This window comes from Pseudophryne corroboree, chromosome 3 (genome assembly GCF_028390025.1).
Source record: "Pseudophryne corroboree isolate aPseCor3 chromosome 3, aPseCor3.hap2, whole genome shotgun sequence".
Classification (NCBI taxonomy): domain Eukaryota; kingdom Metazoa; phylum Chordata; class Amphibia; order Anura; family Myobatrachidae; genus Pseudophryne; species Pseudophryne corroboree.
Genome location: NC_086446.1, coordinates 455,082,964 through 455,155,052, shown reverse-complemented (window position 1 = coordinate 455,155,052; position 72,089 = coordinate 455,082,964). Strand labels below are relative to the sequence as shown.

General features: G+C 48.0%; 1 protein-coding gene across 2 annotated transcripts; it reads left to right on the top strand.

The window, feature by feature from the left end:
- The first annotated feature begins 23,139 nt into the window (after positions 1–23,139).
- TSEN54 (tRNA splicing endonuclease subunit 54) lies at positions 23,140–69,816 on the top strand. Of its 2 annotated transcripts, XM_063960616.1 has the most exons (11): positions 23,142–23,374; positions 34,135–34,299; positions 59,871–59,934; positions 62,959–63,042; positions 63,351–63,449; positions 65,164–65,216; positions 66,442–66,528; positions 67,231–67,913; positions 68,149–68,209; positions 68,541–68,657; positions 69,536–69,816. In XM_063960616.1, exons 1-11 carry the CDS (start codon positions 23,310–23,312, stop codon positions 69,684–69,686), a joined length of 1,629 nt encoding a protein of 542 aa, XP_063816686.1. In that variant the 5' UTR covers positions 23,142–23,309; the 3' UTR covers positions 69,687–69,816. The 2 variants fall into 2 exon arrangements, with proteins under 2 accessions (XP_063816687.1, XP_063816686.1); XM_063960617.1 differs by lacking the exon at positions 62,959–63,042 and having other exon boundaries at positions 23,140–23,374.
- The last annotated feature ends 2,273 nt before the right edge of the window (positions 69,817–72,089 follow it).

The following is a 72,089-nucleotide window of genomic DNA, read 5'->3' as shown; positions in this document are numbered from 1 at the left end:
CCCCAGTCTTCCAGATCCCACTGTCCCTAGCAGGCCTATCACCTGGACACTAACTGCCTTCAGGAGCCCTGACTCATAGGAGAGACTCTGCTTTAAACCCAGCAGCCAGGTGCTGGCTGATGAAGCAGCTTCTTGGGCTAAGAAGCCTATAAGACCTGGTCTGGGCCAAATGGATGGGAACCCGGTCCATCCACACTTCCCATCCACCCCCAGGACCCCGTGTGTAGCTTACAGGTGGCAAAGTACCTCTCCTGCCACAATACATTAGTGACAGTATTTATAAAAATAATGAATAGTATCAATTCAAACAAAATATACCGTTAATGGCAGATGCAAAACAGAGATATCACAGTGATCTTACATTCAATACATCAGAAGTGGGAAACCGCTGTTTGTACAACCTAATGTGAAACTGATCACAGTGATTGCAAAAGAGATGTGCAATCATTAAGTATCATTCTATAACAATATGAAGACAAAGGGCCTAATTCCGACCCTGTCGCAAGTGTGAAAAATTGCTATGTAGCGACTTTTGCGCATGTGCGTACGCTGCGCTCTTCAGAACGCAGTTTAAAACCTGGAGGGGGTGGGAAAGGTGCGTCAATGCCACGTTTTGTGGGTGTCGCCGCTCCATTTAAGGAACGCTGTCTGGACAACGCAGGCGTGTCCGGACCGTTGCTGTGACGGGTCGCGGCGGATGCGTGATGTCACGCGCAGCCACTGCGACCCAAAACATGGCGAGTAGCAGTCTGCCTTTGCAGCTAGGCTAATTAGGCAGAGGGCTACTCGAACCATGCGAAAGCATCGCCGCCGTGCAATGCTTTCGCAGGTCTGCAGGGAGTGGGCAGGTTCCGGCTTGTGGGGCGGTCTTGCCCTGAGCTGGGTGTCCCCGCATGTCAGAGAAAATGATCGTAGATGTGTGTTTTTCCCGCACATCTACGATCAGGTCTGAATACCCCCACAGCTGCAATGAACAATCTTAAACCCTGGGGGGTAATCCAGAGTTGATCACAGCAGCAAATTTGTTAGCGGTTGGGCAAAACCATGTGCACTGCAGGGGGCGCAGATGTAACATGTGCAGAGAGAGTTAGATTTGGGTGGGGTGTGTTCAAACTGAAATCTAAATTGCAGTGTAAAAATAAAGCAGCCAGTATTTACCCTGCACAGAAACAAAATAACCCACCCATATCTAACTCTCTCTGCAAATGTTAATCTGCCACACCTGCGGGCGCCCAGTATCCCCTACGGACTACGAGAAAATAAGAATTTACTCACCGGTAATTCTATTTCTCGTAGTCCGTAGTGGATGCTGGGACTCCGTAAGGACCATGGGGAATAGCGGCTCCGCAGGAGACTGGGCACAACTAAAGAAAGCTTTAGGACTACCTGGTGTGCACTGGCTCCTCCCACTATGACCCTCCTCCAGACCTCAGTTAGGATACTGTGCCCGGAAGAGCTGACACAATAAGGAAGGATTTTGAATCCCGGGTAAGACTCATACCAGCCACACCAATCACACCGTATAACTCGTGATACAATACCCAGTTAACAGTATGAATATAACTGAGCCTCTCAACAGATGGCTCAACAATAACCCTTTAGTTAAACAATAACTATATACAAGTATTGCAGACAAACCGCACTTGGGATGGGCGCCCAGCATCCACTACGGACTACGAGAAATAGAATTACCGGTGAGTAAATTCTTATTTTCTCTGACGTCCTAAGTGGATGCTGGGACTCCGTAAGGACCATGGGGATTATACCAAAGCTCCCAAACGGGCGGGAGAGTGCGGATGACTCTGCAGCACCGAATGGGCAAACTCTAGGTCCTCCTCAGCCAGGGTGTCAAACTTGTAGAATTTAGCAAATGTGTTTGACCCCGACCAAGTAGCTGCTCGGCAAAGTTGTAAAGCCGAGACCCCTCGGGCAGCCGCCCAAGAAGAGCCTACCTTCCTCGTGGAATGGGCTTTCACTGATTTAGGATGCGGCAGTCCAGCCGCAGAATGTGCAAGCTGAATCGTACTACAGATCCAGCGAGCAATAGTCTGCTTTGAAGCAGGTGCACCCAACTTGTTGGGAGCATACAGGATAAATAGCGAGTCAGTCTTTCTGACTCCAGCTGTCCTGGAAACATAAATTTTCAGGGCCCTGACTACGTCCAACAACTTGGAAGCCTCCAAGTCTTTTGTAGCCGCAGGCACCACGATAGGTTGGTTCAGATGAAAAGCTGATACCACCTTAGGGAGAAACTGGGGACGAGTCCTCAATTCTGCCCTATCCATATGGAAAATCAGATAAGGGCTTTTACATGACAAAGCCGCCAATTCTGATACACGCCTGGCCGAGGCCAAGGCCAACAACATGACCACTTTCCACGTGAGATATTTCAATTCCACGGTTTTAAGTGGCTCAAACCAATGTGACTTTAGGAAATCCAACACCACGTTGAGATCCCAAGGTGCCACTGGAGGCACAAAAGGGGGCTGAATATGCAGCACTCCCTTAACAAAAGTCTGAACTTCAGGTAGTGAAGCCAGTTCTCTCTGGAAGAAAATCGATAGAGCCGAAATCTGGACCTTAATGGAACCCAATTTAAGGCCCATAGTCACCCCTGACTGTAGGAAGTGCAGAAAACGGCCCAGCTGAAATTCCTCTTTTGGGGCCTTCCTGGCATCACACCACGCAACATATTTTCGCCAAATGCGGTGATAATAAGAATTTACTTACCGATAATTCTATTTCTCATAGTCCGTAGTGGATGCTGGGGACTCCGTAAGGACCATGGGGAATAGCGGCTCCGCAGGAGACTGGGCACATCTAAAGAAAGCTTTAGGACTATCTGGTGTGCACTGGCTCCTCCCCCTATGACCCTCCTCCAAGCCTCAGTTAGGATACTGTGCCCGGACGAGCGTACACAATAAGGAAGGATTTTGAATCCCGGGTAAGACTCATACCAGCCACACCAATCACACCGTATAACCTGTGATCTGAACCCAGTTAACAGCATGATAACAGAGGAGCCTCTGAAAGATGGCTCACAACAATAATAACCCGATTTTTGTAACAATAACTATGTACAAGTATTGCAGACAATCCGCACTTGGGATGGGCGCCCAGCATCCACTACGGACTATGGCCCTCATTCCGAGTTGATCGGTCGCAAGGCGAATTTAGCAGAGTTACACACGCTAAGCCTACGCCTACTGGGAGTGTATCTTAGCATCTTAAAATTGCGACCGATGTATTCGCAATATTGCGATCACAAACTACTTAGCAGTTTTAGAGTAGCTCCACACTTACTCTGCCAGTGCGATCAGTTCAGTGCTTGTCGTTCCTGGTTTGACGTCACAAACACACCCAGCGTTCGCCCAACCACTCCCCCGTTTCTCCGGCCACTCCTGCGTTTTTTCCGGAAACGGTAGCGTTTTCAGCCACACGCCCATAAAACGCCGTGTTTCCGCCCAGTAACACCCATTTCCTGTCAATCACATTACGATCGCCGGAGCGAGGAAAAAGCCGTGAGTAAAAATACTATCTTCATAGCAAAGATACTTGGCGCAGTCGCAGTGCGAATATTGCGCATGCGCACTATGCGGAATTTCACTGCGATGCGATGAAAAATACCGAGCGAACGACTCGGAATGAGGGCCTATGAGAAATAGAATTATCGGTAAGTAAATTCTTATTTTCTCTAACGTCCTAAGTGGATGCTGGGGACTCCGTAAGGACCATGGGGATTATACCAAAGCTCCCAAACGGGCGGGAGAGTGCGGATGACTCTGCAGCACCAAATGAGAGAACTCCAGGTCCTCCTCAGCCAGGATATCAATTTTGTAGAATTTTACAAACGTATTTGCTCCTGACCAAGTAGCTGCTCGGCAAAGTTGTAAAGCCGAGACCCCTCGGGCAGCCGCCCAAGATGAGCCCACCTTCCTTGTGGAGTGGGCATTTACAGATTTTTGGCTGTGGCAGGCCTGCCACAGAATGTGCAAGCTGAATTGTACTACAAATCCAACGAGCAATAGTCTGCTTAGAAGCAGGAGCACCCAGCTTGTTGGGTGCACACAGGATAAACAGCGAGTCAGATTTCCTGACTCCAGCCGTCCTGGAAACATATATTTTCAGGGCACTGACAACGTCTAGCAACTTGGAGGCCTCCAAGTCCCTAGTAGCCGCAGGCACCACCAATAGGTTGGTTCAGGTGAGACGCTGAAACCACCTTGGGGAGAAACTGAGGACGAGTCCTCAATTCCGCCCTGTCCGAATGGAAAATCAGATAAGGGCTTTTTCAGGATAAAGCCGCCAATTCTGACACGCGCCTGGCCCAGGCCAGGGCCAACAGCATGACCACTTTCCATGTGAAATATTTTAACTCCACAGATTTAAGTGGTTCAAACCAATGTGACTTTTGGAACCCAAAACTACATTGAGATCCCAAAGTGCCACTGGAGGCACAAAAGGAGGCTGTATATGCAGTACCCCTTTTACAAATGTCTGAACTTCAGGGACTGAAGCTAGTTCTTTTTGGAAGAAAATTGACAGGGCCGAAATTTGAACCTTAATGGACCCCAATTTCAGGCCCATAGACACTCCTGTTTGCAGGAAATGTAGGAATCGACCCAGTTGAATTTCCTCCGTCGGGCCTTACTGGCCTCGCACCACGCAACATATTTTCGCCAATTGCGGTGATAATGTTTTTGCGGTTACATCCTTCCTGGCTTTGATCAGGATAGGGATGACTTCATCCGGAATGCCTTTTTTTCCTTCAGGATCCGGCGTTCAACCGCCATGCCGTCAAACGCAGCCGCGGTAAGTCTTGGAACAGACAGGGTCCTTGCTGGAGCAGGTCCCTTCTTAGAGGTAGAGGCCACGGATCCTCCGTGAGCATCTCTTGAAGTTCCGGTTACCAAGTCCTTCTTGGCCAATCCGGAACCACGAATATAGTGCTTACTCCTCTCCATCTTATCAATCTCAGTACCTTGGGTATGAGAGGCAGAGGAGGGAACACATACCCTGACTGGTACACCCACGGTGTTACCAGAGCGTCTACAGCTTATTGCCTGAGGGTCCCTGGACCTGGCGCAATACCTGTCGAGTTTTTAATCATGTGGAAGACTTCTGGGTGAAGTCCCCACTCTCCCGGGTGGAGGTCGTGCTGAGGAAGTCTGCTTCCCAGTTGTCCACTCCCGGAATGAATACTGCTGACAGTGCTATCACATGATTTTCCGCCCAGCGAAGAATCCTTGCAGCTTCTGCCATTGCCCTCCTGCTTCTTGTGCCACCCTGTCTGTTTACGTGGGTGACTGCCGTGATGTTGTCCGACTGGATCAACACCGGCTGACCTTGAAGCAGAGGTCTTGCTAAGCTTAGAGCATTGTAAATGTCCCTTAGCTTCAGGATATTTATGTGAAGTGATGTCTCCAGGCTTGACCATAAGCCCTGGATATTCCTTCCCTGTGTGACTGCTCCCCAGCCTCGCAGGCTGGCATCCGTGGTCACCAGGACCCAGTCCTGAATGCCTAATCTGCGGCCCTCTAGAAGATGAGCACTCTGCAACCACCACAGGAGGGACACCCTTGTCCTTGGTGACAGGGTTATCCGCTGATGCATCTGAAGATGCGATCCGGACCATTTGTCCAGCAGGTCCCACTGGAAAGTTCTTGCGTGGAATCTGCCGAATGGGATTGCTTCGTAGGAAGCCACCATTTTACCCAGAACCCTTGTGCATTGATGCACTGAGACTTGGCTCGGTTTTAGGAGGTTCCTGACTAGCTCGGATAACTCCCTGGCTTTCTCCTCCGGGAGAAACACCTTTTTCTGGACTGTGTCCAGGATCATCCCTAGGAACAGAAGACACGTCGTCGGAACCAGGTGCGATTTTGGAATATTGAGAATCCAATCGTGCTGCCGCAACACTACCTGAGATAGTGCTACACCGACCTCCAACTGTTCCCTGGATCTTACCCTTATCAGGGAATTGTCCAAGGAAGGGATAACTAAAATTCACTTCCTTCGAAGGAATATCATCATTTCGGCCATTACCTTGGTAAAGACCCGGGGTGCCGTGTACCATCCATACGGCAGCGTCTGAACTGATAGTGACCGTTCTGTACCATAAACCTGAGGTACCCTTGGTGAGAAGGGTAAATTTTGACATGAAGGTAAGCATCCTTGATGTCCCGAGACATCATGTAGTCCCCTTCTTCCAGGTTCGCAATCACTGCTCTGAGTAACTCAATCTTGAATTTGAACCTCTGTACGTAAGTGTTCAAAGATTTTAGATTTAGAATCGGTCTCACCGAGCCGTCCGGCTTCGGTACCACAACAGTGTGGAATAATACCCCGTTCCCTGTTGCAGGAGGGGTATCTTGATTTTCACCTGCTGGGAATACAGCTTGTGAATGGCTTCCAAAACTGTCTCCCTGTCAGAAGGAGACATCGGTAAAGCCGACTTTAGGAAACGGCGAGGGGGAGACGTCTCGAATTCTAATTTGTACCCCTGAGATATCACCTGAAGGATCCAGGGGTCTACTTGCGAGTGAGCCCACTGCGCGCTGAAATTCATTGAGACGGGCCCCCCACCGTGCCTGATTCTGCTTGTAAAGCCCCAGCGTATACTGAGGGCTTGGCAGAGGCGGGAGAGGGTTTCTGTTCCTGGGAACTGGCTGATTTCTGCAGCCTTTTTCCTCTCCCTCTGTCACGGGGCAGAAACGAGGAACCTTTTGCCCGCTTGTCCACGAAAAGACTGCGCCTGATAATACGGCGTCTTCTCATGTTGAGAGGCGACCTGGGGTACAAACGTGGAATTCCCAGCTGTTGCCGTAGCCACCAGGTCTTAAAGACCGACCCCAAATAACTCCTCCCTTAATAAAGCAATACTTCCAAATGCCGTTTGGAATACGCATCACCTGACCACTGACGTGTCCATAACCCTCTACTGGTAGAAATGGACAACGCGCTTAGACTTGATGCCAGTCGGCAAATATTCTGCTGTGCATCACGCATATATAAAAATGCATCTTTTAAATGCTCTATAGGCAAAAATATACTGTCCCTATCTAGGGTATCAATATTTTCAGTCAGGGAATCCGACCACGCCAACCCAGCACTGCACATCCAGGCTGAGGCGATTGCTGGTCGCAGTATAACACCAGTATGTGTGTAAATACCTTTTAGGATACCCTCCTGCTTTCTATCAGCAGGATCCTTAAGGGCGGCCATCTCAGGCGAAGGTGGAGCCCTTACAAGCGTGTGAGCGCTTTATCCCCCCTAGGGGGTGTTTCCCAACGCACCCTAACCTCTGGCGGGAAAGGATATAATGCCAATAACATTTTAGAAATTATCCGTTGTTATCGGGGGAAACCCACGCATCATCACACACCTCATTTAATTTCTCAGATTCAGGAAAACTACAGGTAGTTTTTCCTCACCGAACATAATACCCCTTTTTTGGTGGTACTCGTATTATCAGAAATGTGTAAAACATTTTTCATTGCCTCAATCATGTAACGTGTGGCCCTACTGGAAGTCACATTCGTCTCTTCACCGTCGACACTGGAGTCAGTATCCGTGTCGGCGTCTATATCTGCCATCTGAGGTAACGGGCGCTTTAGAGCCCCTGACGGCCTATGAGACGTCTGGACAGGCACAAGCTGAGTAGCCGGCTGTCTCATGTCAACCACTGTCTTTTATACAGAGCTGACACTGTCACGTAATTTCTTCCAACAGTTCATCCACTCAGGTGTCGACCCCCTAGGGGGTGACATCACTATTACAGGCAATCTGCTCCGTCTCCACATCATTTTTCTCCTCATACATGTCGACACAAAAGTACCGACATACAGCACACACACAGGGAATGCTCTGATAGAGGACAGGACCCCACTAGCCCTTTGGGGAGACAGAGGGAGAGTTTGCCAGCACACACCAGAGCGCTATATATATATACAGGGATAACCTTATATAAGTGTTTTTCCCCTTATAGCTGCTGTATAGTTAATACTGCGCCTAATTAGTGCCCCCCTCTCTTTTTTTTAACCCTTTCTGTAGTGTAGTGACTGCAGGGGAGAGACAGGGAGCTTCCCTCCAACGGAGCTGTGAGGGAAAATGGCGCCAGTGTGCTGAGGAGATAGGCTCCGCCCCTTTTTCGCGGACTTTTCTCCTGCTTTTTTATGGATTCTGGCAGGGGTTAAATGCATCCATATAGCCCAGGAGCTATATGTGATGCATTTTTTTGCCATCCAAGGTGTTTTTATTGCGTCTCAGGGCGCCCCCCCCAGCGCCCTGCACCCTCAGTGACCGAAGTGTGAAGTGTGCTGAGAGCAATGGCGCACAGCTGCAGTGCTGTGCGCTACCTTGTTGAAGACAGGACGTCTTCTGCCGCCGATTTTCCGGACCTCTTCTGCCTTCTGGCTCTGTAAGGGGGCCGGCGGCGCGGCTCTGGGACCCATCCAAGCTGGGCCTGTGATCGTCCCTCTGGAGCTAATGTCCAGTAGCCTAAGAAGCCCAATCCACTCTGCACGCAGGTGAGTTCGCTTCTTCTCCCCTTCGTCCCTCGATGCAGTGAGCCTGTTGCCAGCAGGTCTCACTGAAAATAAAAAAACCTAATCTAAAACTTTCACTAAGAAGCTCAGGAGAGCCCCTAGTGTGCACCCCTCTCGTTCGGGCACAGAGATCTAACTGAGGCTTGGAGGAGGGTCATAGGGGGAGGAGCCAGTGCACACCAGATAGTCCTAAAGCTTTCTTTAGATGTGCCCAGTCTCCTGCGGAGCCGCTATTCCCCATGGTCCTTACGGAGTCCCCAGCATCCACTTAGGACGTTAGAGAAAATGGTTTGCGGTCACTTCTTTCCTAGCTTTAATCAGCGTAGGAATGACTTCCTCCGGAATGCCCTTTTCCTTCAGGATCCGGTGTTCAACCGCCATGCCGTCAAACGCAGCCGCGGTAAGTCTTGGAACAGACAGGGCCCCTGCTGCAGCAGGTCCTGTCTGAGTGGCAGAGGCCATGGGTCCTCTGAGATAATTTCTTGAAGTTCCGGGTACCAAGCTCTTCTCAGTCAATCCGGAACAATGAGTATAGCTCTTACTCCTCTTCTCCTTATTATCCTCAGTACCTTTGGTATGAGAGGAAGAGGAGGGAACACATAAACCGACCGGTACACCCACGGTGTCACTAGAGCGTCCACAGCTATCGCCTGAGGGTCTCTCGACCTGGCGCAATATCTTTCTAGCTTTTTGTTTAGGCGGGACGCCATCATGTCCACCTGTGGCTTTTCCCAACGGTTTACAATCAGTTGGAAGACTTCCGGATGAAGTCCCCACTCTCCCGGGTGGAGGTCGTGTCTGCTGAGGAAGTCTGCTTCCCAGTTGTCCACTCCCGGAATGAACACTGCTGACAGTGCTAACACGTGATTTTCCGCCCATCGGAGAATCCTTGTGGCTTCTGCCATCGCCGTCCTGCTTCTTGTGCCGCCCTGTCGGTTTACATGGGCGACTGCCGTGATGTTGTCTGACTGGATCAGTACCGGCTGGTTTTGAAGCAGGGGTTTTGCCTGACTTAGGGCATTGAAAATGGCCCTCAGTTCCAGAATATTTATGTGTAGGGAAGTCTCCTGACTTGACCATAGTCCTTGGAAGTTTCTTCCCTGTGTGACTGCCCCCCAGCCTCGAAGGCTGGCATCCGTGGTCACCAGGACCCAGTCCTGTATGCCGAATCTGCGGCCCTCCTGAAGATGAGCACTTTGCAGCCACCACAGCAGACACCCTGATCCTTGGAGACAGGGTTATCAGCCGATGCATCTGAAGATGCGATCCGGATCAGTTGTCCAACAGGTCCCACTGAAAGGTTCTTGCATGGAACCTGCCGAATGGAATTGCTTCGTAGGAAGCTACCATCTTTCCCAGGATCCGCGTGCAGTGATGCACCGACACCAGTTTTGGTTTTAGGAGGCCTCTGACTAGAGATGACAGCTCCTTGGCCTTCTCCTCCGGGAGAAACACTTTTTACTGTTCTGTGTCCAGAACCATCCCCAGGAACAGTAGACGTGTCGTAGGGACCAGCTGTGACTTTGGAATATTTAGAATCCAGCCGTGCTGTTGTAGCACCTCCCGAGATAGTGCTACCCCGACCAACAACTGCTCCCTGGACCTCGCCTTTATCAGGAGATCGTCCATGTACGGGATAATTAAAACTCCCTTCTTTCGAAGGAGTATCATCATTTCGGCCATTAGCTTGGTAAATACCCTCGGAGCCGTGGATAGACCAAACGGCAACGTCTGGAATTGGTAATGACAATCCTGTACCACAAATCTGAGGTACTCCTGGTGAGGATGGTAAATGGGGACATGCAGGTAAGCATCCTTGATGTCCAGTGATACCATGTAATCCCCCTCGTCCAGGCTTGCAATAACCGCCCTGAGCGATTCCATCTTGAACTTGAATTTTTTTATATATGTGTTCAAGGATTTCAAATTTAAAATGGGTCTCACCGAACCGTCCGGTTTCGGTACCACAAACATTGTGGAATAGTAACCCCGTCCTTGTTGAAGTAGGGGCACTTTGACTATCACCTGCTGGGAATACAGCTTGTGAATTGCCTCTAACACTGCCTCCCTGCCTGAGGGAGTTGTTGGCAAGGCAGATTTGAGGAAACGGCGGGGGGGAGACGTCTCGAATTCCAGCTTGTACCCCTGAGATACTACTTAAAGGATCCAGGGATCCACCCGTGAGCGAGCCCACTGATTGCTGAAGTTTTTGAGACGGGCCCCCACCGTACCTGGCTCCGCCTGTGGAGCCCCAGCGTCATGTGGTGGACTTGGAGGAAGCGGGGGAGGACTTTTGCTCCTGGGAACTGGCTGTATGCTGCAGCTTTTTCCCTCTACCTCTGCCTCTAGGCAGAAAGGACGCGCCTTTAACCCGCTTGCCCTTATGGGGCCGAAAGGCAGTACCTGATAATACGGTGCTTTCTTTGGCTGTGAGGGAACATGGGGTAAAAATGTAGACTTCCCAGCTGTTGCTGTGAAACGAGGTCAGAGAGACCATCCCCGAACAACTCCTCACCCTTATAAGGCAAAACTTCCATGTGCCTTTTAGAATCTGCATCACCTGTCCACTGCCGAGTCCATAACCCTCTCCTGGCAGAAATGGACATTGCACTTATTTTAGATGCCAGCCGGCAAATATCCCTCTGTGCATCTCTCATGTATAAGACTGCGTCTTTAATATGCTCTACGGTTAGCAATATAGTGTCCCTGTCTAGGGTATCAATATTTTCCGACAGGGAATCTGACCACGCAGCTGCAGCACTGCACATCCATGCTGAAGCAATAGCTGGTCTCAGTATAATACCTGTGTGTGTATATACAGACTTCAGGATAGCCTCCTGCTTTCTATCAGCAGGTTCCTTTAGGGCGGCCGTATCCGGAGACGGTAGTGCCACCTTCTTTGACAAGCGTGTGAGCGCTTTATCCACTCTAGGGGATGTTTCCCAACGTGACCTATCCTCTGGCGGGAAAGGGTACGTCATTAGTAACCTTTTAGAAATTACCAGTTTCTTATCGGGGGAAGCCCACGCTTCTTCACACACTTCATTTAATTCCTCAGATGGAGGAAAAACTACTGGTAGTTTTTTCTCTCCAAACATAATACCCTTTTTTGTGGTACCTGGGGTAACATCAGAAATATGCAACACATTTTTCATTGCCTCAATCATGTAACGTGTGGCCCTATCGGAAGTTACATTAGTCTCATCGTCGTCGACACTGGAGTCAGTATCCGTGTCGACATCTGTGTCTGCCATCTGAGGTAGCGGGCGTTTTAGAGCCCCTGATGGCTTTTGAGACGCCTGGGCAGGCACAGGCTGAGAAGCCGGCTGTCCCATATTTGGTATGTCGTCAAACCTTTTATGTAAGGAGTCGACACTGTCGTGTAATTCCTTCCACATAGCCATCCACTCAGGTGTCAACCCCGCAGGGGGTGACATCACATTTATCGGCATCTGCTCCGCCTCCACGTAAGCCTCCTCATCAAACATGTCGACACAGCCGTACCGACACACCGCACACACACAGGGAATGCTCTGACAGAGGACAGGACCCCACAAAGCCCTTTGGGGAGACAGAGAGAGAGTATGCCAGCACACACCAGAGCGCTATATAACACAGGGATTAACACTATAACTGAGTGTTTTCCCTTATAGCTGCTTATATATATATATTGCTGCGCCTAAATTTAGTGCCCCCCCTCTCTTTTTTACCCTTTTGAAGCTTGAAACTGCAGGGGAGAGCTAGGGAGCGATCCTTCCAGCGGAGCTGTGAGGGAAAAATGGCGCCAGTGTGCTGAGGGAGATAGCCCCGCCCCTTTTTCGGCTGACTTTTCTCCCGCTTTTTTTATGGATTCTGGCAGGGGTATTTATCACATATATAGCCTCTGGGACTATATATTGTGATTTTTTTGCCAGCCAAGGTATGAATATTGCTGCTCAGGGCGCCTCCCCCCAGCGCCCTGCACCCATCAGTGACCGGAGTGTGAGGTGTGCATGAGGAGCAATGGCGCACAGCTGCAGTGCTGTGCGCTACCTTGTTGAAGACGGAAGTCTTCTGCCGCCGATTTTCAGGACCATCTTCATGCTTCTGGCTCTGTAAGGGGGACGGCGGCGCGGCTCCGGGACCGAACGATCGAGGTCGGGTCCTGTGTTCGATCCCTCTGGAGCTAATGGTGTCCAGTAGCCTAAGAAGCCCAAACTATCTCCAATCAGGTAGGTTCGCTTCTTCTCCCCTTAGTCCCTCGTAGCAGTGAGTCTGTTGCCAGCAGATCTCACTGAAAATAAAAAACCTAAAATATACTTTCTTTTCTAGGAGCTCAGGAGAGCCCCTAGTGTGCATCCAGCTCAGCCGGGCACAAGATTCTAACTGGAGGAGGGTCATAGTGGGAGGAGCCAGTGCACACCAGGTAGTCCTAAAGCTTTTTTTAGTTGTGCCCAGTCTCCTGCGGAGCCGCTATTCCCCATGGTCCTTACGGAGTCCCAGCATCCACTTAGGACGTCAGAGAAAAGGATTTACCGGTAGATAATTAAAAGCCTATTTTCTCTTACGTCCTAGGGGATACTGGGAATCCATTTAGTACCATGGGGGAGTACCAAAGCTCCCAAACCGGGTGGGAGAGGGCTGAGGTTCCTGCAGAACCAATTGACCAAACTAAAGGTCCTCAGAGGCCAAAGTAACGAACTTGTAAAACTTGTACAAATGTGTTTGAACATGACCAAGTAGCTGCTCGGCAAAGCTGTAAAGACGCGACACCCCGGGCAGCCGCCCAAGAAGAACCCACCGACCTAGTAGAGTGGGACTGTACAGATCTTGAAATCGGCAAGCCTGCTGTGGAATAAGCATGCTGGATAGTGAGCCTGATCCAGCGTGCAATTGACTGCTTCGAAGCAGGACACCCAATCTTGTTGGGATCATAAAGAACAAACAGAGAGTCCGATTTTCTGTGACGAGCTGTACGTTTAACATACACCTTCAAAACCCTCACAAAATCCAAAGACTCTGAAGTAGCAGAGGTGTCGGTAACAACCGGAACCACAATAGTTTGGTTGATGTGAAACGCAGACACCACTTTAGGAAGAAATTGATGACGAGTCCTGAGTTCAGCTCTGTCCTTCTGGAAAATTAAATAGGGGCTCTTGTAAGACAATGCCCCCAGTTCCGACACACGTCTTGCTGAAGCCAAGGCCAACAGTGTGACGGTCTTTCGCGTAAGAGATTTTAGGTCTACCACCTGTAACGGTTCAAACCAGTCTGATTCGAGGAACTGTAACACCAAATTGAGATCCTAAGGTGCCGTGGAAGGCACAAAGGGAGGTTAGATGTGTAGGAGGTTGGATGTTGGAACAGCTTTCAAGAACGTCTGGACCTCAGGGAGAGAAGCCAATTGTTAATGAAAGAAAATGGAGAAGGCTGAAATCTGGACCTTTATGGAGCCTAGACGTAGGCCCACATCCACACCCGACTGCAGTAAAAGCAGGAAATGTCCCGGGTGAAATTCCACCACAGAATATTTTCTGCTCTCACACCAAGAGATGTATTTCTTCCAAATACAGTGGTAATGTTTAGACTCCCTTCCTGGCTTGAATCATAGTCGAGAGGACCCTGTTGGTGATCCCTCTTCTGGCTAGAATCAGCCATTCAACTTCCATGCCGTTAAAAGTAGCCACGGTAAGTTTTGATAGATGAACGGGCCCTGTTGTAGAAGATCCTTATGAAGAGGTAGAGGCCACGGATCTTTGAGCAGCATCTCGAGAAGATCCGCATACCAGGCCCTTCGTGGCCAGTCCGGAGCAATGAGGATTGCATGAATCTTTTCCCTTTATATTCTTTTTAGAATTCTTGGGATCAGAGGAAGTGGAGGAAACATGTACACCATCTGATAGACCCATGGTGTCGTCAGAGCATCCACCGCCACTGCCTGTGGGTCTCTCGACCTGGAACAATATCGCTTGAGCTTCTTGTTGAGACAAGAGGCCATCATGCCGATTTGTGGATATCCCTACTGACGTGTCAAGCACCTGAACATCTCCGGGTGAAGACTCCACTCCCCCGGGTGCAGGTCGTGTCTGCTGAGGAAGTCCACTCCCGGAATGAAGACTGCTAACAATGCCACGGCGTGTTTTCCGCCCAGAGAATTCTTGACACCTCTGACATTGCTGCTCTGCTTTTCGTTCCGCCCTGTCGGTTTATGTATGTCACTGCCGTCACATTGTCCGACTGGACCTGAATGGTCCGATCCTGAAGAGGTGAGGCCTGCGGAAGGGCGTTGTATATAGTCCTGAGTTCCAGGATGTTGATTAGAAGGACGACTTCCTGACTTGACCATCTTTCCTGAAACTGCACCCCCTGGGTGACTGCTCCCCAACCTTTGAGGCTTGCGTCTGTGGTTAGCAGAATCCAAATCTGAATCCCGAACCGCCGACCCTCGATTAGGTGAGAAGTGTGAAGCCACCATAGAAGAGAGATCCTGGCTTTTGGTGACAGACGGATCCTCTGGTGCATGTGAAGATGCGATCCGGACCATTTGTCCAACGGTTCGAGCTGGGTCTTGCATGAAACCTTCCCTACTGAAGCGCCTCGTAAGAGGCCACTTTTTTCCCCAGGAGGCGAATGCACAGATGCACCGATATCCGTGTTGGCTTCAGGACATCCCGAACCATTGACTGGATTACCAATGCCTTTTCCAAAGGAAGGAACACCTTCTGAGACTCTGTGTCTAGAATCATTCCCATGAAAGGAAGCCTCCGTGTTGGTTCTAGGTGAGATTTCGTAAGGTTCAGAATCCACCCGTGGATCCACCCAGGAGTAGTTTGGTTGAATGGGCAATGCTGTCCAATAACCGCTCCCTGGACGGCTTCTTTATCAGAAGATCGTTCAGGTACGGAATTATGTTCACTCCCTGTTTGTAGAGTAGAAACATCATCTCTGCCATCACCTTGGTGAACACTCTCGGTGCCGCGGAGAGACCAAATGGCAGGGCCTGGAACTGGCAGTGACAGTCCTGCAGTGCAAACCATAGAAAAGCCTGATGAGGTAGCCAGATTGGAATGTGAAGGTACGCATCCTTGATGTCCAGAGACACTAGGAATTCCCCCTCCTCCAGACCTGAGATCACCTCTCTCAGAGACTCCATCTTGAATTTGAACACTCTTAAGTACGGGTTGAACGACTTGAGGTTCAGAATCGGTCTTACTGAACTGTCCGGTTTCGGTACTACAAACCAGTTGGAATAGTACCCCTTGTTTTGCAGTTGAGGTGGAGCTGGAACAATGACCTGGGTCTGTATCAGTTTTTGAATGGCGTTCTGTAAAGTTTTACTTGCCTCTTGAGAAACTGGTAAGCCTGATTTGAAGAATCTGTGAGGTGGAAGCTCCTGGAACTCCAGTCTGTAACCCTGGGATATAAGAGCTATGACCCAGGGATCCTGGCACGATCCCGTCCAGACGTGACTGAAGAATTTTAACTGGGCTCCCACCTGACGATCTTCCAGGCGTCGCTGTCCACTGTCATGTAGAAGGCTTGGAGGAAGCAGATCTGGAGCTCTCTTCCTGTGAACCGGCAGATACTGGTTTGCGAGGTTTACCTCTAGCGCCCCTGGCGCCGGTAGAAGAACCTCTGGCCTTGCCTCTAAAGTTGCCAGTCCGAAAGGACTGCAAATTGGGTCCTGAGTAGGCCTTCCTAGCTGGGGGACCTGCAGAAGGAAGATATGTAGACTTACCCGCCATAGCTTTGGAGATCCATTTGTCAAGTTCATCTCTGAATAAGGCCTCCCCTGTGAAAGGTTGTCCCTCCACAGCTTTCCTGGAGTCCGCATCCGCAGTCCACTGGCAAAGCCAAAGACCCCTGCGTGCAGACACTGCCACAGCCGTAGTACATGTATTAAGTAAGCCTATTTCTTTTATGGCTTCCACCATAAAGTTTGCAGAGTCCTGTATATGTTGTAGGAACAAAACAACCTCCTCTTGAGGTAAAGTGTTTAACCTAGGCATGTCCAAACTGCGGCCCTCCAGCTGTTGTGAAACTACATATCCCAGCATGCCCTGACACAGTTTTGCTGTCAGAGAATGCTAAAGCTGTGTCAGGGCATGCTGGGATGTGTAGTTTCTCAACAACTGGAGGGCCGCAGTTTGGACATGCATTGTTTAACCCCTCAATCAGATTACCCGACCATTTAGCAATAGCTTTTGTAATCCACCCACACGCTATAGTAGGTCTTTAGGCCACCCCAGCAACTGTATACAAAGATTTGAGTGTAGTCTCAATTTTGCGGTCAGCCGCATCTTTTAGGGAGGCTGCACACGGGACAGGCAATACAATTTTTCATGAGATCCTGGATACCAATGCATCCACTATTGGTGGATTTTCCCATTTATTCCTATCATCAGGAGGGAAAGGGAAGGATGATAACAACCGTTTAGGGATTTGAAACTTTTTCTCAGGATTAACCCACGGTTCTTCAAACAGGATATTTAGTTCCTTTGACGCAGGAAAGGTGGCTGAGGATTTCTTCTTTAAATTAAAATAAGGTTCCTCACTTTCCTCTGTCACTGTATCAGGAAGATGTAGAGCCTCTCTGATAGCTTCTATGAGAGCCTCTATTCCCTGTGACAGAGTACCATCCCCCACCTGAGTTCACCTCACCCTCCTCCATGTCAGACCCCTCATAATCCGAGTCAGACTGAAGGATGTGGGCCAGTGTACATTTTTGTGGACAGATGGCGAGGGACTGAGACGCTGACTTGGGTACGGAGTCCTTTTTCATCAACTCATCCACAGACTGCCTTAAGTACTGCGTCTCGCTCTCATTTCGAGATAACTTATGGAGTCCAGCCATGCTGGTTCTGCCCCGCTAGCCTGGGAAGGGACACTACATTGAGTACACACTAGTGAACCCCCTGGAGAAGAGGAACACTGTGCCTTACATGAAACACACTCTTTGTCTGACATACTGTATAGTGACAGCCAACACACACAGAAAAAGGTTAAATGCACAATTAACCCACAAAGAGCCCTTTCAGGGAGACACAGAGAGAGTCTGGAGCCAGCACACAGTGCCCCTATCGCTAATGCCAAGTTTAGCTGAATCGTAGACTAAGTACCTAGATTAGGGACTTAGGGGGTCATTCCGAGTTGATCGATAGCTAAAAAGGTTCGCTGCGCAGCGATGATGCAAATAAAGGCACTTCTGCGCATGCGGCGCAGTGCGCACGCGCGACGCACTTTCACAACGGGCAAAGTATTTTTACACAAGGATACAAACAAACAAAAACTGAGTGCAGTCCCTAGTGCGCAATGGATGCAGCCTTAACAAATCCTCTACTTAAAGGGTGCCTCCCTCACCCTCAATAGAACATATGTAAAACAGAAAATAGTGCACAATTCGTATAGGCGCTTCCGACTAATTACAACAGGTAACATTCTTCATAAATGGTTATAAATCCGATAAGGTAGTTACGTTCCTGTATCGTATAGATCAGCAGGCATGTTACTGGATCTTTCACTTGCTTCTCCTTCAAGTAGCTCCTCAGCACATCAAATTTCCAGTTGTACCAATCATGAAAGACTACACTAGATTCTGGCACTTTTTTATCTTTCATGATTGGTACAACTGGGAATTTGATGACAATGACAGCCGCAGAGTGATTGACAGGAAGAGGGCGTTTCTGGGTGTCAACTGACCGTTTTCAGGGAGTGCTCGAAAAAACGCAGGCGTGCCAGGAAAAACGCAGGGCGTGTTTGTGACATCAAATCCGGAACTGAACAGTCTGAAGTAATCGCAAGCTAGGAGTAGGTCTGGAGCTACTCTGAAACTGCACAATTTTGTTTTGTAGCCGCTCTGCGATCCTTTCGTTCACAGTTCTGCTAAGCTAAAATACACTCCCAGAGAGCGGCGGCTTAGCGTTTGCACGACTGCTAAAAGCTGCTAACGAGCGATCAACTCGGACTGACCCCCTTAGTACACTAATAACAGCTCCCCCCCTGCTATGTCCCCCAGGTACCGCTAAGTTAATCTGGAGCCTCTCCGGAGGAGCTGCACGTCTCTGTCAGTCAGTGTCTGTGGGGGTCATTCCGAGTTGTTCGCTCGTTATTTTTTTGTCGCAACGGAGCGATTAGTCGCTAATGCGCATGCGCAATGTCCGCAGTGCGACTGCGCCAAGTAAATTTGCTATGCAGTTAGGTATTTTACTCACGGCATTACGAGGTTTTTTCTTCGTTCTGGTGATCGTAATGTGATTGACAGGAAGTGGGTGTTTCTGGGCGGAAACTGGCCGTTTTATGGGTGTGTGCGAAAAAACGCTACCATTTCTGGGAAAAACGCGGGAGTGGCTGGAGAAACGGAGGAGTGTCTGGCCGAACGCTGGGTGTGTTTGTGACGTCAAACCAGGAACGAAACTGACTGAACTGATCGCAGATGCCGAGTAAGTGTGGAGCTACTCAGAAACTGCTAAGAAGTGTCTATTCGCAATGTTGCTAATCTTTCGTTCGCAATTTTGATAAGCTAAGATTCACTCCCAGTAGGCGGCGGCTTAGCGTGTGCAAAGCTGCTAAAAGCAGCTTGCGAGCGAACAACTCGGAATGAGGGCCAGTGTCAGCTGCAAAGGAAAAATGGCGCTGGTGAGCTCCTGGATCCGCTCATAGTGAAGTCCCGCCTCTTCAGTGTCGCACGGTCTTCCCGCTCTTTTTTATACTGGCTGTATGTGTCTAAGTGCATAAAATGGAGACAGACTCCTTTTATGGCTTTGTTGCCAGTCTGGGTACTGTGTCTGCTGTTCAGCGTCTTTGTCTGTACACAGGCGGGAGACGCAGTCCGCCCCGGTTAGAAGCTGTGCGGCTCCGTACCCTCATGCTGCTATAAGAGCCGGTGACCCGCTAACCGGGACTCCGTCCTAATACTCACAACTCTTCTTACTTCTGGCTCTGTTAGGGGTGGCAGCGTGCTGCGGGAATGTACGCTCGCCGTGGTGGTACTAAATGGATTCCCAGTATCCCCTAGGACGCAAGAGAAATATTGTTTAATTTCCTATACTTCACCAATTCCATTGAGAAAAGTGTTGCTGCAAAGAAATGTGTCAGCACAGTAAGCACCATTTACCTGTATCGGCTGTATACGTTTACACCTTTGTGCCATTTTAAAACCAATAGATAAGTACCAGGAAGTGTTCTTCAATTTTCAGTCAGTTTCCATTGGTTTTACATGTGCACTTAACAGCACCATTTATCAGGAAATAGAAAACCGAAGGTGCTAACAAAAATGATGGACAAAGGGCCTAATTCAGACCTGATCGTAGATGTGCTAAATTTAGCACATCTACGATCAGTCACACAGACATGCGGGGGGACGCCCAGCACAGGGCTAGTCCGCCCCGCATGTGAGGCCAGACCTCCCCGCACAAGTACAAAAGCATCGCACAGCGGCGATGCTTTTGTACTGGAAGAGTAGCTCCCTACCAGCGCAGCTCCTGCACGCTGGCAGAAGCTACTTGTCGCTGTGAGGGTTGCAGTGGCTGCGTGTGATGTCACGCAGCCACCGCCGCCCGCCCCCCGAACGGTCCCTAAACGGCGGCCAAACGCTGCCGGCCCGCCCCCACCCGCCTCTGCCTGTCAATCAGGCAGAGGCAATCGCAGGTGTCGGCGCATGCGCAGTGCAGACCTGATCGGCTGCTGTGCGAAAAAACACACAGCACTGATCAGGTCTGAATTAGGCCCAAAGGCCACTAAAACATGGGACAGTATTTGTATACAGTCATGGCCGAGCGAGATGATGCAACGTAGAGAGGCATCAGACATGAGGCGCTCTCCCTGCTCCATAGCCTGCTGCTGTAGGTTGCTGCCAGCCACCGCTGCGCCTGTCACACTATATGACATGTAGCAGCGCCGGCAGTGGCCCCCTGAACAGGGAGCTGCTGGGCCCACTTTTGCCCATGCAGAATGCTCACTTCCTGCAATAGGCAGCCAGGGAGATAGAGATAGCCGTGGCTGTGATCGGGAAGGGGGGTGGAGGTAGCCGCAGCGGTAATCGGGGAGGTGGGGGGGGGGGGGGGGAGATAGCTGCAGCTGTGATCGAGGAGGTGGAGAGCGGCGTTATGTAGAAGGTACACTGCTACTTTGGGTGTTATGTGGATGTTATGTGTAGAAGGGACATTACTGTGGGCATTGTGTATAAAGGGCACTAACGAGATAACAAGCTCCTCCCTCAGCCTGGACTGTTCAGACAAGGGAAAGGGTTGTTAATGATGCGCGGGAGCGCGCATTGTTAATGATGTTGAGTGTACACACTTGACAAGATAGTAAAAGATATCGCTGAGAATGGGCCTTCTGAGCGATATCTTTTACTGTCTCGTCTAGTGTGTATGGGGCTTTACAGATAGCAGCGCCGATAATGACAGGGGCGCATAGCGCTCATCACTTGCCACACATCGCCGCAGTCATACACGGGGGAGAAGCAGTATCAGTGCATATAAAGTACACGGATACCATTTATCCCCCATAACGGAGGATCATACATCTGTCCCACAGGAAATATTTTCAATATGGTATATCGACCATCAGGGAACAAGATAGGATTTGTATACAGGCCATACCCAAATCATTTTTATTAGGTCCAATTGAAATCACTTACAGTACTTCAAGTTCTTCCACCTTATGACCAACCCGAGAATATTGCCATAATTGCAGAGATCCAAATTACTACATATCTCAGCACAATAACTGCCAAGTGAGTCTGGACATCGAAGATAGCAATTATTGGTATTCAGAGTTCTATATTCAGAGGAGGGAGGGAAAGAGAGACCAGACCACTGTGGAGTCAAACATGCTAGTTCAATATACTGTATTGCGTATATAAAATAGATGTGTAATTTTAAAGTGGACAGTGTATTCCTACCTTGCTGCCATTTACTCAATGATAAAATGACACTGCAGATAACACCAACCAACCTCAATACATACTTACTTACTCCTCCGGATTCTGCAGGAGACACCCAGTTTCTTGGGTAGTCCCCTGCAGCCCCAGAAGAGTAGGCACCCCTCCCACATTCTGCCCACTTCCTACTGACGTGGGCAAAATGTGAAGATAAATACGAAAAAAAAATTGTGGACCCGTAGGAGGGGGCGGGTCCAAATGACGCATATATATGCTAATTATGTGATTTTAGCCCCACCCATATGCAAATCCGAGCCAATCGAGCACTCTCCGCATGATGGGGTGGGGCCTAACAGCGGTTCCACCCCCCATTACCGCCCACCTGCTTTTCCTCTCCGGGCACCTCCTGGAGAGGAGCTTTATAGTGTAGGCAAGTATGTCTCAATACAAGAGTGATAAACACACAAATGCACTCACTGAGCACAAAGTCCCACCCACTGCGGCCTAATAAGGCAGAGTGAACGCAGAGTGGTGGGAAGGGTCTCCAGCATGCATGCGCAGAACAATGAGAGTCAATTGTTACTGGTGCTGACAATGCATTTAATCGATGCTGGTATTCCGATTAGGAACGGCCATCTGTGTTGTCACCATCGATGGTGTTATAGTAAGTGGCCATAGACTGCAGACTTCTATGCAATGGATGACCATTGATGGTTTCACTATTTTCTTTGACTGACTGGGCCGTGGGCCAATCAGAACCTGGGTGTGGGGATTTGTGCGTGTTGGAGCGATGCTTGGTGGGGGGAGTAGGTTATGCTGTGCCATCGATGGAGGGGAACCATCTGATTCTCCCCATCAATGGCAAAAGTATTCTACATCGTCTATAAACCATCAATGATTATGAATCATCGATGATCGATAGTCATTCCTAATTAAGATTCTCCATACCAGTTGTCAAGCCCCATTCTAGGCAAGGCCATTGGTATGTTTGCCATCAATGGTGAAACTGTGAGTGGCCGTCAATGGTCACCAAATATGCTATGGAAGACTAGCGATGGTTTCACTCATCGATGGTTATCCCTGTTATATGAATGACCCGTGGGACAATCATAGCCCAGGGGCAGGGCTTCGATGGTGCCAGGGACGGAGGTATGCTCCGAGTCCCTGCACCTTGCAAACAAAAACAAAATAATATTTGTTTACGCGTTGCCATTGATGGAGGGAAACCATCTGACACTCTCCCATCGATGGCAAAAGCATTCAACATCGGTCATAAACCATAGATTATTAGGAATCATTGGTGGTCGATGGCCATCCCTACCCCATTCTGATCCCCGAAAACTTGTATGGATCAAGTACACAATAAAATCCCTCTTTTTATGTATGTTAGATGGAGTTATTACCATATCTACATACCAGGAAGTAGGAGTTAGTTGTTTGCAAAAAAGGAGGATTTTAAAATGCAAATACTGTACGTATACATACACAATTATATAACTCGGTAACCGTGCTGCCAGACGCTGAGGGAGCAGCGTGCGCCATGTGGCGGCACACAGGAGGGGACAGGAGTGCCGTAGCAGCGGTGTACCAGGGAAATATATGAGCCTGTGGGGAGGGAAGTGCTCGGCTACACTGATCTATAACCCCGCAGGTGCGTTGTCAGAATCTACGCTCTAGACCGGTGCCGGCGATGGGGGCATAGAGTGTATTGCGGTGCCGGGGAGCGGATAGAGGAGGCGGGGGACAAGTGCTCGGAAAGCTGCTGTCACACACAGGAGCGGTAACTTGCCCTAGCCTGCGCCGCCGGGTGTCTCCGTGTAATAAACAGTGCCCTATCCCCTGGCCGCAGCTGTCCTCAGTCCTTTTCCGCCCGCCGATGCCGGGAGAGATACACGTAATGAATGTGGGTGTATATAGCCGGCTCCGGATGTCCGGGACACAGCGTGCTCCGCTTCCTGATGCTGAGGTACGGGGGGGATTGTGGTCTGGGTTCCCGGGAAGGCCCATCACTCATCTGTGCCCGCATACTAATAACCCTGCAGAGCCATCACTCGGAGCTGCCACCTTAGGAGCGAGTCTGTGCTGCTGCTACCTTGTACAGAGACTGTAATGCAGCCAGTGATGTGTGATTCGGTCCTGGTGCCCGCTGCATGCTGGTCGCCGGGAGGCCGGCCGCCGGCAGATCGTAGTGAACCCCTTGCCGGGTGGTCTTCAGTATGCCGGCGGTCGGGCTCCCGGCGACCAGCATACTGGCGCCGGGAGACCGACAGCCGGCATACTGACACTTATTCTCCCTCGTGGGGGTCCACGACCCCCCTGGAGGGAGAATAAAATTGTGTGGCGCGCGTAGCGAGCCCGTAAGGGGCTCATTTGCGCTCGCCACACTGTCGGTAAGCCGACAGCCGGCGTCGGGAGGCCGGCCGCCGGCAGATCGTAGTGAACCCCCCTTGCCTGCTGCTAGCACCGTCCCTACTGATTTACACAGCTGCACTAATTATAGGAGCAAAACACACCAGGCTTAGGGGTCTATTCATGTAAGAATGCTATGTTTAACTTCTCACTAAACATCGCATTCTTATTTCAGGGTTTTTTTCAGATTTTTAACGCAATTCATTAATACTTACCAGTTCCCTGATGCGATGCGGTATCCGGCTGTTCCGCGATCCCGGCTTCCCCAGTCTTCTCTCTTCTTACCGCGGCTGGGATCTTCTGCACATGCGCAGTGTCCCCCCCTGCCTCCAGGTGTCATCTGCGCATGTGCCGGGGAAACGAGACCTCCAGCGGCGGGCAAGGGCAGCAAGGAGGAGGTGACCCGGCATATGCAAATGCATATGACCTGGGCTCCTCTGATTGGCTCTTGTCACGGAAGGGGGCGGGGAGAAGGCAGGAGATGGACGTCTTCACTGCTCTTCTCCTGTACAAGCCTCCCCATCGCCTGTCTGAGATGGCGATGGGGTTTTGTGAAGGGTAACGGAAAGCTGGGCTTTCCGTTCCTACATGAATTGCAGTCACCATACAAACGTATGGTGATGCGATTCAGTCACAGAGCGGGGGTGCCGCTGGGGAAGTCAGGGACTTCTCCACGGTAACCCGCTCTGTGAATTGCGGTAAGCAGAAAAAAGCCCTGTTTACCGCAAAACAGGGCTTTTCTCTGCTGCATGAATAGACCCCTTAGTACTTAATATTAGTGCCGCTTTAATTTGCTGTCAAACCCGCCAAGAAGCCAACTACTGCTTTGTAAATCTACCCCTAAGGCCACATTGTGCAATATATTGGCCAATATATTGTTCCAACGCTAATCAATATATTTAAAAACAACAATGAAACAAAACCACAGCGCTGTCAATATGGATGGTTATTCTTCTTGTCTGTAGCGGCTACCCAAAAGTGGTCAAACACCCTGGGTTATCTTCACTCCACAAAGTAGAGAAGTTGAACCCAAAAAGAGGAAGACACGAAGTTAGTGGAGGACGACCATTACCACCAATACATGGTGGAATAGATGTTCTCTTTATAGGCACTGACCTTAAAATAGTGCCCTATATGCACCAAAAGGTTTCTTTATAGGTTAGTCGCACACACTTCCTCTTCTTATAAAACTTCAAAAAGGCAAAGATAACCTGTCAAGCACTGACCTTCAAATAGTGCCCTATATGCATTGAAAGGTATCTTTGTCCACCGTTTTCAACGTGTTTCTTTAGCTTCAAATGTGTAGCCAATATATAATCACCCACAATGAACTGACCTTTTAGAAATTCCCTATGTTCACATAAAGGTTTCTTTTTTGTGCTGGAATCCAAAATTCATGTGGAGATAGCTTGATTAGCTTTTATATACACGATCCTCAAGTATTGATCCCAAAAAAATTGTAAAGGTAAAAAACAATTTATTGGTACAAAAGGACCATAAAACAAATCTGGACATATATACAAAAAGCCTTTCGACCAGAAACACCGACACCGGCTGAACAGGTAAAGAACGATAGATGAATAACGCCTATATCCGGATAAGCAAATTTGCCATAGGCATCATACTATACCGGGTATAGTATGATGCCTATGGCAAATTTGCTTATCCGGATATAGGCGTTATTCATCTATCGTTCTTTACCTGTTCAGCCGGTGTCGGTGTTTCTGGTCGAAAGGCTTTTTGTATATATGTCCAGATTTGTTTTATGGTCCTTTTGTACCAATAAATTGTTTTTTACCTTTACAATTTTTTTGGGATCAATACTTGAGGATCGTGTATATAAAAGCTAATCAAGCTATCTCCACATGAATTTTGGATTCCAGCACAAAAAAGAAACCTTTATGTGAACATAGGGAATTTCTAAAAGGTCAGTTCATTGTGGGTGATTATATATTGGCTACACATTTGAAGCTAAAGAAACACGTTGAAAACGGTGGACAAAGATACCTTTCAATGCATATAGGGCACTATTTGAAGGTCAGTGCTTGACAGGTTATCTTTGCCTTTTTGAAGTTTTATAAGAAGAGGAAGTGTGTGCGACTAACCTATAAAGAAACCTTTTGGTGCATATAGGGCACTATTTTAAGGTCAGTGCCTATAAAGAGAACATCTATTCCACCATGTATTGGTGGTAATGGTCGTCCTCCACTAACTTCGTGTCTTCCTCTTTTTGGGTTCAACTTCTCTACTTTGTGGAGTGAAGATAACCCAGGGTGTTTGACCACTTTTGGGTAGCCGCTACAGACAAGAAGAATAACCATCCATATTGACAGCGCTGTGGTTTTGTTTCATTGTTGTTTTTATTTATTTGTATATGGGCTAGGTGAGCTCAGAAACATAATCTAGCTGCAGTCTCTGGTTGGCGCAGGTGGAAAACTACTTTTTGCTATATAATCAATATATTTGTCATCGACCACCTCATCCCCCGTCCCCCCCCAATGTGATGTGTTGCATGTCAGATGGCCTGACGATCATGCAATATGAAAAACACATTGAGGCTCATTTATCAATACGTGATAAAACTTGTGAATAATAAAACTCATTGCATATGATAAATGTTGCTCCAGCCAGTCACCTCCTTAAATGTATGTGTTTTGAAAAATGACAGTTGGGAGCTGATTGGTTGGAGCACCATTTATCATACGCAATAAGTTTTATCATTCACAACGACTTTTATCACTCGATAAATGGGCTGCATCCAGGGCTGTTTTGATAGAGGAGGGGGCCCCTGTGCACCTCCACGGAGGCCCCATCCCCTGTATGTCACTGTAGACGTGCGCAGATCTCCGGAAACATGGCAGAGACCAAAATCAGTACTACTCATGCGCGGTGGCCATTCTGGCAGCGATTTTTGCTTGACTGCAGCGCACGACTGTGGACCCCAGAAAGGTAAGTATTACAAATGGGTGCATCGCACACATTGCACCCATAATAGAAACGCCTATGATCCCATCGTTCTGATGTGTGGTCGACCTAATAACTGTCGATCTAAATCTTGTCGACCTAATGACTTATACCTGTGTTAATGCATTAAAAATAAAATACAGTTCTCTTTGTTTGAAAAAGGACAGATAGAAGCTGATTAGTTGGAGCCCCATTTAACATCAGTAATGACTGATGACAAGAATACCAACTGCAGGGTTGGAAGCGCTGGTGAGACAATTTAGTAGCCAATTGGAATGAATCAGCTACACCGTCATTCCCAGACAGCACTGGGGAAATCTTATTCTGGCTATGGGTATGGGTCATTAGGTTGACAAGATTTAGGTCAACTTTTTTTTTGTGTCGCTTTCTTAGTAAAGTGACGGGGAACCCCAATTAGTGCACTGTGTCACCTCGCATGGCGAGCAAGCTTCGGGCAAGGTGCCTCGCTCCGCTACCGCTGCGCTCGGCATGGGTTGCCATTCCCAATTGTAGTCCACATGGATCGTAAAGTATGAAAAAGTTCAAAAAATGAAAAGAAAAAAAAGTGAAAAACTCATGTCGACCTTTCTCCATGTCGACCTAGTTCATGTTGACCTAATGACCATGTCGACCTAATGACCGTAAGCCCATTAACAAAGAGCAGAACAAAATAAGGTATTCACGATGACTACAAAATACACTTGGGTAAATAGATTACAGGGGAATGCTAGATAATCTCCAATCCCCCTGAATCTTTTCCGTCTGACCAAAAACATTACATGTATGGGACAGGTCACTGTAGGGGTGGATGCCCTGGTGAGACAGTTGAACAGCTAATTAGAATGAATCAGCTGCACTATGGAAATCTTAGATTTATATTTCTCTTACGTCCTAGAGGATGCTGGGGACTCCGTAAGGACCATGGGGTATAGACGGGCTCCGCAGGATACATGGCCACTATAAAGAATTTTAGAATGGGTGTGCACTGGTTCCTCCCTCTATGCCCCTCCTCCAGACCTCAGTTAGATCCTCTGCCCAGAGGAGACTGGGTGCATTACAGGGGAGCTCTCCTGAGTTTCTCTGAAAAAGAATTTTGTTAGGTTTTTTATTTTCAGGGAGCACTGCTGGCAACAGGCTCCCTGCATCGTGGGACTGAGGAGAGAGAAGCAGACCTACTTAAGTGATAGGCTCTGCTTCTTAGGCTACTGGACACCATTGGCTCCAGAGGGAGTCGGAACGCAGGTCTCCCCTCGCCGTTCGTCCCAGAGCCGCGCCGCCTTCCTCCTCACAGAGCCGGAAGATAGAAGCCGGGTGAGTATAAGAAGAAAGAAGACTTCTTAGGCGGCAGAAGACTTCAGATCTTCCCTGAGGTAAGCGCGCAGCGGTAACGCTGCGCGCCATTGCTCCCACACACAACACACACTAGCAGGCACTGATGGGTTCAGGGCACAGGGGGGGCGCCCTGGGCAGCAATAAAAACCTCTAAATCTGGCATTTATAAGTTTATGGGCTGCGGAGGCAGTAATTATATAAATCTCCCACCAGTTTTTATACTTTGAGCGGGACCGAAGCCCGCCGCTGGAGGGGGCGGAGCTTGGTCCCTCAGCACTAACCAGCGCCGTTTTCTCCACAGAGATCTGCAGAGAAGCTGGCTCCCCGGTCTCTCCCCTGCTGAACACGGTGACACAGGGCTGAAAAGTGGGGGGGGGGGGGGGGGGTACTTGTAAGGCGCAGTGAGTGTATTACACAGTAAATTATATATATAGAAGCGCTGTATTATCTGGGAAATTGTTTCCAGTGCCAGTTGGCGCTGGATGTGTGCTGGCATACTCTCTCTCTGTCTCTCCAAAGGGCCTTATTGGGAACTGTCTCCTTATAACTATATCCCTGTGTGTGTGGGGGTGTCGGTACGAGTGTGTCGGCATCCGTCGGCAACGCCGACTCATGATTGGATGGACATGTGAAATGTTTTAAATGCAAATGTGACCTTATTACATAAGAGACTGGACAAAGCAGAGTCCAGGGAAAAAGCAGAGAGTCAATCCACGGCTTCGACTGGGTCACAGGGCCCTTCTGGGTCTCAAAAACGTCCCCTATCCCAAATAGCAGACACTGATACCGACACGGATTCTGACTCCAGTGTCGACTACGATGATGCGAGGTTACACCCAAGGGTGGCCAAAAGTATTAATTATATGATTATTGCAATAAAAGATGTTTTGCATATCACAGATGACCCCTCGGTCCATGACACGAGGGTGCGCATGTATAAGGAAAAGAAACCTGAGGTAACCTTTCCACCATCTCATGAGCTTAACGAGTTATTTGAAAAAGCTTGGGAAACTCAAGATAAAATACTGCAGATTCCCAAGAGGATTCTTATGGCGTATCCTTTCCCTGCACAGGACAGGGTACGTTGGGAATCCTCACCCAGGGTGGACAAGGCTTTAACGCGCCTGTTCAAGAAGGTGGCGCTACCGTCTCCGGACACGGCAGCCCTCAAGGATCCTGCTGACCGCAGACAGGAAACTACTTTAAAATCTATTTATGCGCATACGGGTGCTTTACTGGCAATAGCATCGGCATGGGTGTGTAGTGCAGTTGCAGCTTGGACAGATACCTTGTCAGCTGACCTTGATACCCTAGACAGGGATACCATTTTATTGACCATAGGTCACATTAAAGACGCAGTCTTGTATATGAGGGACGCTCAAAGAGACGTTGGACTGCTAGGTTCGAGAGCCAACGCCATGGCGATTTCTGTTAGGCGAGTCCTGTGGACCCGCCAATGGACGGCATATGGAGGTTTTGCCATTCAAAGGTGAAGTTTTATTTGGGGAAGGTCTCGCGGACCTGGTTGCCACAGCTACCGCGGGTAAATCTACCTTTTTGCCTTTTGTTCCCCCACAGCAAAAGAAAACTCCACAATATCAGATCCGGTCGCATAAGTCCAGAAGAGGTCGGGGCTCATCTTTCCTCGCCAGAGGTAAGGGTAGAGGGAAGAGAGCACCTTCTCCGGCTAGTTCCCAGGAGCAGAAGTCCTCCCCGGCTTCTACTAAATCCACCGCATGACGCTGGGGCTCCACTGAGGGAGTCCGCGCCGGTGGGGGCACGTCTTCGACTCTTCAGCCAGGTCTGGGTTCTGTCAGACGTGGATCCTTGGGCGATGGAAATTGTATCCCAAGGCTAAAAACTGGAATTCGAAGAGGTGCCCCCTTGCCGATTTTTCAAGTCGGCCTTGCCAGCTTCTCCCCCAGAGAGGGCAGTAGTGTTCTCTGCAATTCAAAAGCTGTGTCAACAGCAAGTGATTATCAAGGTTCCCCTAGTCCAACAGGGGAAAGGGTACTATTCAACCCTGTTCGTGGTCCCGAAGCCGGATGGCTCGGTCAGAACCATTTTAAATCTAAAATCCCTAAACCTGTACTTGAAAAAGTTCAAATTCAAGATGGAATCGCTCCGGGCTGTGATCTCCAGTCTGGAAGGGGGGGATTTTATGGTGTCACTCGACATAAAGGATGCATACCTTCATGTCCCCATATATCCTCCTCATCAGGCGTACCTGAGATTCGCTTTACAGGACTGTCATTACCAGTTTCAGACGTTGCCGTTTGGGCTTTCCACGGCCCGAGGATTTTCACCAAGGTGATGGCAGAGATGATGGTGCTCCTATGCAGGCAGGGAGTCACAATCATCCCGTACTTGGACGATCTCCTGATAAAAGCGAGATCGAGAGATCAATTGCAGAGGAGCATGTCGCTCTCCCTGAGAGTGCTACAACAACACGGTTGGATTCTCAATCTGCCAAAGTCACAATTGATTCCAACGACTCGACTATCATTCCTAGGCATGATTTTAGACACGGATCAGAAGAGGGTTTTTCTCCCGATAGAAAAAGCCCGGGACCTCCAGAACATGGTCGGAGACCTGCTAAAACCAAAAAGAGTGTCTGTTCATCAATGCACTCGTGTTCTCGGGGAAATGGTGGCAGCCTACGAGGCCATCCCTTTCGGCAGGTTTCATGCAAGGACTTTTCAGTGGGACCTCCTGGACAAGTGGTCCGGGTCCCATCTACAAATACATCAGAAGATAAGCCTGTCCCCCAGGGCCAAGGTGTCTCTCCTGCGGTGGCTGCAGAGTGCTCACCTTCTAGAGGGTCGCAGGTTCGGCATTCAAGACTGGGTTCTAGTGACCACGGACGCGAGCCTCCGAGGATGGGGAGCAGTCACACAAGAAAGAAATTTTCAGGGGCTATGGTCAAGCCAGGAGGCTTGTCTACACATCAATGTACTGGAGTTGAGGGCCATATACAACGGCCTAAGACAAACGGAGAATCTTCTTCGCGACCTACCGGTTCTGATTCAATCAGACGTCACAGCCGTGGCTCATGTAAACCGCCAAGGCGGGACAAGGAGCAGAGTGGCAATGGCGGAAGCCACCAGGATTGTTCGCTGGGCGGAAAATCACGTAAGCGCTCTGTCAGCAGTCTTCATTCCGGGAGTGGACAACTGGGAAGCAGACTTCCTCAGCAGACACGATCTCCATCCAGGAGAGTGGGGACTTCATCAAGAAGTTTTTACAGAGATAACAAGTCTTTGGGGAATTCCTCACATAGACATGATGGTGTCCCGCCTCAACAAGAAACTTCGGAGGTATTGTGCCAGGTCAAGGGACCCTCAGGCAGTAGCGGTGGATGCCCTGGTGACACCATGGGTGTTTTAGTCGGTCTATGTATTCCCCCCAAAATATTGAGAATCATAAGACAACAAAGAGTGAAAACCATACTCATTGTTCCAGATTGGCCTCGAAGGGCCTGGTATTCAGATCTTCAGGAGATGCTCACAGAAGATCCGTGGCCTCTTCCTCTCAGGGAGGACCTGTTGCAACAAGGGCCCTGCGTGTTCCAAGACTTACCGCGGTTACGTTTGACGGCATGGCGGTTGAACGCAGAATCCTAGCTGGGAAAGGTATTCTGGAGGAAGTCATCCCTACTCTGATAAAGGCTAGGAAGGAGGTGACGGCGAAACATTATCACCGTATCTGGAGGAAGTATGTATCTTGGTGTGAAGCCATGAAGGCTCCTACGGAAGATTTCCATCTGGGCCGTTTTCTCCACTTTCTTCAGACAGGAGTGGATATGGGCCTAAAATTAGGCTCCATTAAGGTACAGATTTCGGCCCTGTCTATTTTCTTTCAGAAGTAATTGGCTTCTCTTCCGGAAGTCCAGACTTTCGTAAAGGGAGTGTTGCACATCCAGCCTCCTTTTGTGCCCCCAGTGGCACCAAGGGACCTTAACGTGGTGTTACGGTTCCTGAAGTCTCACTGGTTTGAACCTCTTCAAACGGTTGAATTAACATTTCTCACTTGGAAGGTGGTCATGTTGTTGGCCTTGGCATCTGCAAGGCGGGTGTCTGAATTGGCGGCCTTGTCTCACAAGAGCCCCTATTTGATTTTCCATGTGGATAGGGCAGAGTTGAGTACTCGTCCTCAATTTTTGCCTAAGGTGGTTTCTTCATTTCATATGAACCAACCTATTGTGGTGCCTGTGGCTACGGATGACTTGGAGGATTCCACGTCCCTGTATGTAGTCAGGGCCTTAAAAATCTATGTAGCCAGGACGGCTCGAGTTAGGAAAACAGAAGCACTGTTTGTCCTGTATGCAGCCAACAAAGTTGGCGCTCCTGCTTCGAAGCAAACTATTGCTCGCTGGATCTGTAACACGATTCAGCAGGCTCATTGTACGGCAGGATTGCCGTTACCAAATTCGGTAAAGGCCCATTCCACTAGGAAGGTGGGCTCTTCTTGGGCGGCTGCCCGAGGCGTCTCGGCTTTACAGCTTTGCCGAGCTGCTACATGGTCGGGTTCAAACACTTTTGCAAAGTTCTATAAGTTTGATACCCTGGCTGATGAGGACCTTGCGTTTGCTCAGACGGTGCTGCAGAGTCGTCCGCACTCTCCCGCCCGGTCTGGAGCTTTGGTATAAACCCCATGGTCCTTACGGAGTCCCCAGCATCCTCTAGGACGTAAGAGAAAATAAGATTTTAAACCTACCGGTAAATCTTTTTCTCCTAGTCCGTAGAGGATGCTGGGCCCCCGTCCCAGTGCGGACATATTTCGGCAAGGCTTGTATATAGTTGTTGCTTACATAAGGGTTATGTTACAGTTGAGATCAGTCTTTAGCTGATACTGTTTTGTTCATACTGTTTACTGGTTGCGTATATTCCAGGTTATACGGCGTGGATGGTGTGGGCTGGTATGAATCTTGCCCTTAGATTAACAAAATCCTTTCCTCGTATTGTCCATCTCCTCTGGGCACAGTTTCTCTAACTGAGGTCTGGAGGAGGGGCATAGAGGGAGGAGCCAGTGCACACCCATTCTAAAATTCTTTATAGTGCCCATGTCTCCTGCGGAGCCCGTCTATACCCCATGGTCCTTACGGAGTCCCCAGCATCCTCTACGGACTAGGAGAAAAAGATTTACCGGTAGGTTTAAAATCTTATTTTAAAAAGCAGTAGTTTGTCTCTTGACAGGTTTAACTGCAGTTTATAGTGGCACTAATATTAAGTGGAAAACCTGGTGTGATTAGCACTGATTATTAGTGCTAAGGATGGCCACTTTGTAAAAAAAAAAAAAAGTGGCCCCTTCGATGGCAAAAGTATTCAACATTGGTCATAGACCATCAATGATTTTGAATGGTCGATGGTCATCCCTAATTAGTGCAGAAAATTTTAAAGGTCAAACTCACTGAGAAGCAATTCACCATTTCCTAAAAAATGCAGCTGACTGTCAATTTATAAAACTTAAGCTTAACACGGCAGCAGTATAGCTCTAGCTAGCCTATTCCATATGAAGGTAGGCCTCCTCACTTTAACCTCCTTACCTATTGGGAATGATGCAATTTCTAAATGGCACTAAACAAACAATTGTTAGATGCTATGTATAGAGATTTATTTTGCACACATGATTATTTTGACTACACACATTATAATGCATTTATTCAGCTTTGAAAACTTGCACTGAACATTTTGTACACTCCTATAGTCTATTGGGGATGTAGTTATGATCCCGTCGGACAGCATACTGACGCCGGGATCCCGGCCGCCAGAATGCCAGCAGGGGGTCCAGGATTATTCCCATTCGTGGGTGTCCACGATACCCATAGAGTGGCAATACAACCTGTGGCGAGCCACTGAGCCCATAAGGGGCTTCGTTGCTCTCGACCCCCTCCCGGCATTCTGGCAGGGCGGGATCACGGCGTTGGTATGCTGACCGTCGGGATCTCGGCCGCCGGTCACCTGATCCCAACACGTTTATTACGCTAGTAGGTTATAATTGAGCCAAATATTTTATCTCCAGTCCAGCAGAGCTGCTATCTGTGCGGAGTCGGGAGAAAAGCCTCCCTCAACGCTCCCATGGACAGAAAGACTTTCTGCCAGATGGGTCAGAAGTGCAGAATGAGAAGCTGCAGACATGCCGGTCAGAGCAGTGGGAACTGCTGGGAGAGGATCGTGTGGAGCGTCTGTAAGTAATAGGGAGAAATTACTATATTTGTGATTGTTTGTTTGATTATGGATGCTTAGAAAATAATCCATAAACTGCTTCAACCTGTAACCTTTCTTGGGATACTTGTAGCAGAATGCAGCAAAAAAACTTGCATCCCTTATATGATAAATTGGAACATCTATGTCTGCTACTCAAAAATGGCTGAGCTCAACTTAAGTCCCCCCATACTGTATATCAGCAATCATGAAAAAATAATTTGCAGATTCTGAGATTTTTTCTCTCCAGATTTAAAGATTCCCCAATCCACCAAACTGCGCCCAGATCACAGATATTTCTCTTACGTCCTAGAGGCTGCTGGGGACTCCGTAAGGACCATGGGGATAGACGGGCTCCGCAGGAGACATGGGCACTAAAAAAGAACTTTAGGTATGGGTGTGCACTGGCTCCTCCCTCTATGCCCCTCCTCCAGACCTCAGTTTAATACTGTGCCCAGAGGAGACTGGTTGCATTACAGGGAGCTCTCCTGAGTTTCCTGAAAAGAAAGTATTTTGTTAGGTTTTTATTTTTTAGGGAGCACTGCTGGCAACAGACTCCCTGCATCGTGGGACTGAGGGGAGAGAAACAGACCTGCTTTAACGTTAGGCTCTGTTTCTTAGGCTACTGGACACCATTAGCTCCAGAGGGAACGGAACGCAGGTCTCACCCTTGCCGTTCGTCCCGGAGCCGCGCCGCCGTCCTCCTCGCAGAGCCGGAAGATAGAAGCCGGGTGAGTATGTGAAGAAAGAAGACTTCAGAGGCGGCAGAAGACTTCAGTTCTTCATTGAGGTAACGCGCAACGGTAACGCTGCGCGCCATTGCTCCCACACAACACACACACGGCAGGCACTGTAAGGGTGCAGGGCACAGGGGGGGCGCCCTGGGCAGCAAAAATAACCCCCATAGCTGGCTTAAAATGATATATACAGACTGGGCACTGTATATATGAGATCCCCGGCCAGTTTTGAAAATTTTCAGCGGGACCGAAGCCCGCCGCTGAGGGGGCGGAGCTTGTTCCTCAGCACTCACCGGCGCCATTTTCTCCACAGCACACCGCTGAGAGGAAGCTCCCCGGACTCTCCCCTGCTTACACGGTGAAAGAGGGTTTTAAAGAAGGGGGGGGGGGGGCACATAATTTGGCACAGATAAGGATAAACAGCGCTATCTGGGTAAACATATTGTGTTTTTTTTCCTGGGTCATTAGCGCTGGGTGTGTGCTGGCATACTCTCTCTCTGTCTCTCCAAAGGGCCTTAAGGGGGAACTGTCTTCAGATAAGAGGATTCCCTGAGTGTGTGGTGTGTCGGTACGCGTGTGTCGGCATGTCTGAGGTAGAAGGCTCTCCTAGGGAGGAGGTGGAGCAAATGACTGTGGTGTCTCCGTCGGCAAAGCCGACACCAGACTGGTTGGATATGTGGAATATTTTTAGTGCTAATGTGAATTTAATGCACAAAAGGTTGGACAAAGCTGAGTCCAGGGAATGTACAGGGTGTCAAGCCCTGCCTGCCCCTATGTCACAGGGACCTTCGGGGTCTCAAAAGCGCCCACTATCCCAAATAGTAGACACTGATACCGACACGGATTCTGACTCCAGTGTCAACTACGATGATGCAAAGTTACAGCCAAAATTGGCTAAAAGTATTCAATATATGATTATTGCAATAAAAGATGTTTTGCATATCACAGAGGACCCCCCTGTCCCTGACACGAGGGTACACATGTATATAAAGAAAAGAAACCTGAGGTAACCTTTCCCCGTCTCATGAGCTGAACGAGTTATTTGAAAAGGCTTGGGAATCTCCATACAAAAAACTGCAGTTTCCCAAAAGGATTCAATGGCGCATCCTTTCCCGACTAAGGACAGGATACGGTGGGAATTCTCCCCAAGGGTGGACAAAGCGTTGACACGCTTATCCAAAAAGGTATCGCTGCCATCCCAAGATACGGCTACCCTCAGGGATCCTGCTGATCGCAAGCAGGACGCTACCTTGAAGTCCATTTACAAACATTCTGGTACCTTACTCAGACCGGCGATAGCGTCGGCTTGGGGCCCTCATTCCGAGTTGATCGGTCGCAAGGCGAATTTAGCAGAGTTGCTCACGCTAAGCCGCCGCCTACTGGGAGTGAATCTTAGCTTCTTAAAATTGCGACCGATGTATTCGCAATATTGCGATTACTAACTACTTAGCAGTTTCAGAGTAGCTTCAGACTTACTCTGCCTGTGCGATCAGTTCAGTGCTTGTCGTTCCTGGTTGACGTCACAAACACACCCAGCGTTCGCCCAGGCACTCCCACCGTTTCTCCGGCCACTCCTGCGTTTTTTCCGGAAACGGTAGCGTTTTCAGCCACACGCCCCTGAAACGCCGTGTTTCCGCCCAGTAACACCCATTTCCTGTCAATCACATTACGATCGCCGGAGCGAAGAAAAAGCCGTGAGTAAAAATACTTTCTTCATAGTAAAGTTACTTGGCGCAGTCGCAGTGCGAACTTTGCGCATGCGTACTAAGCGGATTTTCACTGCGATGCGATGAAAAAGAACGAGCGAACAACTCGGAATGAGGGCCTGGGTTTGTAGCGCTGTAATAGCGTGGACAGATACCTTATCGGCGGAAATTGATACCCTGGATAAGGATACCATTTTATTGACCCTGGGTCATATTAAAGATGCTGTCTTATATATGAGAGATGCTCAAAGAGACATTGGCCTACTGGGTTCTAGAGTCAACGCTATGGCGGTTTCTGCTAGACGAGTCCTATGGACCCGGCAATGGACAGGTGATGCCGACTCAAAGAGGCATATGGAGGTTTTACCTTACAGGGGTGAGGAATTGTTTGGGGAAGGTCTCTCGGACCTGGTTTCCACAGCTATGGCAGGTAAATCAAATTTTTTGCCTTATATTCCCTCACAGCCTAAGAAAGCGCCACATTATCAGATGCAATCCTTTCGGTCAAATAGAAACAAGAGAGTACGAGGATCGTCCTTTCTTGCCAGAGGTAAGGGCAGAGGGAAAAAGCTGCCTACCACAGCTAGTTCCCAGGAGCAGAAGTCCTCCCCGGCCTCTACAAAATCCACCGCATGACGCTGGGGCTCCGCTGAGGGAGTCCGCCCCAGTGGGGGCACGTCTTCGACTTTTCAGCCACATCTGGGTTCACTCACAGGTGGATCCCTGGGCAATAGAAATTGTTTCCCAGGGGTACAAGCTGGAATTCGAAGAGGTGCCTCCTCGCCGGTTTTTCAAATCGGCCCTGCCAGCTTATCCCCCAAAAAGGGAGGTAGTTTTAAATGCGATTCACAAATTGTGTCTTCAACAGGTGGTGGTCAAAGTTCTCCTGCTTCAACAAGGGAAGGGGTATTACTCAACCCTGTTTGTAGTCCCGAAACCGGACGGTTCGGTCAGACCCATTTTAAATTTAAAATCCTTGAACCTATACTTGAAAAGGTTCAAGTTCAAGATGGAATCGCTCAGAGTGATCATCGCCAGCCTAGAAGGGGGAGATTTTATGGTATCCCTGGACATAAAGGATGCATACCTTCATGTTCCCATTTATCCACCTCATCAGGCGTACCTGAGGTTTGCGGTACAGGAGTGTCATTACCAATTTCAGACGTTGCCGTTTGGGCTTTCCACGGCCCCGAGGATTTTCACCAAGGTAATGGCGGAGATGATGGTGCTCCTGCGCAAACAGGGTGTCACAATTATCCCGTACTTGGACGATCTCCTCATAAAAGCGAGATCACGAGAGCAGTTGTTGAACAGCGTGTCACTTTCGCTGAAGGTGTTGCAGCAACACGGCTGGATTCTCAATATCCCAAAGTCACAGTTGGTTCCTACGACTCGTTTGAACTTCTTAGACATGATTCTGGATACGGACCAGAAAAGGGTTTATCTTCCGATAGAAAAGGCCCAGGAACTCATGACTCTGGTCAGGTACCTATTGAAGCCAAAACAGGTGTCAGTGCATCACTGCACTCGAGTCCTAGGAAATATGATGGCGTCTTACGAGGCCATTCCCTTCGGCAGGTTCCATGCGAGGACTTTCCAATGGGACCTACTGGACAAGTGGTTCGGGTCACATCTACAGATTCATCAGTTGATCACCCTGTCCCCCAGGGCCAGGGTATCTCTCCTGTGGTGGCTGCAGAGTGCTCACCTTCTAGAGGGTCGCAGGTTCGGCATTCAGGATTGGATTCTGGTAACCACGGACGCGAGCCTCCGAGGTTGGGGAGCAGTCACACAGGGAAGAAACTTCCAAGGTCTTTGGTCAAGCCAGGAGACTTGTCTTCACATCACCGTCCTGGAGCTGAGTGCTATATACAACGCCCTTCGTCAAGCGGAGACGTTGCTTCGCGATCTACCGGTTCTGATTCAGTCAGACAACATCACCGCAGTGGCTCATGTAAACCGCCAAGGCGGCACAAGGAGCAGAGTGGCAATGACGGAAGCCACCAGGATTCTTCGCTGGGCGGAAAATCATGTAAACGCACTGTCAGCAGTGTTCATTCCGGGGGTGGACAACTGGGAAGCAGACTTCCTCAGCAGACACGATCTACATCCAGGAGAGTGGGGACTTCATCAGGAAGTCTTCGCACAGATTGCAAGTCAGTGGGGACTGCCCCAAATAGACATGATGGCGTCCCGCCTCAACAAAAAACTACAGAGGTATTGCGCCAGGTCAAGAGATCCTCAGGCGGTGGCAGTGGACGCCCTGGTGACACCGTGGGTGTTCCAGACGGTCTATGTGTTTCCTCCTCTTCCTCTCATCCCCAAGGTGTTGAGAATCATAAGAAAAAGAGGAGTACAGACAATTCTCATTGTTCCAGATTGGCCGCGAAGAGCCTGCTATCCGGATCTGCAGGAAATGCTCACAGAAGATCCGTGGCCTCTTCCTCTAAGACAGGACCTGTTGCAACAGGGGCCCAGTCTGTTCCAAAATAAATATCGCTCCGTGTGTACCCCCCTTTAGGATGTCAGAGTTGGTTTCTCAGTATCAAAAAATCCAACCTGACATCTTCACAGCAGTTGATCTTTCTGGGGTTTCTGTTCTTCAACAGTTGGTAGAAGGTGTTGTTGCTAGTGGAAAAATTCAGCTTGATTCAGGGGTTGGGAAATCTTTTTGGCTTGCAGACAGGCTTTGCATGAAGATCTTATGGAAAGCTGGTTTGTTCCTGCAAGTTTCACCAGCACACGACCATCCAACTTTTCAGACTCTCCTCAATAGTGCGTCTGGTGCTGCACTGCTAGGTGAGAGGTGGTAATCTCCATCTGGTATCAGACTGTAGTGATAACAGACAACCTGTGAGGGTTAGCACTATCCTTAAGTTCTGGTTGCAGGGTTTTTGTGCTCCAGAGACCTGAAAAGCTCCCCTTACTGGAAATGTGTTGGAGCATAAATTGGTCAACAGACACCAGTTCTGAACAGTGGCGGCTGTTAACCTGGGACTGCAGCACCCAAAACTAAAAGAGGGGAGCCATGGCCACCGCATCTCCAAAAGCTGACCAACACCATCAACTGGGGGTCAGCAGGAACATCAGCAAGCCCACTGGGGACCGCGCAGCACAGCAGCAGCCGAAAAGCCCACCACCAGTCTTCAGTGTCGGTACTTCCATACTGGATTATTTTTCTCTAACGTCCTAGTGGATACTGGGGAATGTACTTTAGTACTGTGGCATATAGATCGGGTCCATTGGAGCCTGGCACTTTAAGAATTAACTAGTGTGTGCTGGCTCCTTCCCTCTATGCCCCTCCTAGCAGACTCAGTTTAGAAAATGTGCCCAAGTAGCCTTCTCTGGGAGCTCCAGAGAGTTTTTTCTTCAGACTTTGTTAGTTTGTTTTTTTCAGGCAGCACTGGTTGGCAACCAGTCTGTCTGCGTCGTGGGACTTAGGGGGGGGAACCGAACCAAGTTAATAATAGAGTTAATGGTTCGTATCCCCGCTGACAGGGCACTAAGCTCCTGAGGTGCTGTTTCTCAAACTCCCAGAGTGTGAGCCCACGCCGGCAGTATGACGCCACCCCTAACAGATGCCGAAGACAGACGCGGTGCGGTGAGTGTTACACTGGGGTCTCGGTTAGCGGGTCGCTGGTGACAATTGTGGCATAAGGGCGCTGTGATCACGGGCCACAAGCTGTGGTTCCCACTGCGAACCCACACTGGCTAATGACGAACAGGGGGATTATTTCTCTGTTTTTTACACATTTTGCACAGTGGAAGCCAGTATAATCTTCTAGGGACCGGGTGCCATTGAGGGGGCGGGGCTTCCCAGAGAGCAGGATCAGAGGCTGGAAGGCGCCATTTCCTGCTGCTGCTGACTACAGGCTGCACGCTGACACTGCTCCTCCAGAGGCCACTGTACTGGTATCAGGGGGTCTCATATGAAGGCGGGAGCATTTATTCAGCGGTTACACCACTGTGCACATTACATTCAAATAAATATACCCAGCGGAGCTTTGCTTTGGGCAGTGGTATTGTGTGCTGGTCCCAATCCTCTCTATGTCACTCCATACAGGGCTGTCCTGGGTTGCTGTGTATGTACACTAACTGTGTTGTTATTACACTGTGTTGCTTATTAACTCTGTATTTTTTGCTGTAAGAATGTCTGCGAAAAATGTAACACTAAGTTTACACCTTCCTCACAGGGATCTTTACTGTGTACCCAGTGTTCTCTGCCTTCACAAGGCAGTGCTATGCAGGAACCTGAATGGTTAGAATCATTCAAAACAATGATTACTGATATTAATACTGAGTTAGCTACGGCTAAGCGTGAAAGGCAGACCCTAAAACAGTCTATGAAGGATTTCCTAGTTAAGTTTGCTGACCACAGACAGGCTCCTCAGCCCCCTCTGGTGGTCTCTCATAGACGCACGCTTCCACAGGAACTCCAGTCTGACTCTGAGCCTGACTTGCTGGAGTTGGATGAGGCAGAGCTGGATATTTCTTTGTCCCCTGGAATTGAGGCCCTAATTTATGCCAGAGGCAGAGCCTGAAGAGGAATTATATTTTAATGTAAAGCCAAAATCCTCTGTCACCTTTCCTGTTTCAAAGGAGCTAAACTCCCTGTCTTAAGGAGGCGTGGGTAAACCCTGACAAATTCATTATCCCTAAACTGTAACTGACTTCCTTTCCCTTTCCCGCAGAGGAAAGTTTGGGAAAATCCCCCATCAGTGGATACTTCAGTGTCCAGGCTGTCACGTAAAATTGTACTGCCTGTACCTGGGGCTATCTCTCTCAAAGACCCAGCTGACTGTAAAATTGAGACTACACTCAAATCAATTTATACTGCAGTGTGCGTAGCTCAACGGCCCACTATTGCTTGCGGCTGGATTTCTAGGGCCATGCTTAAATGGTCTGAAAATATAGTGAGTGGGTTTGACTCCCTGCCCCAGGGGGAGATCATTACCCTACTTCAACATATCCAGGATGCGGCTAACTTTGAGTGAAGCTGTTAAGGAATTATGTCTCATCAATGGCCGTACTACGGCTATGGCGGTCTCGGCCCGCAGGGCTCTGTGGCTGCGACAATAGTCAGCAGATGCGGATTCCAAAAAAGGTGTAGAAAACCTTCTTTTCTCTTACGTCCTAGAGGATGCTGGGGTTCACATTAGTACCATGGGGTATAGATGGGTCCACTAGGAGCCATGGGGAGTTTAATAGTGTGGGCTGGCTCATCCCTCTATGCCCCTCCTACCAGACTCCATTTAGAAAATGTGCCCGGAGGAGCCAGTCACAGCTAGGGGAGCTCCATAGAAGTTTTTCTAGTTTTCTTATTTTTATTAGAGTTAGGCACAGGGAGGCTGCTGGCAACAGCCTCCCTGCTTCGGGGGACTTAGAGGGGGGAGTAGTGTCCAGCCCTATGAGGTTAATGGCCACTAGCTCCGCTGACAGGACACTGAGCTCCTGAGGGTGACCACTCGCTCCCACAGCACTGCCGCCGCCCCCTAACAGAGCCAGAAGACGTCGGTGGTGAGTTGGACACCGGTGACCCGACAAGCGGGGATCCGGTAAGAATGGCGGAATCAGGGTGGGAGCGCAGCGCTGAAGCTGCGCTCCAGAGGGCTCAGAGGTACAGAGTGCGGCGCTGTAAGGGGCGCCCTGGGCCAGCGCAAACACCCTTACACTGGTCACAGCAGCTATCAGGGACACTGTACAACTGCTAGCAACGTTTACCTTAGGCCAGTATAATCTCTAGAAGTGCGGGAAGATGCGCCATTTTAGGGGGCGGAGCTTCTCCTCGGAACGGATCCAGCACTCACCAGCGCCATTTTCTCCCTGCAGATCACACTACAGAGACGCTGACAGGGAGCGCTGACCCTCCACATAACTCCAGCTATCCTCTGCGGTACCAGGGGGTTATAGAAGGGGGGGGGGGGGGGGGGGGGGGAGTGTTATTCACATTACTGTGTAGTCTATTAAGGTTGCACAGTCAGCACCAGGCATTTATTATATAACTGTCTACTGGGGCGCTGTGTGGGCTGGCTCCATAACTCTGTGTCTCTCTGAAGGTACTTGGGGGAAACTGAGTCTGACCTTTTCCTGTGTGTGTGTGTGTGTGTGTGTGTGTGTGTGTGTGTGTGTGTGTGCTATATATATCTCACATTACCATGTCCAGGGACTTTGTAAATTGTGCTGCAGAGTATGTATCTTCTCCAGAAGAGTCTATTCCATGTACTCAGAAATGTAATACACTGTCTCAGCCCTCTGAACCTGAACCCAAGTGGATGGTTTCTATTAAGGGTATGATATCCAAGATTTCATCTAGGATAGCTCATTATGAGACTGAAACACAGGTTTTAAAACAATCTGTGGAGGTTTTGACGTATTCAACTCCCACTACTTCATCTAAGTCCCCTGGTATATGCCCCCAAAAGTGTACTCTTACCTAGGTAATGCAAGTCGAGACGGATACCGACTCTGATACAGGTGACGGTGATGGGGACATACTGCGGGGGGAGGCATCCCTTGCTAAAGGGGTGCAGCTAATGACTGAAGCCATTTGGGATGTTTTACACATTACTGACAAGGTACCTGAACAGGTCGAGGAGGCTTTCTTTACAGACAATAAGAAAGTCTCCCTTACCTTTCCTGCGTCTAGGGAATTAAACGCAATATTTGAAAAATCCTGGGAAAACCCAGAGAAAAAATTCCAGATCCCAAAGAGAGTTCTGGTTGCTTTTCCTTTCCCTGAAGAGGATAGGAAAAAGTGTGAAAACCCACCTATAGTAGACGCTACTGTTTCTAGATTGTCTAAAAAGGTGGTTTTACCTGTCCCTGGGTCTACCACTTTGAAAGAACTGGCAGACCGCAAGATTGAGACCAAGCTCAAATCCATATACACTGCTTCTGGCGTGGCGCTTAGGCCCACTATTGCTTGTGCATGGATTTCTAAAGCCATAGTAAAGTGGTCAGGCACGTTACTAGAGGATTTAGATACTATGGATAGAAGTGACATTGAAATGGTTTTTACGTCATATACAGGATTCTGCGGATTTCATGGTGGAGGACATGAAGGACCTTGGTAATCTGACTGCACGGACGTCTTTCATGGCTGTCTCGGCACGTAGGGGACACTGGCTGCGCCAATGGTCTGCGGATGTGGAATCCAAGAAAAGTGTGGAGAACCTACCCTACACAGGTCAGGCTCTATTTGGGGACGCTTTGGATGCGTGGATCTCCATGGCAACCGCGGTTAAGTCAGCCTTTCTTCCCTCAGCCGCTCCGACGCCTAAGAAATCCTTTTCTGCGTCTGCAATGCAGTCCTCCACCTTCTTCAGAGGTGGTTGGGGTAAATACAGAAAACCTACACCGACAGGTTCCCAGGAACAGAAGTCGGGCTCTGTTTCCTCAAAATCCTCAGCATGACGGTGGACCTCCCAGCCTGGAGGTCGGGCAGGTGGGAGCACGTCTACGAAATTTCAGTCAGGTTTGGGCGTCCTCAGGCCTGGACCCCTGGGTTCAAGATATTGTATCTCAGGGGTACAGACTGGAGTTTCAAGAGCTCCCACCTCACAGATTTTTCAAATCAGGCTTACCAGCTTTACTGACAGAAAGGGCTATCTTACAAGAAGCCATTCAAAAATTGGAAAGGGCAAATGTCATTGTTCCAGTTCCGTCTCACCTGGAAAACAAAGGTTACTACTCAAACCTTTTTGTGGTGCCTGAGCCGGACGGTTCGGTCAGACCAATATTGAACTTCAAATCGTTAAATCCATATTTGAGGGAATTCAAGTTCAAAATGGAATCTCTGAGTGCGGTGATCTCAGGTCTGGAGGAGGGGGGATTCCTGGTGTCCTTAGAGATCAAGGATGCTTACCTTCACATTCCTATTTGGCCGTCACACCAGGCTTTTCTCAGGTTTGCGCTGTTGGACTGTCACTATCAGTTCCAGGCGCTGCCATTCGACCTCTCCACAGCACAGAGGGTGTTCACCAAGGTAATGGCAGAGATAATGCTTCTTCTCCGCAAACAGGGTGTGAACATAATTCCATATCTGGACGATCTGCTGATAAAAGCATCGTCCAGGGAGAAGTTGTTGCAGTCCATTGCTCTCACAACTCGACTGCTCCTGGATCATGGTTGGATCCTGAATCTTCCAAAGTCGCATTTGGAGCCGACGAGAAGACTGTCCTTCCTGGGGATGATTCTCGACACGGAAGTGCAGAGGGTGTTTCTGCCGGTGGAGAAAGCATTGGCAGTCAATGGTACGGGATGTCCTGAAGCCAGCCCGAATATCGGTTCATCAGTGCATTCGCCTTCTGGGGAAGATGGTTGCCTTCTACAAGACTCTAGAGTATGGAAGATTTCATGCAAGGTCTTTCCAGCTGGATCTCCTGGACAAATGGTCAGGGTGTCATCTTCACATGCACCAGAGGATACGTCTGTCACCGAAAGACAAAATCCTGGGTGCAAACTTCTCACCTACTGGAGGGCCGCAGGTTCGGGATTCGGAATTGGATCCTTCTAACCACGGATGCAAGTCTCAGAGGTTGGGGAGCAGTCACCCAGGGGGAAAACTTCCAAGGAAGGTAGTCAAGTCTGGAATCCAGCCTTCCAATAAACATTCTGGAACTAAGAGCCGTCTACAATGGTCTTCTACAGGCGGCTCATCTCCTAAAAGATCGGGCCATTCAAGTTCAGTCGGACAATGTAACGACAGTGGCCTACATAAACGGACAAGGTGGAACGAAGAGCAGAGCTGTAATGTCAGAGGTAACAATCCTCTGGGCAGAAAAACACGCGTTGGCGCTGTCCGCAATCTTCATTCCGGGAGTAGACAACTGGGAAGCAGACTTCCTCAGCAGACACGATCTCCATCCGGGAGAGTGGGGCCTCCACCCAGAGTTGATCACAGAGGTGACAAGTCTTTGGGGCGTACCTCAAATAGACGTGATGGCCTCACACCTCAACAAGAAGCTTAAGAGGTATTGTTCCAGGTAGAGGGACCCACAGGCAGTGGCGGTGGACGCCCTGGTAACTCCGTGGGTGTTCATGTCAGTGTATGTGTTCCCTCCACTTCCACTCATCCCAAGGATTCTCAAAATAATCAAAAGAACAAGAGTTCAGGTGATCCTCATTGCTCCGGACTGGCCAAGAAGGACTTGGTACGCGGATCTTCTGGAGTTACTGCTGGAAGATCCAAGGCCTCTTCCTCTGCGAGAGGACCTTCTGCAACAGGGGCCGTTTGCTTATCAAGACTTACCACGACTACGTTTTACGGCATGGAGGTTGAACGCCAGATCTTAGCTCGGAAAGGCATTTCCGAAAAAGGTTATTCCTACCCTGATCCAGGCTAGGAAAGGGGTAACGTCTAAACATTACCATCGCATTTGGAAAAAGTATGTGTCTTGGTGTGAATCCAAGAAGTCTCCTACGGTGGAGTTTCAACTTGGGCGGTTTCTCCTCTTCCTGCAAGCAGGTGTGGATGTGGGCCTACGTTTGGGCTCCATAAAGGTCCAGATTTCGGCCTTGTCCATTTTCTTCCAGAAACAGTTGGCTTCCCTTTCTGAGGTTCAGACTTTCTTGAAAGGGGTGCTGCACATCCAGCCTCCCTTTGTGCCTCCTACGGCACCTTGGGATCTTAACGTGGTGTTGCAATTCCTGCAATCAGATTGGTTTGAGCCTTTACAAGAGGTTGAGGTCCAGTTTCTCACTTGGAAGGCGGTCACACTGTTAGCTTCTGCTAGGCGTGTGTCTGAATTGGGGGCGTTGTCCTGCAAGAGATCCTACTTGATTTTCCATGAAGATAGAGCTGAGCTTAGGACGCGTCAGCAGTTTCTTCCAAAGGATGTTTCGGCTTTTCATATCAACCAACCTATTGCGGTGCCAGTGGCTACTGACTCCACAATTATCTCAAAGTCCTTGGATGTTGTGAGGGCTTTGATGATTTATGTGAAGAGGACTTCACGTTACAGAAACTTGGTCTCTCTGTTTGTACTTTTACGATCTAAACAAGATTGGGTGTACTGCTTCTAAACAGACGATTTCTCGCTGGATCAGGTTCACTATCCAGCATGCTTATTCTATGGCAGGCTTGCCGTGTCCAAAATCTGTTAAGGCCCACTCTTCTCGTAAAGTCGTTTTTTTCTGGGCGGCTGCCTGGGGTGTTTCAGCTTTACAGCTTTACTGAGCGGTTACTTGGTCAGGGTCGAACTCGTTCACTAAGTTCTACAAGTTCGATACTTTAGCCTCTCAGTTTGGTCAATCAGTTCTGCAGGAGTCTCCGCGCTCTTCCTCCCGTACTTGGAGCTTTGGTACATCCCCATGGTACTAATGTGGACCCCAGCATCCTCTAGGAGGTTACAGAGAAAATAGGATTTTAATTACCTACTGGTAAATCCTTTTCTCGTAGTCCATAGAGGATGCTGGGCGTTTGCCCAGCGCTTCGTTTTTACACTTGAGTCAGTACTGCTTTGTTACTTGGTTAAGTACTGTTGTTCGGCCGTTGCTGAATTGTTTCAAGCTGGTTAGCTTGGTTTGCCTTGTATGTGTGAGCTGGTATGAATCTTACCACTATCTATGTATTTTCTTCTCTCGAAGTATGTCCGTCTCCTTGGGCACAGTTTCTAGACTGAGTCTGGTAGAATAGGCATAGAGGGAGGAGCCAGCCCACACTATTAAACTTTTAAAGTGCCCATGGCTCCTAGTGGAACCGTCTATACCCCATCATACTAATGTGGACCCCAGCATCCTCTACGGACTACGAGAAAAAGATTTACCGGTAGGTAATTAAAATCCTATTTTTATAGGGGATGCCCTATGTGGAGAGGAGCAGAATAAGTGGATCTCTCGGGCAACAGCGGGTAAGTGCCGACTGCTGCCCCTCCTACTAGACTTCTCTACCTTGGGCCCTCATTGCAGTCCTTTCGGGAGGCAAGATTCGGAGGCAGAGCTAGAGGTGCCTCCAATGCTACTAAAGGATCTCGCGGTAAGTCCCGTAACACAGCATCGACCTGACGACTCGCCTGCCTACGGATCATGGGTGGATCCTAAATTTCTGGAAATCTCACCTGGAACCATCACAAAGACTTCAGTTCCTGGGAATGATACTGGACACAGTGTCTCAGAAGGTGTTCCTTCCATTAGACGAGGCCTTACTCATACAGGCTATGGTCCGCTCAGTTGCTCAGGCCCCGCAAGATTTTGATTCATCTTTGCATTCGATTACTGGGCAAGATGGTGGCCTCATACAAGGCCATCCAGTACGGCAAGTTTCATGCCTGTACGTTCCAGCTGGATCTGCTGGACAAATGGTCAGGGTCTCACCTACACATGCACCAGATGATAACTCTGTTGCCAAAAGCATGGATTTCTCTGTTATGGTGGCTGCAGGTCCCTCACCTTGTGGAGGGTCGGAGTTTAGGTATCCAGTCATGGATACCGCTGACAACTGATGCCAACCTCCGAGGATGGGTGGCTGTGACCCAAGCACTGACGTGCGGTGTGGTGAGGCAGAGTCTTTACTGTCATACTAACGTTTGCACCAGAGTTTTGACTGTATAAAGTATATAAAAAATACAAAGAATATGTTAGAAATATCTTCTTTGCATTATTCTAATAATTTTTATAGCCAAAACTCTGGAGTAAAAAGTCTATGACAGGGGAGGCAGTGCCTCACCTGCCTATCTTTTCCGCACATCTCTGTTCAAAACTCACCAAATTTCCAGGAGTTTATACTGCTGCACCTGTGTATAATGCCCAGATGTATGCTTTGGCTCATAAATTTCATGTAAATCTGGCTCTGGGGCTAGCCAGTGCCTCCTGAGCTATTTAGCTCACCGCACGTCCCTGTGAGGGGCCCACTTCCAGGGGAAGTGGTCGAGTCAAGAATCTGCACTCCCGATAAATGTATTGGAACTCAGGGCAGTTTACGATGCTCTCCTGCAGGCCTCCTCTCTTCTCCGAAATCAAGCCATCCAGGTCCAGTCGGACAACGCCATGGTGGTGGCGTACATAAATCGACAGGGAGGAACAAAAAGCAAGGCCGCAATGTGAGAGGTGTTCGGGATAATCCTCTGGGCGGAGGCCAATGCAAGGGCCATCTTCATTCCGGGCGTGGACAATTGGGAAGTGGACTTCCTCAGCAGGCACAATCTTCATCCAGGAGAATGGGGCTTTCACCCTCAGGTGTTTCAACAACTGATTCACCGGTGGGGCTGTCCACAGATAGACCTGATGGCTTCTCGTCTCAACAAGAAGCTCCGTTGTTATTGATCCAGGACAAGGGATCTGCAGGTCGCGGCAGTCGACGCTCTGACAGCACCGCGGACTTACCAGTTTGTATACCTGTTTCCGCTGATCCCTCTCATTCCCAGAGTTCTAAAACGACTCAAAAGGGAAAGAGTATTATGATTGCCCCGGATTGGCCCCGACGGGCCTGGAATGCAGGCCTCCTGACGATGTCTCTGGAGGACCCCTGGCCTCCGCCGCTTCTCAAGGACCTCCTTCAGCAAGGACCATTCGTCTACCCAGACTTACAGCGGCTACGTTTGACGGCTTGGAAGTTGAGAGGGAAATTCTAGCCAGAAAAGGTCTCCCCTTCAAGGTTATTTCTACTATGGTCCAGGCCAGGAAGGTGGTTACGTCAAAACATTACCACCGTATATGGAAAAAATGTTTCTTGGTGTTAGAGTAGAAAATATTCTCCTGTGGAGTTTTGACTGGGTCGTTTCCTACTCTTCCTGCAAGCAGGTGTGGCTATAGGCCTGCGCTTGGGCTCTATCAAAGTCCAGATTTTGTCTCTCTCCATCTTCTTCCAGAAACAGCTTGCGGTTATGCCTGAAGTACAAACATTCCTGAAGGGTGTTCTTCACATTCAACCACCCTTCGTTCCTCCCACGGCTCCATGGGATCTCAGTGTGGTATTGACCTTTCTCCACTCGGACTGGTTTGAACCCTTGCAAAGGGTGGTATTGAAATATCTTACTTGGTAGACTGTCGTGTTGCTGGCATTAGCCTCTGCAAGATGCATGGCAGAATTGGGGGCCTTATCCTGTAAGAGCCCATATTTGATATTTCACGAGGATAGGGCTGAGCTCAGGACTCACCCACAGTTTTTGCCGAAAGTTGTATCAGCCTTTCATGTGAATCAGTCTATAGTGGTTCCAGTACTGGCTGACACATCCATTGCTCCAAAATCCTTGGACGTGGTGAGGGCTGTGAAACTTTATGTAAAGAGGACAGCTCGTCATAGGAAATCTGACTCGCTTTTTGTCCTCTATGATGCTACAAAGATTGGTCGTCCTGCTTCTAAACAGTCAGGTTGACCATTCAACAAACCTATTCTTCAGCAGCATTGCTACTGCCGAGTTCTATCCAGGCTTACTCCATTAGGTCAGTGGGTTCTTCCTAGGCGGTTGCCCGGGGTGTCTCGGCCCTACAGTTGTGCTGCGCAGCTACTTGGTCTGGTTCGAGCACGTTTGTGAAGTTCTATAGGTTCGACACCTTGGCCAGAGCGGACCTTCAGTTTGGTCAGGCGGTTTTGCAGGGGTCTCAGCACTCTCCCATCCATTCTGGGAGCTTTGGGACTTCCCCACGGTACTAAAGTACATTCCCCAGTATCCACTAGGACGTTAGAGAAAATAGGAATTTAATACCTACTGGTAATTCCTTTTCTCGTAGTCCGTAGTGGATACTGGGCGCCCGCCTCAGTGCTTCGAATTCCTGCTTACAAGGTTGTAAATATTTTTGGTTGGATCTGCTGTTGCTGTCCCTGTCCCATGTTGGGTTAGCGTTGCTATCCTTTGTTGTTGTTAGCGTTGCCATCCTCTGTTCTGGTTAGCTCTGCTATCCGGTACTGTTGTGTGTTGGTTCGTTACCTCACCGCTATGTTATGTATATATCCTTCTCTCACAGTATGTCCATCTCCTCGGGCACAGTTTCCCAGACTGAGTCTGCTAGGAGGGGCATAGAGGGGAGGAGCCAGCACACACTAATTAATTCTTACAGTGCCAGGCTCCAATGGACTCGATCTATAACCCACAATACTATAGTACGTCCCCCAGTATCCACTACGGACTACGAGAAAAGGAATTACCGGTAGGTATTAAATTCCTATTTTCAAAGACCCTTTTCCACTAAACCACAAACTGGGTAGACCCGGCAATAACCCGGGTTATTGAGGTAGTGGAAAGGGGGTATTTGAGGAGCCTATGGTTGTAGAGAGCAGGCACAACATCCAAGACATTGGTAGCATCACAGTATTATGAACTGAAAGGATGCCCAATCTTTTGCACAGGCCAGATTTAGAATTTATAGTTTTCTCTAACGTCCTAGTGGATGCTGGGACTCCGTCAGGACCATGGGGAATAGCGGGCTCCGCAGGAGACAGGGCACATCTAAAAAAGCTTTTAGGTCACATGGTGCGTACTGGCTCCTCCCCCTATGACCCTCCTCCAAGCCTCAGTTAGGTTTTTGTGCCCGTCCGAGAGGGTGCAATCTAGGTGGCTCTCCTAAAGAGCTGTTTAGAAAAGTTTTTTTTTTTAGGTTTCAATCTCAGTGATTCCTGCTGGCAACAGGATCACTGCATCGAGGGACTTAGGGGAGAGATTTCCAACTCACCTGCGTGCAGGATGGATTGGAGTCTTAGGCTACTGGACACTTAGCTCCAGAGGGAGTCGGAACACAGGTCAGCCTGGGGTTCGTCCCGGAGCCGCGCCGCCGATCCCCCTTACAGACGCTGAAGAGACGGCAGAACGGAGGTCCGGAAAGCAGGCGGCAGAAGACTCCTCAGTCTTCTTGAAGGTAGCGCACAGCACGGCAGCTGTGCGCCATTGTTGTCACACGGCTCACTGACTCAGTCACGGAGGGTGCAGGGCGCTGCTGGGGGCGCCCTGGGCAGCAATATAATTACCTTTAGTGGCAAAATAAATACATCACATATAGCCATTAAGGCTATATGTATGTATTTTAACCCAGGCCAGTTTCTTAAAAACCGGGGAAAAGCCCGCCGAAAAAGGGGCGGAGCTTATTCTCCTCAGCGCCATTTTCCTGCTCAGCTCCGCTGGTGAGGAAGGCTCCCAGGTCTCTCCCCTGCACTGCACTACAGAAACAGGGTAACAAAGAGAAGGGGGGCATAAATTGGCGATATTTATATATTAAGAGCGCATATATAGTAAACAACACCTTCTAGGGTTGTTTATATACATTTATAGCGCTTTTGGTGTGTGCTGGCAAACTCTCCCTCTGTCTCCCCAAAGGGCTAGGGGGTCCTGTCTTCGATTAGAGCATTCCCTGTGTGGCTGCTGTGTGTCGGTACGTGTGTGTCGACATGTATGAGGACGATGTTGGTGTGGAGGCAGAGCAATTGCCGATGATGGTAATGTCACCCCCTAGGGAGTCGACACCGGAATGGATGGCTTTAGTTATGGAATTACGTGATAATGTCAGCACATTACAAAAGTCAGTTGACGAAATAAGACGCCCGGCAAACCAGTTAGTACCGGTTCAGGCGTCTCAGACACCGTCAGGGGCTGTAAAACGTCCTTTACCTCAGTCAGTCGACACGGGTACCGACACAGATGAATCTAGTGTCGACGGTGAAGAAACAAACGTATTTTCCAATAGGGCCACACGTTATATGATCACGGCAATGAAGGAGGCTTTGCAGATCTCTGATACTGCTGGTACCTCAAAAAGGGGTATTATGTGGGGGGTGAAAAAACTACCTGTATTTTTTCCAGAATCAGAGGAATTGAATGACGTGTGTGATGAAGCGTGGGTTAACCCCGATAGAAAACTGCTAATTTCCAAGAAGTTATTGGCATTATACCCTTTCCCACCAGAGGTTAGGGCGCGCTGGGAAACACCCCCTAGGGTGGATAAGGCGCTCACACGTTTATCAAAGCAAGTGGCGTTGCCGTCTCCTGATACGGCCGCCCTCAAGGATCCAGCAGATAGGAGGCTGGAAACTACACTGAAGAGTATATACACACATACTGGTGTTATACTGCGACCGGCAATAGCCTCAGCCTGGATGTGCAGTGCTGGGGTAGTGTGGTTGGATTCTCTGACTGAAAATATTGATACCCTGGATAGGGACAGTATTTTATTGACTCTAGAGCAATTAAAGGATGCTTTCCTTTATATGCGAGATGCTCAGAGGGATGTTTGTACTCTAGCATCAAGAGTAAGCGCGATGTCCATATCTGCCAGAAGAAGTTTATGGACGCGACAGTGGTCAGGTGATGCGGATTCCAAGAGGCATAAGGAAGTATTGCCATATAAAGGAGAGGAATTGTTTGGGGTCGGTCTTTCGGACCTGGTGGCCACGGCAACTGCCGGCAAATCCACTTTTTTACCTCAGACCCCCTCCCAACAGAAAAAGACACCGTCTTTTCAGCCGCAGTCCTTTCGCTCCTATAAAAAGCGACCAAAAGGACAGTCTTATCTGCCGCGAGGCAGAGGAAAGGGTAAGAAAGGGCAGCAAGCAGCCCCTGCCCAGGAACAGAAGCCCGCCCCGGCTTCTACAAAGCCATCAGCATGACGCTGGGGCTTTACAAGCGGACTCAGGAACGGTGGGGGGTCGACTCAAGATTTTCAGCAATCAATGGGTTCACTCACAAGTGAACCCGTGGGTCCTGCAGATAGTATCTCAGGGTTACATGCTGGAGTTCGAAAGGTCTCCCCCTCGCCGGTTCCTAAAGTCTGCTTTACCAACGTCTCCCTCAGAAAGGACGTCGGTTTTGGAAGCCATTCACAAGCTGTATTCTCAGCAGGTGATAGTCAAGGTACCCCTCCTACAACAGGGAAAGGGGTATTATTCCACACTATTTGTGGTACCGAAACCGGACGGTTCGGTAAGGCCTATTCTAAATCTGAAATCCTTGAACCTGTACATAAAGAAATTCAAGTTCAAGATGGAGTCACTCAGAGCAGTGATAGCGAATCTGGAAGAAGGAGACTTCATGGTGTCCTTGGACATAAAAGATGCTTATCTACATGTCCCGATTTACCCCTCACACCAAGGGTATCTCAGGTTCGTGATACAAGACTGTCATTATCAGTTTCAAACGCTGCCGTTTGGGTTGTCCACGGCCCCTCGGGTCTTTACCAAGGTAATGACCGAAATGATGGTTCTTCTACGAAGAAAAGGCGTATTAATTATCCCTTACTTGGACGATCTCCTGATAAGGGCAAAGTCCAGAGAACAGCTGGAAGTCGGTGTAGCGCTAACACAAGTAGTGCTTCAGCAACACGGGTGGATTCTAAATCTTCCAAAATCTCAATTGACCCCGACAACACATCTGCTGTTCCTGGGCATGATTCTGGACACGGTTCAGAAAAAGGTATTTCTCCCGGAAGAGAAAGCAAGGGAGTTATCCGAACTTGTCAAGAACCTCCTAAAACCAGGAACTGTGTCAGTACATCAATGCACAAGAGTCCTGGGAAAGATGGTGGCTTCGTACGAAGCGATTCCATTCGGCAGATTCCATGCACGAACATTTCAGTGGGATCTGCTGGACAAATGGTCCGGATCGCATCTGCACATGCATCAGCGGATAACACTGTCACCGAGAACAAGGTTGTCTCTCCTGTGGTGGTTGCAGACTGCCCATCTGTTAGTGGGCCGCAGATTCGGCATACAGGACTGGGTCCTGGTGACTACGGATGCCAGCCTACGAGGTTGGGGAGCAGTCACAAAGGGAAGAAACTTCCAGGGCGTGTGGTCAAACCTGGAGACGTCTCTTCACATAAATATACTGGAGCTAAGAGCGATCTACAATGCTCTAAGCCTGGCAAAATCGCTGCTTCAGGGTCAGCCGGTGTTGATCCAGTCCGACAACATCACGGCAGTCGCCCACGTAAACCGACAAGGCGGCACGAGAAGCAGGAGTGCAATGGCAGAAGCTGCAAGGATTCTGCGCTGGGCGGAGAATCATGTCGTAGCACTGTCAGCAGTGTTCATCCCGGGAGTGGACAACTGGGAAGCAGATTTCCTCAGCAGACACGACCTTCACCCGGGAGAGTGGGGACTTCATCCAGAAGTTTTCCACATGATTGTGAACCGTTGGGAAAAACCAAAGGTGGACATGATGGCGTCTCGCCTCAACAAAAAATTGGACAGGTATTGCGCCAGGTCAAGAGACCCTCAGGCAATAGCTGTGGACGCTCTGGTAACACCGTGGGTGTACCAGTCAGTGTATGTGTTCCCTCCTCTGCCTCTCATACCAAAGGTACTGAGAATTATACGGAAAAGAGGAGTAAGAACAATACTGGTAGCTCCGGACTGGCCAAGAAGAACTTGGTATCCGGAACTTCAAGAGATGCTCACGGAGGATCCGTGGCCTCTACCTCTAAGAAGGGATCTGCTTCAGCAGGGACCTTGTATGTTCCAAGACTTACCGCGGCTGCGTTTGACGGCATGGCGGTTGAACGCCGGATTCTAAAAGAGAAGGGCATTCCTGAGGAAGTTATTCCTACTTTAATTAAAGCCAGGAAAGAAGTGACCGCACAACATTATCACCGCATTTGGAGAAAATATGTTGCGTGGTGTGAGGCCAAGAAGGCTCCAACGGAAGAATTTCAATTGGGTCGATTCTTACATTTCCTGCAAGCAGGATTGTCTATGGGCCTCAAATTGGGGTCCATTAAAGTTCAAATTTCGGCCTTATCAATTTTCTTCCAGAAGGAATTGGCGTCAGTGCCTGAAGTACAAACTTTTGTCAAAGGTGTACTACATATACAACCCCCAATAGTGCCTCCAGTGGCACCGTGGGATTTGAACGTGGTTCTAAATTTTCTCAAATCTCATTGGTTTGAGCCTTTAAAATCGGTAGATTTAAAATACCTTACATGGAAAGTAACCATGCTGTTGGCCCTGGCTTCAGCCAGGAGAGTTTCGGAGTTGGCAGCTTTGTCATACAAAAGCCCATATCTGATATTCCATTCGGACAGGGCAGAATTGAGGACACGTCCTCAATTTCTCCCTAAGGTGGTTTCGGCATTTCACTTGAACCAGCCTATTGTGGTGCCTGCGGCTACTAGCGACTTGGAGGACTCCAAGTTACTGGACGTTGTCAGAGCATTAAAAATATATATTTCAAGGACAGCTGGAGTCAGAAAATCTGACTCGTTGTTTACATTGTATGCACCCAACAAGTTGGGTGCTCCTGCGTCTAAACAGACGATTGCACGTTGGATATGTAGTACAATCCAACTTGCACATTCTGTGGCAGGCCTGCCACAGCCTAAATCTGTAAAGGCCCATTCCACAAGGAAAGTGGGCTCATCCTGGGCGGCTGCCCGAGGAGTCTCGGCATTACAACTTTGCCGAGCAGCTACGTGGTCAGGGGAGAACACGTTTGTAAAATTTTACAAATTTGATACTCTGGCTAAAGAGGACCTGGAGTTCTCTCATTCGGTGCTGCAGAGTCATCCGCACTCTCCCGCCCGTTTGGGAGCTTTGGTATAATCCCCATGGTCCTGACGGAGTCCCAGCATCCACTAGGACGTTAGAGAAAATAAGAATTTACTTACCGATAATTCTATTTCTCATAGTCCGTAGTGGATGCTGGGCGCCCATCCCAAGTGCGGATTGTCTGCAATGCTTGTACATAGTTATTGTTACAAAAATCGGGTTATTACTGTTGTTGTGAGCCATCTGTTCAGAGGCTACTTCGTTTGTGTTATCATACTGTTAACTGGGTTCAGATCACAAGTTGTACGGTGTGATTGGTGTGGCTGGTATGAGTCTTACCCGGGATTCAAGATCCTTCCTTATTGTGTACGCTCGTCCGGGCACAGTACCTAACTGAGGCTTGGAGGAGGGTCATAGGGGGAGGAGCCAGTACGCACCATGTGACCTAAAAGCTTTTTTAGATGTGCCCTGTCTCCTGCGGAGCCCGCTATTCCCCATGGTCCTGACGGAGTCCCAGCATCCACTACGGACTATGAGAAATAGAATTATCGGTAAGTAAATTCTTATTTTTGTTGTGATCATGTTCAGATTTGTCACCTGCAGTTTGTTAAAATTTCTCACTCAGAGATTCAGAGAATCATGCTCTTTGCGCTGCGATGTCAAAAGTTTTGAATGTGTGTAATATATAGATATATTGATCTAATCTATACGTATGTATGTATGTATGCATGTGTATATATAATATTATTATTAGAGTGGCTCTTATTTTAAACTGTTTATATGTCTCTCACCCACTCATGCAGAGATACATTTCATCAGAAAATTATGTGTACCAAAAATCATTATGATATGACCACTTTTACTATGTGCTCAAGCCATATACCGTATATACTCGAGTATAAGCCGACTTTTTCAGCACGTTTTTTTGTGCTGAAAAAGCCCCCTCGGCTTATACTCGAGTCAGTGGAAGGAGGGACACGGAGGGCACAGCGCGCAGCTCTCCTGTGTCCCTCCTGCGTCTCCGTCTCCGGCGGCGTGTGTGTTAAATGAAGTGCCCGTTCGTGAGCTCTGAGGGTAAGTACCGTAACTGGCACTGTTGGGCATATCTGGCAGCATGAGGGCACATCTGGCACTGTGGGGCATATCTGGCAGCATGAGGGCACATCTGGCACTGTGGGGCATATCTGGCACTGTGGGGCATATCTGGCAGCATGAGGGCACATCTGGCACTGTGGGGCATATCTGGCAGCATGAGGCCATATCTGGCAGCATGAGGCCATATCTGGCACATCTGGCACTGTGGGGCATATCTGGCACTGTGGGGCATATCTGGCAGCATGAGGGCATATCTGGCACTGTGTGGCATATCTGGCAGCATGAGGGCATATCTGGCACTGTGGGGCATATCTGGCAGCATGAGTGCATATCTGGCACTGTGTGGCATATCTGGCAGCATGAGGGCATATCTGGCAGCATGAGGGCACATCTGGCACTGTGGGGCATATCTGGCACTGTGGGGCATATCTGGCACTGTGGGGCATATCTGGCAGCATGAGTGCATATCTGGCAGCATGAGGGCATATCTGGCACTGTGGGGCATATCTGGCAGCATGAGGGCATATCTGGCACTGTGTGGCATATCTGGCAGCATGAGGGCATATCTGGCACTGTGGGGCATATCTGGCATATCTGGCACTGTGGGGCATATCTGGCAGCATGAGGGCATATCTGGCACTGTGGGGCATATCTGGCACTATGAGGGCTGTGTACGGCTAGAGCTGCATTTCCCACCCTAGGCGTATACTCGAGTCAATGAGTTTTCCCAGGTTTTTGTGGTAAAATTAGGTGCCTCGGCTTATATTCGGGTCGACTTATACTCGAGTATATACGGTATGTGTATTTTGAATAAAAAATGGGTTATTCTGTGAAGTCCGTACCCTGTGATAGTCAACAGGACCAAAGTTAGTTAACATAAAGGTAAAGTCTTTAGCTTTCACATTCTAACAAATGTTCATTAAAGTACAGAACACATTTCACAAAGTAGCATTGTTAATTGTTGCCCCTTAGGTGGAAACGGTAGATGTACTGGCTTCTGCCAGCCCACAGAGAACAGTATCAGGAATGCACATTCGGTGCTCTTTCACATTGAAGGACAAACAGTCTGTTCTTCACCCTTTGTTAGCAGACCATTGAATTTACTCATTAAAGCTGCTCCCCACTCAGCTGTATAGTTAAACTCTCGCAGTTGTTTCACTGAATCTTCTGCTTTGAGGTATTCCTCATTCGTAGTCCTGGTCTGGGGGACTACAAGGATGATTTTGGGATGCCTAATATGTCAAAGAATTGAATAGTGTTTATTGTAACAAATGTTCACAGTTGTTTGTTTGCAATATTATATGAACAATGCTTCTTTGGTAGTTCCGATGAGGTACACCTCACACTTCTTGATAAAGGTGATGCACTATCTGCCATTATGACAGTTACACTTAAACTGATAATGATGATAACCTGCTGCAGTAATCTTAGACTGTCGTACTGATATCTTCAAACCTGTGCAAAGTATGAAAGAAAAAGCATGTGAGCACACCTTACACATAAAGCCATCAAAGAAAAAATGTACACAAATAACTTTCTAATTAAATGAAACAAACTAGGGTCATGAGACCTGAAATTCCAGACACTTTAATTTTTTACACTATATTTACGACCACCCATGTGTCCACCAGGCTGAATGACCTGATTGCATAGTGTAATTCCTGTTGAATTTGTTTCCGTACCGTAAATGAAACATATTTCCAGTGTCGTCATTCTATTACTCATATGCTGTTTTTCAATTGACTTGATTTAATCAGTACGACTATGAATCCTGGGGGGAAATTTACTAAAATAAGAGTTCTATTTAAGATGGGATGTTGCCCATAGCAACCAATCAGATTCCAGGTATTAGCTTCTAGAAGGTGCTAGATAAATGAGAAGTAGAAGCTGATTGGTTGCTATGGGCAACATCCCATCTTAAATAGAACTCCCATCTTAGTAAATTTACCCCCTAGTTGTTGGAATTAGGCTTGGAGGATTTGAAGACTACTTACGGAGTTCCTATATTCACATTGTCCACCAACTGGATCACTTTTGTTAGTACCTCTAATGAAGGTAAATTATGTCTCTATGGCAAATAACTGCTGTTTGTATGATTTAAAGGGGATTACTGTGACGTCAAATGAATGTGAGAAACAGGAAATGTCTTTATAGGCCCTACACACCTGGTGACTGGCCGCCGAGGTGCCCGATGGCCGATATGGCCAACGGACGCCCCGGAGGGGGAGGGGGGGGGGGAGTGAAGTTTGTTCACTCCACCCGTCACCCGGCCCCATATCTCTGCATGCTAATATGGACGGCATTGTCCATATTGGCTTGCATGTTTGAATGATCCGGCACCAATGATGAACGAGCGCGGGGCCGCGCATCGTTCATCGTTGGTGCATACACACTGAAAGATATGAACAATATTTTGTTCATTAATAAACGAGATCGTTCATATCTTTCAGTGAAATCGCTAAGTGTATAAGGCCCATAAGTATGGTTTCTGCTGAAGATACAGCTGCTCAGTTATGTATAGGTCTACTTTAAACTGTATCTACTAGTTATGGCAACAAACAAAACAATGTAGATCTCTAGATGTTTAACAACATCCTCTTGATCTTTTCAGGGGAAGCTTGGGAAGAGGAGTGTGGAAGCCAGTGGAAGAATTGGTGGAACTGACATTACCCGCGGTATGTGCGCTGGGGCAATTAAGGCATTAATAGTTTTTTTTGTTTTTTTTATAGGGTGATATTGTATAAAATGTGTGCATTAGCTTAAAATATAGGTTAGTGTTCTTTAATCAGTAAGCCCAGGATTCTTATACCCCTTTTCCACCACTAAGCACAGGTCGCAGCCGGGAGCCTGACACGGGTGCTACCCGGCTGTGGCCCTTGCTCAGCCCCCTTTCCCACTGCGCTCACCAACCCGGCATATTGCCGGGTTGGTGACGCTGCTAGCAATGCGGCAGGGGCGGCGCTAGAAGATCACATGATCTCCCAGCGCCGCCCTTCCATAGACTGTGAACAGGAGCTGTGTCGCATCGACACGGCTTCCGTTTACACTACACAGCTTACCGGGTTGAACTTGTGTTCAACCCGGTTAGCTACCCAGGTAGGATTCCCGGATCACTTGATCCGGGTTGACCCTTTTCCATTAGCAAATAACAAGGGTAAATGCGCACCCCGTGCATTTACCCGTGTATTTTGAGCTAGTGGAAAAGGGGTCTTAGTTTCTAACCTATTCTAATCCTTTATAATTCCACTCCAAAATTTCAGTTTCCTTTAATGTTTTATGTACCAGGGAATATCATACTTAATTTCTATTGGATTTAAAATGAAGTAATCTGGGTGGTCGTTCCTAAAATTACCTGTTTTGATTGTTGGAACCTAAAAAGACCTTGGGGGTAATTCAGAGTTGATAGCTGCAGCAAATTTGTTAGCAGCTGGGCAAAACCATGTGCACTGCAGGGGGGGGCAGATATAACATGTGCAGAGAAAGTTAGGTTTGGGTGATATTGTTTCTATGCAGGGTAAATACTGGCTGCTTTATTTTTACACTGCAATTTACATTTCAATTTGAACACACCCCACCCAAATCTAACTCTCTCTGCAAATGTTACATCTGCCCCCCCCTGCAGTGCACATGGTTTTGTCCAACTGCTAACACATTTTCTGCTGCGATCAACTCTGAATTACCCCCCTAATTCTGTCACTTAAGTTGAAACTATATAAGTTTACTGTGGAAATGTGTGGAATGAGTAGTTTTCATATGTATTTCATATATACAGATGCGTCCTGTTACAGCCTTGCTGCGTAGCATATGCAGCTTAACTGCTGCCTCCTGAAATTCGCAGGTGCGAACGTGCGCACGCATTTGCGATCCATTCGCTTCTGTGGGAAATCCGTGGTTGTGAATGGATCGCAGCCTCCCGTGGCATAGCGCATCGCAGGAGCAAACGCTGCAAGGAAGGGGCAGGACACATCTGTAATACAGGCACGGTGTTTGAAACATAATGATATGTGTGTGGTTTTGTTTTATTTTCATACAACGTATAAATTCCTAAATTTAAATTATAAAACCTATTAAATCCTAAAACATTGAAAAAAAAACTAATTTTAGTTTTTTAGATCCTAAAAATCTGGGACCTATTAATTGGTAATACAAAAATATAATATTGTGTAATTATCTATATTTATGTACAGTAACTGTGGTCTGGAAGAGCTTTATTCAGAAGTCGAGTCTCCCCTATCTGTTTCTCCTACTCCATTCAGTAGGTCTGACTACTACTATATACAACACTTGAGTATTATAATTCCGCTACCTATTGATTAAAGCATAGTGGAAACTTAAGTGGCATATTATCAATAGTGAGATAGAAAAGCTGTAGCTTAAACAATAGAACAGGAAAAATCAAAGGAAGTAGTAATGTAGCTTAAGGCCAGTACTGACGGGAGAGATGTGTGCTGAGCGATCATATCACAGACCGCTCGGCACACATCTCTCCCTCCGCTCAGCACAGCGCGATGTGTGCTGAGCGAGGGGGACGGACGGGGGACCGCTCATTTCACTTAGTTGTTGAAATGAGCGATGTACTAGATTGAGCCTGCATGCAGGCCAATCTAGCACCGGCGTGAGCGATGTGCGGCCCTAACACTGTGGGGGGGTACACATGGAGATATCCTTGCTTAATTTCTAAGCAATCTTGTCAGATTGCTTAGAATTTAAGCACTGATCTTTCCGTGTGTACCCCCCTTTAGATGCTGAGAAGGAAGACCTTTCAATTAGCAATATTCAGCAGCTGTGAAAAGGTATCCAACCCCAGAAAACAATACAGAATAACGCAGCACTCAAATATGGTATTCAATATAACTGTGGTATAAAAATAAATAAATCACAGTTTATTATAACAGACAATCTCTATAATATACACTGTACCTATTGTGAAATGTGTAAAAGATCATTTGAAAGAAACATTGTGGTCTATATTGTTGCTATTGGCAACTCTCACCACTATAGTATTAATATCCCCAGAAATTGTCTTGTTTGACGCATTTCTTCTGTCCAGCGGATTTTTTTTTAAAAGAAAAGAGGCCACCCACAATATACACAAGGTCCTAATTAGCACATATAATCTGAGTGATTAATTATAAAAACATACGACGGATTGAATCTAGAGATGTTTTGTTTATCTGATTTATATAAATAAAAAGTTAATATATATCGACAGGGATCAAGGAGACTTAGAGCAAAATATTGTACTTAAATAAAAAAAACAAAAAAAACGTAGAATACATACTGTACTAACAAATATTAAAACATTCATTAATACTAAATATACCATCAAAGATATAAAAAAGGAAATGTAAAATATACATCTCCTTTATATGTTCTGTAATGGCTATAAATAAATCCATATATAAAATGCAATGTATTCGGAAATACTGAACTCACTGAAAAGTGTATAGCTAATAATAATTTATATATATATTATATGAGAAAATAAAAAGAATCCAGCTACGGCCGGCATCAGGGACAATTGCTATGGTGGTCGATTAGCTAATCCTTTGTAAACATACAGTACCATCTCGTTCAATAAAATAACGTTTTCTTGTATATTAGTGGTGTGCTACTTACTTTCTAGCTGGCTATGCATTTATTCTACATGTCTGTCTTTTACATTTCTTGAGAATAATTAGTAAGGCTTCTGTGTGTAGGGTAAATTTTGGCAAACCATGGGGTTCACAGACGGAGGTAAGCAGTGTCTGCTACCTGAAGAAGCCGTCTACCTACTGGAGTGTGTAAGTAGTAATTATAACTGATGTGTATGGTGCAGAGAACATTTATCATTGTACGGATGGTGTAATGGTTAGCATTACTGCCTCACAGCACGGAGGTCTCCTTATGCATGTTCCTATCTGATAGCCCGTTATCATTGTTAAATAGAAATTATAAAATAATTGCACCACTTCTTGGTCACAGTGTAAAGGGCCGTACTGACGGGGAGATTTCCCCAGAGATGTGTGCTGAGCGGTCTAGATTGCTTAGAAATGAGCTGAACATCGCTCCGTGTGTACCCCCCTTAATAGTGCATCTGTTATCTTCATAGGGAACAATTCAACTGTTCTACAAGGATCTGCCACTGTCTGTCCAGGAGGCTTATGAGAAGTTGCTATCCCATGGCACAGTCACTTTACTGCACTATCAGGTAGTATGCATTTACTATTGTTTCCTGATAGTGTGTACAGCAGGCATGTCAAACTCGCAGCCTGTAATACATCCTTTTGCGGCCCGCGGGCAGAGGTCCTTTTGCGGCCTGTTAGCAGGGGTTAAATTGGGCCTCCATCAACCCACGATGAGGCTGCCCCACTGTGCTTATGACTGCTGCAGGTGAAGAGGCTGAATTCTGGTTGGTTCCCTCTGCCTGCATCGCCCACATATGAATAGATGATGGTGGGTAGACGGTGCTATAAAATAAATTGGCCCACCCTGCCTTCTCCAGTCCTGGCAAAGATGATGTCACCTCACGTACCTCCTGATGGGAGGAGGCGAGCTGCCGTGAGAGAGAGAAGAGTGCCCATGCGGACGCTGAAGACTGGTAGAGATATTTACAGCTAGTAAAATGGTTAGCAACCATGGGATGCTCTTCCCGCCACAGTCCACACTGTGTATATTATCCTGCTTTCACTGTATCCCCCTCCCCCTCCCTTCTTCCTGTATGTGATTTCCCTGCCTGCTGCCTCTGTCCTCTTGTAGGTGATATCAGAGTATAGAGAAATATCCTGCGCCAAACAGTCTGATATTTGTGAGCAAACTGAAAACCAGCATATGAACATAAAATAAGAAGCAAAATTTAGCCTCTTACTTTATGGTTCATATGCTGGTTTTCACAGATTGCTCACAAATATCAGACTGTTTGGGGCAGGATATGCGCAAATACCAGTCCTCTTTGCAAGTGTTTTACTGTGGAACCACAAGTCCCAGTTTCAGCTGTAGAAAAGGAGAATGTCCACGCTTTCAAATGGATTCCAATATATCCCCTTAAGCACCAAGATTCTTTGACTCTGCAGCTCCACTGGACACCAATACCCACAGTTGGTAATGAATTCTGTAATTAAATGGAAGAAAAGGAGCGCTCCATAGTGCGTATCAGTTTTAAAATTGTAGTTTATTACAACAATCCAACACACATGAGGTAAGAACACGTACCACTTCACCGTCTGTGAAAGGTGCTTCTCGGCGGCACAAAGATCCTCCTGCTAGGCCACGCCCCTACCGGTTTCGTCACTCAGGACTTCGTCAGACGAAGTCCTGAGTGACGAAACCGGTAGGGGCGTGGCCTAGCAGGAGGATCTTTGTGCAGCCGAGAAGCACCTTTCACAGACGGTGAAGTCCGGTATTGATCTTGCACTTGTTATACTTACGGTGGTTTATACCGCCGCTTGTGGTACGTGTTCTTACCTCATGTGTGTTGGATTGTTGTAATAAACTACAATTTTAAAACTGATACGCACTATGGAGCGCTCCTTTTCTTCCATTTAATTACAGAAAGAAAAAAAAAAAAAATATATATATATATATATATATATATATATATATATATATATATATATATATATATATATATATATATATATAATGATGGAAGGGAATGGAGGGTACATGATAAATAATACCTGTATATAAGACTGTTTTCTTTTTCTTACAGCCCACACAAGACTTAGACCTTGATTATTCGACCCAGTTGGGATTTTCAGTTTGACATGCCTGATGTACAGTATAATCTGCATGTGTGAACACATTATTGTAACTTACTTGGCAAATGCAAACAGTGAAACTAAAAAAAACAAAGAACAAGTGAAAGTCTTTCTTAACAATTATATTGCCACTTACCCATGTTTTTGTGTTTGGCTTGCCTGCAGGTTTATAGCCATTTGAAAAGATTGGGCTACATTGTTACTCGCTTTACTCCAAGGTGAGACGTTCTTGTATCTATGGGAGTTCTTAAGCCCCGTACACACAGGGAGAGATGTGTGCTGAGCGATCTATCATTGACGGGCTCAGCACACATCTCTTATCCCCCGCTCAGCACAGCGCGAGGGGGGCGGATGGGGGGGGGGGGGGGGGGGCAGACGGGGTGCGCTCATTTCACCCAGCGGTGAAATGAGCGACCTGCTAGATTGTGCCATGCAGGCCAATCTAGCACCGGCGATAGCCCCGCGCATCGCTATCGCTGTGGGGCATACACACTGAGAGATCCGTGCTTATGTTCTAAGCAATCTAGTCTGATTGCTTAGAATTTAAGCACTGATCTCTCTGTGTGTACCCCCCTTTGCTGGTTTGCATTTTGTTCTTAAGGGGGGTACTCACGGAGCGATATTCTAAGCAATCTGACTAGATTGCTTAGAATATCAGCATGATCGCTCCGTGTGTAGCCCCCTCAGCGATAGCGAAGCGCGGCCCCGCACATCACTATCGCTGCTGCTAGATTGGCCTGCATGCAGGCCAAGCTAGCGGGTCGCTCACTTCACCCGCTGGGAGAAATGAGCGGCCCCCCGTCTCCCCCCGCACGCTCAGCACAGATCGCGCTGTGCTGAGCGGCAGGAGAGATGTGTGCTGAGCGGTTCGCTCAGCACATATCTCTCCAGCATCGGCCCGTGGGTACTGGGCTTTAAGCTTTTTTTTTAAGTAGTTTATTTTGGTTCATTGGTATCCAACTAGCATGAGTGGCATTTCTGTCCAAAGGAAACCACCACATGTCACAGTGATGCAGTTATAGGCTAGTCTCAGAGGCATCCTATTCCATAACTAGTCCAACAGCAATTTTACACAGCATTTCCATATATTTGTTAGGCATCCTATAAAGGATAGTACAAAATTTGACAGCATCAGCAGTGGAGGCCAGGACTAGAATTCCCAGGGAGACCAAGACTGTTTTTCTCCAACAATCCAAAATGTAGCCTGTAGGTGAGAAGTTAAGAGATCCAATAGCTAGCAGCACTTGGCTCTGTAAGAAGGGGAGGATGACAAGAGAGAGCTGTCATGCTGATAGAATGGACATGGACAGTCTTTTTGACTCCATTATTGCGATAAGTGAAGAATTTTAGCTCGCACTCATTTCATATGTTTTCCTATATTCTATTATCTTTTATACTTTGTAATTATTTCATGCTTCTCTCACTTTTCTCTCACTATTATAGCTTCATACAGTCGCCATACGAGAGACAGCTGAATTTGGAGAGCTGCTTTGTACCTCATCGGAAACGCAAAAGGAGTTCAAGTCCACGGTAAAGATCAGCCTCTTTTATGTTCACGATCGAATTATAAAATAAACTTGCTGAAGGCAAGTTGAAAGTTGTTCCTGATTGTGGTTCATACTATTGCCGGTATCCTATTAGCAACGGTAATTTACCTCTGCCAATAGGTTCGCCGGGGGCTATCCAATAAGCCCCATAAACCAGCACTTATCGGGGAGCACCCATCTGAGCCGTGATAACACATGGGATTGAGAGCTTATTCCAGATCCTATGTGATATCTCACAATCATTGGTTCTTTTTTGGCCGATAATTGAATATGCAGTGATGTCCATCGATCAAAAATCGCACCGTTTTATTGACCGAAAACCGATCACACCTAATAGGATACTCCTTTATATTTTGCATACTGGCAAATAGTCCTGGTTTAAAAGACCAGAAACCTCATTTTGATTTGTAATCGCATAAATGAGTTGAGATGGATTTTTGATCACTTTTGCCATACATTATATGTTCAGTATGCCGTATTGGAGAGATCTGGTTAGTTGGTATCTGAAAACCTAATTTCATATAATATAAAATAAGTTTTAAACTTTCATAATAAATTCGACATATTCTATAATGCAAATGTTGAATAAAGCATCTTTAGTGTTATACTGTAAATCTGCAATTTCTTTGTTCTGGAATAAGAAAACTGTAATGGAAGGTAAAAATAAATTTTACTTCATTTATAGATCAAAAGTGAAATTTAAGCCAGAGACACTGGACAACAATGGCAAAGAAGATATTGACTTGACTGTTAGTAATAGTAGTAGACATAGCTCAGGAACAAAGATTTCCTCATCTTGCCCAAAGCTCACAGCATGTGTGCCAGAAAGCTGTAAAAGTGATAGCCAGCCAGATAATGACGACAGTCCACTGAGAATCAGACAAGCAGGTGATGAAGTACACACAAAAGATCTTGAGACATGCAACCAATTACAAAGTAGAACTTCCCAAACTGCGGAACACACAGTGAGCACTGGTAAAACGAGCACGAGGAGCTCCCGGTGGGACTTCACCAAAATCCAATTTCCAAACTGTGCATCTGATCAACCCTGCACCCATCTTCCTGCTCCAGAGCCTGTTTTGCTGCCAGAAAACGTGACCGGTCGCCAGGTGGACATATCTCGTTGGTTAGAAAAACTAAACGTGCGTCGGGAGAGGCTGTCCCGAAAAGAGCAAGAGCAACTGGACTGGGAACGCAAGTACAAAATAAGTATTAATGCAGACCCCAAAATAAAGGAATGCACCAATTGGAGGGAATATAAGGAACTCCTTTTGGAAAGGGGACGTGAGAGTCACAAGGTGAGACCGACACATCTTTGGGCAAGTTCTGTCAGCCCACTGTTCATGCCTGGACACGTGAAATCTACAGGTGATTTTTTTTTTTTTTTTTTTTGTGCTAAATGCATGGCACTTTCATTTTATGGTTAATTAGTTTTCAAATTAAATTGATGTACATTAAAAATGTTAGAACTTGGGCATCATCCTTCAAGTCACTTTTTTTGTGTAGTCGATGAGATTTGTGGCCAGCTATTGCTCTGCTTATTGTCTTCTTTTCATTATCTGTTATTTGTGTGTATGCTTAACCCCTGCATTTCTGTATCCAGCTTCTGTTTTAGAGCAGATCACAGAGATGCGTCAGTCCGCTCTGCTGGGTGCTGGTAAGAGGTAAGTGTGGTGATACAGAAAGAGTGGGAAGACTTTACACCATATGTTTCTATGAAATTGCTACAAGTAACATTAGCATGAATATGTGCTGTAAAAATGAAGAGACTTTAGTCTGAAATTACCGAAAATACAGCTTGCACTTAACTTTATAATGAAGTAAATACAGCTTCACATAGTGTATGTAATCTTTTGCATGTTCTTTTGTGAATGTTACAATGCTTTTTAAGTATTAGATATACATGTTTTCTAGGACTAGTCAGCCTTTTAATACCATCTAGTAAAGGGAAAAACTTCATCTAAGCTGACCGTTTTTGTATTCTTCACTTAACAGACCCAAGGACATGCAGAATTTACCACAAATTCACTTTAATTTGTATCAGGCTGATGGTACCTCGGAGTTCAAGAAATCCAAACCAGGCAAACCATATGCACGTTTGTGTGTGCGCAGGTAGGTGGTGAGGTGAAATCTGCGGCTGGTCTGCAACTTCAACATACTATGATATAAATGCACTTTAGGTATGTTCTTTGATATGCTGTAGTCCTCAGCTGGCAGGAGGGGTTTACAAAGCAACTAATGGTAATATTTGACCTTGATATACTGTTGAGCAGTATGAAATTTATATCTCACGGTCGTGTTAGGCATGAGTGGTTGCCGAATAGTACAAGCTGGTGTGTTGGACACCACACATTCAAGAGGTTTGCATGCATTCTCTCCACCTTCTAGCTCTATACACTTTGTATTATCTTGTTATGCAGCTCAGCACCGCAGCCTTTGGAGATTGAGGGGGTCTGTTTATGAAGCAATGAAAAGTGTGGAGAAGTTGCCCATGGCATCCAATCAGCTGCTACGTATAATTTTATAGAATACACTTTATTAATGTTACCTCAGCACTGATTGGTTGCTATGGGCAACTTGTCCACTGGCTTACTTCTTCACTCTTTTCAGTGCTTCATGAATAGACCCCATTATCGGTTAACCCTGTCCACTCCATGTCTGACAGGAGTATTTCACCCGCTGCCCCCCCCCCCCCCCCCCCCTCCCTCTTCGCTCAGCACACATCGCGCTGTGCTGAGCGGGGGGGAGAGATGTGTGCTGAGCGGTCTGTGATAGATCGTTGAGCACACATCTCTCCCAGTGTGTACTGGCCTTCAGAGAATCCCATGTTGTAAATTTCAACTACCCTTCACCTATATATTGTTTTCATTCTGTTTGTCTAGTTTGGATAACAACCTGTCCATAAAGATAACACAAATCACAACGTCTGGCATCTGTTCCTTGTACAATACAATATAACAAGTACTGATAACACCTGTCCTCCCCTGCAGCTTTGATGAGCAGATCCCCTCATTGGGCACTGTGAAACACCTGACCTATCAGAGTGGTGATGTCCCAGTCGTGTTTGCTATAGTGGATTGCGGAGAAATAGCCTTTTATACCTTCAAAGACTTTCAGCTGCCTGTGGATGTATACCCCTGAAGAAGACGGCTTGCAATTTTCTGAGTATGCGGGCTCCCATAAATTAAACATGCTATTTGGATTCATGCTGTATATATATTAGTGTTTTTTTAAATGCATATATGTAGAATTAAACAAAATATAAATACTGTATGGTCATTTCTTATTTTATTTTTTTATCTGGGAAAAAAAATACCACTTTCTGCAGGATTAGATGGTCCAAATGTAATATCCTACAATTTATAGGCTCTCATTCATTTGAAAAACATATAGGGTCAAATGTAATAGCATGTGGTTTGCAGAAGTCAGTGCGATTCTGCAAGATAGGCACACACAAAAAAAAAAAAAATATATATATATATATATATATATATATATATATATCTATATATCACAAGTCCTCGTTGTCATGCCGCCGCCGCCGTACTTGCCTCTCCGGGGGCGCTGGGTCTCCGGGCGGCCGTCCTCACTGGCGGTCTCCGGCTCCCGGCGCTCCGTCCAGCGCACGTAGTGTGGACGTCGCGGGTGCGCCCGGCGTTCACTGAGGGTGCGGGTGACGTCATCAAGCGCTTCCCCAATCAGACGCTGGCGGGAAGATCAAATTCAGACGCCGGGCAAAGCTCCGGCGCCTGAGTATCATCTTTACTGCTATTAAAGTTGTGATCTACAGAGCTCCCGTATCCCTGTGGCTTCCAACCCTTTCAGACGAACCTCCGTGCCTCCAAGCACCTCCGTGCCTCCGAGCACCTCTGTGCCTCCGAGCACTTCAGCGCCTCCAAGCACCTCCGTGCCTCCAAGTGCCTCCGAGCTCCGTGCCTCCAAACACCTCCGTGCCTCCAAACACCTCCGTGCCTCCGAGCACCTCCGTGCCTCCGAGCACTTCAGCGCCTCCAAGCACCTCCGTGCCTCCAAGCACCTCCGTGCCTCCAAGCACCTCCGTGCCTCCAAGCACCTCTGTGCCTCCGAGCTCCGTGCCTCCAAACACCTCCGTGCCTCCGAGCGCCTCCGTGCCTCCAAGCACTTCAGCGCCTCCAAGCACCTCAGTGCCTCCAAGCACTTCTGCGCCTACAAGCACCTCAGTGCCTCCAAGCACCTCAGTGCCTCCAAGCACCCAGTGCTCACAAGCGTAGTTGGTGCCTCCAGCATCCGGTACTTTTTATTTATTCCTCAGCACCTTTTCAAGTTCTGTCTTTCAGGAGACCTCCAGCATCCACACGTGCCTCCTGTCTGCCGACCAAATCCTGCATGAGGAAAACCTATATTCGGCCATCTCTGCTGCGGTCCAGTTGCGGTTCCTCTTCCCGGTCACCGGAAGAAACCCCGAGTCCACAATACTCCCAAACCAGGTCAGTGATAGTATACTCAGGCCACATGGACCCGGGGGAGCGGAACACGGACTCAAGTGCCATCCAGAATTTGGCTTCCCGCGTGCAAAGTTAGGAAGCAGCAAGTGATGCAGTACCTCCAGGAGTTGTCCGGTCGTTTGGATCAGATTCAAGCATCCTTAGCTTCTGTAATTCCGGCCCCAGTTCCCGTAGCCGCACCAGTTGCCGCTTCCAGCAATGTTCAACCATCGGCTGGTATCAGTCCGCGCCTTCAACTCCCTACTCCTTCCCGTTATAATGGGAATCAAAAAAATTGTCGAGGTTTCTTAAACCAATGCGAAGTTCATTTTGAGCTACTCGCACATAATTTTCCCACAGACCGGTCCAAGGTGGCATATATTATTTCTTTGCTTGAAGGGTCTGCATTGGATTGGGTGTCTCCACTATGGGAACGATCTGATTCATTGGTTTCCAATTACTCTGAGTTCATTACGTCTTTCCGAAGAATTTTCGACGAGCCCGGCTGGATGACCACGGCCTCTTCCGACTTGCTACGCATCCGTCAGGGCTCCCGATCCGTGGGCCAGTACGTGGTTCATTTTCAGACCATTTCTTCTGAACTTCGCTGGAATAATGACGCCCTGAGAGCTGCTTTCTGGAACGGTCTTTCTGATCGCCTGAAGGATGAGTTGGTCACTAGGGAACTCCCAGATTCGTTGGAGGAATTGACTTCTCTCTGCGTTAAAGTGGATCTCCGGATGCAGGAACGTGGAGGTGAACGTAGTCGATCGGAGCGTTCCAGGTTCTGGCTTCCTCCCTCTAGGCAAGCGGTGGTACCAAGTCCGGACGAACCCATGCAGATTAACCGGTCCCGATTGTCTCCGGAAGAACGACAGCGTCGTCGTGAGGGCAAACTCTGTCTGTACTGCGGGGCCGCAGATCACTTCATCAAGTCCTGCAAGTCCCGTCCGGGAAACGGGCATGCCTAGCTTGTTCCGGAGGAGTCAAGTTGGGGGTCACGACTAAATCTTCTCCGACTTTGGATTGTTTGCTTCCAGTGTCTTTAATCACCAAGTCCGTCTCCAAGTCTTGTGAAGCC

Bases quoted from the DNA above. Each gene is read 5' to 3' on its own strand.
- TSEN54 (XM_063960616.1), top strand. From the start codon at position 23,310: ATGTGGGTGTATATAGCCGGCTCCGGATGTCCGGGACACAGCGTGCTC. The intron at 63,043-63,350 runs GTAAGTAGTAAT...TTATCTTCATAG, and splicing joins CCGTCTACCTACTGGAGTGT to GGAACAATTCAACTGTTCTA. The intron at 68,210-68,540 runs GTAAGTGTGGTG...TTCACTTAACAG, and splicing joins CTGCTGGGTGCTGGTAAGAG to ACCCAAGGACATGCAGAATT.